This window comes from Strix uralensis, chromosome 5, assembly GCF_047716275.1.
Source record: "Strix uralensis isolate ZFMK-TIS-50842 chromosome 5, bStrUra1, whole genome shotgun sequence".
In the NCBI taxonomy this organism is placed as follows: domain Eukaryota; kingdom Metazoa; phylum Chordata; class Aves; order Strigiformes; family Strigidae; genus Strix; species Strix uralensis.
Genome location: NC_133976.1, coordinates 42664867 through 42736955, shown reverse-complemented (window position 1 = coordinate 42736955; position 72089 = coordinate 42664867). Strand labels below are relative to the sequence as shown.

Here is a 72089-nt window from a genome sequence, read left to right as displayed (position 1 = left end):
CTGACACCCATTTCTGAGATTCACTTCCTTCCCTTTGCTCATCAGCCATCCTTCTCACCATTTCATCGTGAGCCTTACGGCTCCTGCTGGTTTCAGTACACCCTGGTTTCTGAAGTGATTGGTAAGGGATCTCTAACATAGCCACTCACATGTAGGGATGGCGTAGGCATCTGCCCTGCCATCCACACACCTTTTCAGATATAACAGCGTTCAAGCACCCCAGATGTATGAGATTGACTGTAAAACTATGACAGATAAACATTTTGAGGGGAGAAAAGCTGTGTCTTCTCATTTTAAAGCCTTTAAGGTTTTATACTTTTTTTTCCTCTGTCTAGACAGTCTTAATGTGCATTTAATGAAAAGAAGGAGCACTCTGAAACAGCACAAGTAGCGTGAGGGTTAACAGCTCTGGGACATCTGACACTGGCCCTTTTGCTCACAGGGTGGAAAGTAGCCAGCAGTCAGTCTTACACTAACAATGATTTACTTATGTCCATAAACATGCCAGTAGGTGTCCACGAGCTAATGTGCAGATGGACTATTTATCCCTCTCAGGGTGCGAGGTGAAGATCTTTGCCCCAGGCTTTTGGTCAGACACTCAGGACATTTCTCAGGCTGTCAGTTGCCTGTATATCGTAACTGTGATGCTGCAACCAGAAAAATGAGATAAGCCAGACAGAACACAAAAGCATTGCCTGATTCTTCATACTATCTGAATTTACCTAGTGCAAGTGTTATATAATTTATAACTTCTTTTCACATGCTGAAGGGAAATCCTGAGCTACAGAGAGGAAGTCAAAGGGCAGAAAAGAACAAAAAATACTCTAATTTTCTGTTATAGGTAGCTCTGGGAGGTGTAGCTGTGGCTTCTAAAATATGATAGTGGTAAAAGAAATAGATTGTGGGAAGGGGTAAGGAGGTGTATTACAAGTATGTATGGGTACCATATGCAGTTGCAATTGGTGTTGGGCTGAACAAGTGGTTCATCATACCTACCACATAAAGTAAAAATTTTACTAGTTGTTTTATTTTCTGTTTGCTGAATAGAACTCCAGCTCCATGTATTTTTTTTTCAAGTATCAAAAGGTTATTTATTCTCATTCCAGTGGAATAGGATAGATATAGACAACCAGATTATTCATTTAAAACATGGCTCCTGTAAATATTTTTGTAAAGTGTGTTTCTATGTGTACTCTCATTTGGCTTAGCACTTTTAGTAATTTGTAGATTATTTTATTTTATATTATTTTATTTTATTTTATTTTATTTTTATTTTATTTTATTTTATTTTATTTTATTTTATTTTATTTTATTTTATTTTATTTTATTTTATTTTATATATATAGCACATGTTTACACCCCATGTGTCAGGAAAGAGGAAATCAGCTGGAGGAACTTTTCTTTAATGAGGCTGTTGAGGCTATTTGACCTGTTCCAACTGCATCGCTCAGTTCTGGCCAGTCAGTTCTGTCCCATTGTCCTGTTTCTTACTCTAAAGAGTGAAGGAACTTGCAAAGTGATTTCTAACAACAGTACAATACAATCAAATGAAACATCCCTAAGCATTTCATCATTACAGATGGAAGCCTTGATCTGACATAAACAAAGTAGCCTAACTCACTTGAAAAAGATAAATGTATTAAAAAGGAACATTCTTTGTGCTGGGCATTTCTGCCCACAAAGTGTGCATCACCTACAAGGGCTTACATGAGAGCTGCAGGGTGAAGGAGCCCGGGGTTCTGTGGGTCAGAAGCCACAGGGCATAGGACCCTGACTGTGTCCCTGAACAGTGACCCAGGTGTGACAGGTGATATAAAATTTAATGCATAGTATTTACAACTATTTTCAAGTTAATGGATTTTTCAGTCCAGGTCTTGTTAGAAGCAATGGGGCTTTGAAAGATGCGGAAAGCTTTTGTGGCCAGAGAAGCTGTGCTAGGGGGATGCATTTGCCATTTTGGAAATATGCCACTGCTGGTGAGGGCTGCAAGGTTTAAAAAATCACCCCTACATTCCTGTCTTCATGGAAAGCTTTCAGACAAAATATGGATTCTTCCTTGAACATTACAGCTGCAGCGACTTCTTTTATTACTATTCTTTCTAATTTTTCCCTGGGCTGTAGCATCTTTGATTAAGTAATTTTTCTTTCACGTATCTGCAGTACTGGTAACTCAAGGAATGTGTAATCTCTTCTCCTCTCCCTCTTTTCCCCTCTCCCTCATTAATATCTTTTTCTGTGGTAGTTGCTGTGGTAATTCTTCCTTCTACAAACCCATATTTTTCTCATTTTTCAAATGCTAAACTTATAAATTTTGAAAAACCTCAGTACTAGGAACTGTACAAATGTTGTCCTGCCTGGTTCACTGGTAATGCATTGGAGCTGTGTTACAAGTCAGTGATTTTTAATGGAGGGAATTGATGTCTGGAATCAAAAGAGAAAAGCATTTGTATGGGGAGGGCAAGAAGCTTAAACATGAAAGGTGTTGAAAGGAGACAGCTGACAAAGGAGTGTATCCCTTACATGTGCTCCCAGGCTTCACTTGCCTTTCACTGAGAGTTCATATGACTGACTGAAACTGTGTTAGATCCCAAGTGATCATCCCTCAGCCCTGCTTGAAAACAAAAGCAGCATTGCTCCTTGTGCAGATGTATTCAGCAAGACCCTGCCAGTAAATGTACTCAATGAGAGATGCTGAGGGCAGGGGACATAGTGTCCTGAGGTGTTCATGGCTGCAGACTGGCTGTCATTTCACTGTCTGCAAGATTCACCAAAACAAAGGATCTTCTGAAGTGACCCTGATGTTTGGTGGCACATGGAGAAGGATCTGTGTGCTTCATTGGAAACAGGACTCCCAGGTATTTCTGAGTGATAGAGCTCATGCCCTTACACCCCTACCCTCCATTTCACAGGTGACACCTTGAAAAACTGAATGCTATGTTGAGAGGAATGGGTAACTGCAGCAATAGTGTCCTGCTTATGTCCAACAAACACATCAGTTTCTTTCTGAGTGCCCCCAAATCAGAAATGGGCGATTGTGAAAGGCATCTAAGAAAGGAAAATGTCCTTTCTGTTTTTTTATTTGTTTTTTGTTCATTGTTCTGCAGATGACTGCCATTTTAGCTGTCTCTTGCAGAATCCAGCAGGCTTTCATTTGCATGAGAAATACCACTTGTTATTAATGGCCTTTTCTGGGACATGTTGGCTATCTTATGCCTATTTCCGTGGTTTCTTTGTAGAGGGCTTGAGCCAAGCCTATTGATATCAGTAAGTGACTAATTTCATTTGCTTTGAAAGAAGCATAGAAAGGCCTAAAGAGACAACAAAAGATGAGAATCTTGTCTCTTATCTCCAAACTATGGTAATATTCTGGTACTGTATGAACAGTGTTTCTTCAAAGGCAATTTTCACATCTTCTCTAAATTCAGCTAAAAATTTTAAAAAAGGCACAAGAAAGTTAATTGTAATCAATTCAGGTTTAAAATAAGTTAGATCGATCCTTTGATGCAAGAAATACAGAAGTAGATCCATCTTCTTCATTAAAAGTACTCTAATATGAAATTTTACAGTGTCTTGTAAGTCAACAGAAGTTATCAGTATAAGGACTTTTGTCTGGAGATCCACATGAAGACAGTCATGGTAGAAACTTTTTTTTACACTGTAAAGGGGCCCCAAAAGAGCTTTTGACATAAAACTAAGTTTGAGAATTTGTTTATACATCTGTAAGAAATTGTTTTCTATGGTAAATATAGTAGCATTTTTGCCACATTGTCCATTACAACTGGAATACCTCGCCTTTTAAAGACTCAGTCTCCTCACAGATTCATCTCTATAAATAAGCCCTCTTTACTAACCAACACAGAATCAAAACAACGTGTGGTAGGTAGGGATATACCTAGACGTATATGGATTTGCCATCTGAGGAGGGCAGGAATTTTAAAATTTGGAATTGTATTTGTACTATAGTATTTTTACTTGTCTGTTGGTCAGGATATTGGACAGGAGTTAACCCTTACGATTACACAGCTTACTGCATCTCTGATCTGTGCCTTTTAAATGGAAACTGAACCTGTGATTCTCACTCATTTAAATTAAATCCTATGTCAACATATCTTCTTGATCAACCATGCTTACTAGCATTCATAGACAAATATTATGCTTCAAAACAGTCCTTTGAAAGGGAAAACCATTGCTCAGCTGACCATAGGAACAAACAATGATGTGTATGTATACTTATTTGTGCCCCCTCCGCGCCACATATACACATATACATATATATGTGTATATATCAACCATGGTGTAGTCTTTCCATCTTCTATAGTCTAAACATAGTTGTGACTATTGTATTGAGCAATTATTAGAATATTTGTGATGATAAGGGATATACTGCAATACTAGTGGTTCCTCCAACTACAGTATCACAAAGTATGCAAGGTTTTCACCCTGTCCTGTGGTTGTTGGACCTCTGTTTCCAGCTACAGGGCAATGACCAAGCCCCATTGTGTAGCTGTGGCCTTGTATCTGCTATTATAAATTCTAGAGAGAGAGCACAACTCCAGCAGAGAAGAGGTGTCTGGTGTTCAACCACATGGAGCAGGAGTGTCTTGGAGAGGAAGACTCTCTGCAGAAGAAAGTGCATAGATATAAAATGTAATAAATTAACACAGACAAACTCAAATAAATTTAAAAAGTGCCTTCATTTCAGCTGTGATCCTGAATTTTGTCTTGTTGATTCATTTATCCTTGTCTACTGCCTTGCACACTTTTTTCCTCTCTTTATCATGTACTTTCAGCCTATGAGTTGGAGTGGTTTCATGTATTAGGAATTCCTATTGTTCATGTACCAGGAATTCCTACTGTTCATGTACCCATATCTGCTTCCTATTTTTTAGGTTCTTTCTCAAGCATTTTATACAGTGTTTTAACATCATTTGTATTGCCCTTTCTTTCCTACTTTTCAAGAATATTTGTTTTTAATTACTGTCAATGCTGTCATATATTCATGCAATACATGAAGGTACAGTCTTACTGAAGTTGAATTATGTTGAGGAGTGAACAATAATGAATTCTGAATCCATAGTGGGTTTTTTGTCTATTATAACCTTGCATATCCCTGAAGATTATTATTATAGATGTCACATACTAGTTGTTCAGAAGCATTTAAATCAAACAATATATGTGATGCTGAATGTTGGGGATGTAGCACGCACTTCTCTTAGAAAACTTACAAGAGCTGCATATGGCAAAGCACCAAGAAAAGAGGCAGAAGAGCTGCAACAGTTTCACCATCAGCTCCCTTCAATGAAAGGAGAGCATCATGCTGTCTCTGTGACCTTGTCTCTGCAGCTGCAATGCATGAATCTGTTTTTTGACGCTTCAGTTTTCCTAATCATTGGAATTGTTTTCCTGTGTATGGATGCATTTAGAGTGTTGGGAAGTTTTTACAAAAGTGACTAATCATTACTAATGTGGGGACATTAAACACAAAGGAGATGAACCTGGATGCTAGAATGAATTTGATATATCCAGTCAAACATGATCTATCTCATTTTCTCTAAATTAATAATTAGAGAATGAAATTAACACTCTCAAACAGCTGAGGACTAAAATTTAACTCACCTTAAAATTGCTAGAGGCTAGAGGAATGCATATTCAGCACTTCATATGTTATTTCATTTATTCTCCTTTTGGTGGGGGAAGTTACTCATCTTTGGAACTGCTGGTATATTGGGGGAAAAAAAGACATTTTGTGGAAAAAGCTTGTTTTTGACAAGAATTTACTTGGATCCAGGGTGGAGTTTTTGCTCCAGGATGTAAAACCTATTTAGTGATGAGATATATCATTCATTCTGGTTTATGAAAAGTCCTCAATATTTAGCAGAGATGGAAACCAGTAGAGTAGGGATTTTGACCTGGGGCTGTCCACAGGAAAGATAAAGAGTCTAATAATAAGACAATTAACACTTGTATGGGGTTATCAAAAACTATCTTTCCAATATGAAATTTTATTCTGTTGGGAAGCCAGCAAAAAAATAGAAAACCTTCTTTTTTTTTTTTTTTTTTTTTTCATTAAATAAAGGTCTTGTTTTCTTGCACTGTCTAGATCTGAGCATGAACATAATGTTGAGTGGTCTTTACACAGAGCTACTGAAAAATTGGAACTCTTCCCCAAGGAGGAGCAAAGAGAAAAAATTAAATAACTCCAGGAAATAAGGACTGCCACTTTGGCAGTGTAAGTGTAGGATGGGCAACCACTCCAAGCATTAAAGTGCTCCCTATTTTCCCTAGCACCAGATTTTCTACTTTTGTGAGTAGGTCATGTTGCTACCATTTTTCACAAATGAAGAGTTACCCTCACTAGGTATGTTCTCTTTGGATCTGAAATTCTGGTAAGTCTCCAGTGAGATGTCAGATGAGTAGTTTGCATGATGAAGACTTCATGTCCTAGATTACCTGTAACTGCTCTGAAACAACCAGTTCTAGAGATGTCCAATCACCAGCACCACAAGAATGCCAGGGGTTGGCCACTGACATTCAACTCATGGCAATGCCAATGAGCACTGACCCTCTGTGTGTCATGGTCTTTTTCTACCAAAAATTCTCACCTGACTCTTTCCCATCCATTGCTGTAGTTTAATATTTTTAATATTAAATGAAAAATAGCAGCCAACAGGTAAAAACAGACATTCCATGTTACTGTTCATTCATAAATCACTAGCAAATCCAGAGGACTGCACAAGTTAGATTTTAAAATAAGAACATATTCCTAAAAGTGAAGAACCACATTTTTAGAAGGGGTAAAATGTCCACATTTCGAAAATCAGCATCACTAAAACACCCTGTGACATGTACTCTAAAATCTAGGTATCCAAAATCATGAGTCCTGGTCAAGTCAATAGCACTCTGATCAGAGCTTAAGTTCCTTAAAAATTACACTTCATGTCGGACCTAGAGCAATGCTGTCTATACGTGACAGCAGATAAAAGGCATATGACATTGACACAGCAGTACAAATTAAATTAAATATTTGACTAGCAGTCAAACGAATTAAAAAATCAAAATACAAAGTCAAAATTTAATTTTTAGTAAAACTTATGGTGTTTGGATAAAAGACATGTAAAAAGAGATAGCATAGACATCATTAAAACATCCGAGAGAAAGAAACTACCATTCAGCAGAAGTCTCACAGGTAGAGGGCAGAACTGGTCATCCAAACTCTACAGAAGCAGTGTTGGTGATATTGACAGTGGAACTTGGGAAAAATCTCACTCCACTCTGCATTACTTCAGAAATCACTGAGTGATTTATACCCCAATTGCCTTATTCACTTGGCATGTTTACGGACAAGTCAACACCAGACTGACCTTAAAATCAGTCTCCCTATCAGGAAGGAACGTATCATACTATGTCACAGATTTGTAGCAGCTCTCATATTGATGGATTACAAAGCCACCTTGCATATTATGTGTACATTAGTGACATTAGCTGGCCTTGTCTTTTATGCCTGCAATGTGACAGAAAGTAAGAACAGAATGATCACTCAGCATTCAAAAATGCAGATGGCACTGAAGTTACTGAATTAGTTTGTTCTCATGGCTGTGAAGTGTGATGTGGAATTGTTAATTAACATATGTTAATTAACAGGCCATCAGCAACGGCTCTGCCTATGCTCTAGAACTGACTAAAGAAATGACAAAATGCTCCCTAGCACAGTGAACAAAGATGTTGTAGCATTTTTCTAATGTAGAGCTTTTGTAATCAGAGCTTCTACCTACAATGCTGCAAGGAAGTCTGGCTCTGCCCTTGAGGGTTGTGCTCCTGAAAACATTGAGAAGTCAGAGATAGTTGTGTTTTTAAAAATTTGTGAAGTAGAAGTAAATATAACACAGAAAGTATGCCAAGTCTAAATTAAGTTCCAACATATTATGGTTCACATCAGCCACTCTTAAGAAATGGGGTCTGAGTCAGAAATAGGAGCTTCACTAAAAGCATCCTTCTCAAAAGAAAATTAGAGGAATGCAGCAAGATGAATGACCAGTCATCTTTGGCTACACAACAGAAGCAACATTTTATAATTTTAGTGAAAATGAAAGAAAATAATAAAGGGAAATAAAAGATGGCAAGTGAAGGAAGAACAGTTCTCTTAAATCTAGTTTTCTGACAGGTGCCCTCATACTTTCATAAATGTGAAACTGATAACTCAGCCTCATCAATTACATATAAAGGACAAATGATACAGGACTTCAGTACTTTTTAAACATTTCAGTTGACTCATCCTTGCAATGGACTCATTTTGTTCCTCACAGTCCAGTTCTGATTAACCTGCAAGAAACTAAAACTCACTAGACAGAGACACACATAAGAAAAACTCAGCTGAAATCAGTGCATATCGTCTAACAGACTACAATGATTATCTACTAACATCCTCTTTTAAGGATCCCTATTAAAATGATAAAGTCTTTTTGTTCTCTTCTTTTGAATGTCAGCTAAAATTTTCATTTTGTACCATTTTGCAAATATTTTTAAGCTATTCATTTCTGGGTTTTAGAAAAAGAAAATGACACAGATGTGAGGGCATTAAACCCTGAGGCACAATCCCCTGTTGCCAAATTCTGTCTCATCCTGTACTTTGCATTTGTTCCTTCTCAGGAGCCAGCTCTGTCAATTTTCAGCACAAGCTCTTTTGAACGCTCTCTCGGGTCAGCATCCTGTGACTCTGTACAGAACACAGTGCATGTAGGATTTGTCTGTGCATGGCGGTGCACTGAGAAAGGGCTACATTAACCTTAGCAGACCTGCATGCTAATATAGCCAGACAGTTTTTCCTACCAGAGACAGCCTGTTCAGAACAAATCTTGTCCTGAACAAGGCTGTACCAGACTTTTAACTTTAAACTGTACATTTGCAGTGGTTTGCACGGGTTGTTCTCCTCTCATCAGGACCTAAACCAGTTCTTATTCACTCTCAGAAGTCTATTTTCAGAACTGCCTCTACACAAACCAAGAGTTTGTGTCTTGCCCATGTGTACATTCCTGAAGACGTGTGGGAGGATGATGGGGGTGTATGCACTCAAAACAGAGAGACAAGTGGAAACCTAAAGCTATCTGCGATCAATGCAGCTGTGAGTGAGAACTTGGTTGTTTAAAGGCAGCCGGAGATGACGTGTTCAAGGACAGATTGGATGGGGCTTTGAGCAACCTGATCTGTCCTGACCTGATTTGTCCTATGAGGAGAAGCTAAGGACTTTGGGTTTGTCTAGTTTGGAGAAAAGGAGGCTGAGGGGAGACCTCATTGCTCTCTCCAGCTTCCTGAGGAGGGGAAGCAGAGATGGAGGTGCTGATCTCTTCTCCCTGGTATCCAGGGGTTGGACGCATCAGAATGGTTCAAAGCTGCATCAGGGGAAGTTTAGGCTGGACATTAGGAAGCATTTGTTTACTGAGAGGGTGTTCAAACACTGGAACAGGCTTCATAAAGAGGTGGTCGATGCCCCAAGCCTGTCAGTATTAAGAGACATTTGAACAACGACCTTAATAATGTGCTTTAACTTGGTCAGCCCTGAATTGGTCAGGCAGTTGGACTAGGTTATCATTGTAGGTCCCTTCCAACTGAAATTATTCTATTCTATTCTATTCTATTCTATTCTATTCTATTCTATTCTATTCTATTCTATTCTATTCTATTCTATTCTATTCTATTCTATTCTATTCTATTCTATTCTATTCTATTCTATTCTATTCTATTCTATTCTATCATTCCATTCCAATTTCTTCCTCTGCCCTGGCAGGGGGCTTAGGCTAGATGATCTTTAAAGGTCCATTCTGACTCAAACTATTCTGTGATTCTGTGATGTTGGCTACAGAATATCTTTGCATGCTGTTGTCTTAGGGGCTGCTGTGCTTTAATCTCAGCTGCCTGAGGGGCCATCAAGGCTAGGAAAACTTTTGGCATTGAGCAAAAGTATCTGTCATTTAGGAAGTGTCTGTGGAAAACATGAGCTTTTCTTCTAGAGAGAGGATTATCAGCTTCATGAAAGAGGGGTGTATCAGCTGTGCAGAATGAAATTTAAAAAGGGAAACACATTGTAAACATTGTAGATTTTCTAATGATCATACGAGGCATCAGCCTTCTTTGCACATTGCCCTTGCTCCTCCTTCTATGGTGCTGTGTAACGGCAGTTCCTGTAAAGAGAAGGACAGCATATTACCTACCATTATGCCTAGGGAACTGACAGCTTCTAGAGTTTTCTTGGAAAAAGCCCTACTTTGCCAAAGAAGCTTTCTGCCTATCAGCAAATTCTTTCAGAGCCAATCCTAAACCAATATCTATAGAAAGGACTAACAGGGAGATAGCTATCATCTGGAATCAGGTATCTGGGACATATATCTATACTAGGTGGCGTAAGAGGAGATTTATAGAAAAAAATGGTTATTGCTGGTAATGGTTTGACACCTACTCTCATCCTGGTATTATTCATTTTTATTCTGGATTAGTTCTAGTCTGGTCCTGTGTTCTAAATGCCATTTACAGCTGGAGTGTACAATGTGAACTCCTGAAGATTTTTTTCCTGTTTGTTTTTTTCTGAAAGCAATCCAGTTCATGCACTCCAAATATTTCCCAATAATGAGAACAGATGCACGGTAAATGGAGCCACTGGGATAGATACTTCATAAGTGTACTGTTTACAACTGAAAAAATTATGTGGATAAGCTACAAATAGTGTATAGGAAGACGTATGTGTATGAAGTCTGTTAAAAGCAGACTGTTGGGCAAAGTCACTGAATCTAAGAACAGAAAACATTGCACTGAGAGGTGTGTCTTAAACCTCATAGTAATTGCAATGTCTTAGCTTGGTCTCAAGAAAGGAATGTCCCACTATTTGGAATCACAGTGCATTATAACTTCCTGTAAATAGACTTGTGCTCTCAAATGCCTAGTGAGCTGTTTTCATGTAACCTTACAGGGCAGAATACATATTTAACAATATTTATTCTTATGTGAATGAAAGACTTATCTACAATTCATGTATCACAAGAAGTTACAAAAGAAAGCAAAAAGAAGGTCAGTTATATGAGCAAGGAGCTACAGGATGGAGAAGGCAAATTGCTGTCTTGCTTGGTTAGTTTGCGTTGAGACTCTGAGAGCACTACCAGGCTGGACTAGCCCTGATACCCCTCTGTTATGGAACACAAATTTGTTTTCTTACTCATTTACGTTTTTTACTAAGTTTTACTTTGTAGTAAGGGTGGTAAAACACATGTTCCATCATCTTAATTTGCTAAACTATAAATTCTAAACCAGAAGTTTATACTTTTAATCCACTGCTTACAGATCTGAAAGCACAGACTCTTGTCTGGGGCTCATGCTGTTGTTGCTGGCCTACTGTGAGGCATTGAGAGAATTTCTGTTCTTCCAGAACTTGCTCAAATGTCATGATGAAAGTCCATTTGCAAATTTCCTCTCTCGCTCTGAGTTTATTAGCCATTAGCTCTTCAAATCAGGCTGTGATACTCAGGTTCCAAGGAAGGTCCCAGTCATAGGAGAAGGACCCACTCCCACTGCTTTTTGCAGCAGCTTCTGAGCTAAAGCTGTTTCCCTGGGAAAACTATGAGACACTTGCACACCTTTTTAGAACATGCCATGAGAAAATCCAGGCCTCTTTTCAAAATGCACGAAGAGCTTTTTATTTCTTCTTTGCTTATTTCCCTAGGGGCACTTTTTGTACTTGAGGGTTCCTTAGATGGTATTTTCTCCCTCACTGTGTGTGGCAAAACACACTTTCTAGTCCTCATCTCATTTCATGCACAATGAATAGACAGACCTTCACGAAATGAACATTGCTACCTACTTCACATGTAGCATAGATATTTGCATATGTGCCAGGCCAGGTTTAGACCTTCTTAAGTGCCTTATTTTGAAATACTAGGAAATGCCAACATTTTTTAACCACCTACTTTTACAGTTAACTTATTTCAGAAATGATAGGAAGGAGAGCACATTCTGTTCTGTGATGCCAGCAGCCGGAAAAATTAAAATTGTTGTTGTATCAGAACAAAACAGAAGCTTGAAATAGTTTGTTAACCTTAGTCAATACAGTGAGAATTTCTGTGTCTATATACAAAGTTATAAAGCCAGTGGCCTGGGTGAGACTTGGAAAAACTGTGTTCTAATCCTGACAGCTCCTTGTATTAACCATGGAAAAATGGCTTTTATTATTCTTTCTTTTTCCCATTTGGTAATCTGTTTTGTCAGAATACAGCTTTAGCTGTCTAATAGCAAGGGCATATTGGAGGTGGCTCAGAAGCTTTAAGTGCTGTGACACTGCAGTGAAAGAAAGAAAGGTAAAAGCGATAGAGAGAGCATCTGTGTTTGCAAATTGAAAACCTAGATTTCATCTTTTCCTTCTTTTTATCAAGATGTATTAGTCACTACATTCAAGTAAAATCATGAAGTGGAAAGTGAAATTAGGGACACAATCTGCACTTGGGATTTAGCAATAAGTTAGTGTAGAAAATAGTTTGCAGGTTGCAGTTGAAATTCATTTAAGAATGAACATATTTTAGAGAAAATCCTGAAGATTATTAAGAAATATTTTATCAACTAACCTGTCTTAAACTCTACAGTTTAAGTCATTATTCTGCTATCTTTAAAATGGCATGGGTCTTTCAGTCCAGTGAATGAAGATCTATCCCCTGGCAATATAAAACACTTCACTGATAAATTAATCATGATGTTTGTCCAGATCTCATGTGATCAAATCATTGTGAAATGCGTGGGCTGTGTGTATTAGAGCTCTCCAGTACTATTTTAAAATTCTCAGTTAACATTTCTCTAGAATTATGGTGTTACTTTCTGAGCACTGTGTTTGTTGCATCCTTCATTATTATGTTTATCTTGGGTATCCTTCAAGTTTAGTGCATGATTTAACAATAAAGTCATAAGGTAACATTTTACTTAAGCTGTTTATGGGGACTGCTTAAGTTTGTAGTTATATACTCTATAACAAGCAAAACCAGATGCACTACTTTAATGCAGTTTCTCCTTCCTATTATGAACTTGATTTTAGTCTTCACAATGCTGGCTCTATGGATTAGCTATCAAACAGCCATCAATGCACCTCAAGATAAGGAGAAAATAAAGTACTAAATAGCATCACTGACACTGACTGGATGAAATTGAGAAAAGGGATCTGATGACTATGAGGTTAACTAAGCAACAGTGAAATATTTTAAGGGTGATGACTTCAGGGAAATAGGGAAGACCCAAGCCCAGATTGATCCTCCTGTGTTACAAGAGGCACAGCTTAGATACCCAGTTGTTCTACAGTCTCCTTACAGTTAGTCAGGGCAAGAAGACCACCAACACAGTAATTGGGTCAGTGCCCTTAAATATGAATAACTCCTCTGAGTCACCCAATGCACACTGTGGTGTGCTTGGTACTACCAGAGTAAACTTGTTCTCCAGAGTGTGATCAGTAGGAGATAGTGAAAAAGACCTGTAAAAACATGAAAAAGGAACCTCTGAGGCTTTGGAAAGATGGTGGTTTATGGTCTGTTTGGTAGTCCATCAAAAGTCTGCTAAAAAACTCCACTTTTCTTGATCTGACAAAATTTTTGGTTTGACTGTGGGGTCAAAATATTAATTAATCAGCTTGGTGATCTGTAAAGGTTGAGGGGCATCCTGATTTAGACAAAAGCTTGAGGATAACCAGATTCACTAAGTGAATAGTCTAACCCTATGATTGCAAACACCAGAAATAATCACCAAACGGATTTCAGATTTGTTCATTTTACAAATTGAGCAATTTATGCACATGGGTTGAGGCAATCCCAAGCACAAATACAGACTGGGTGATGAGTGGATTGAGAGCAGCCCTGCAGAGAAGGATTTGGGGGTTTTAGTGGATGGAAAACTGAATGTGAGCCAGCAATGTGGACTCGCAGCCCAGAAAGCCAACTGTATCCTGGGCTGCATCAAGAGAAGTGTGGCCACCAGGGCGAGGGAGGTGATTCTCCACCTCTACTCTGCTCTCGTGAGAGCCCACCTCAAGTACTGTGTCCAAGTCTAGGGCCCCCAACATAAGAAGGACATGGACCTGCTCAAGTGGGTCCAGAGGAAGGCCAGAAAGATGGTCAGGGAGCTGGAGCACCTTCCTTATGAGGACAGGTTGAGAGAGTTGGGATTTTTTAGCCTGGAGAAGAGAAAGCTCCAGGGAGACATTAGAGCGGCCTTCTGGTACCTAAAGGGGGCCTACAGGAAAGATGGGGTGTGGCGTAAGGGACTCTTTATCTGGGAGTGTAGTGATAGGATGAGGGGTAATGGTTTTAAACTGAAATAGGGTAGATTTAGATTAGATATAATGAAGAAATTCTTTACTGTGAGGGTGGTGAGACATTGGCACAGGTTGCCCAGAGAGGCTGTGGCTGCCCCCTCCCTGGCAGTGTTCAAGGCCAGGTTGGACAGGGATTTGAGCAACCTGATCTAGTGGAAGGTGCCCCTGCCCATGGCAGGGGGGTTGGAACTAGATGACCTTTAAGGTTCTTTCCAACCCAAATCATCCTATGATTCTATGAGTATCCTTCTTACTTTTGACTGTAGAGTGAAACAAAGTATATTTCCCAGGGAAAGCCTTATCATATTTACTGGTTTTGCCATCTTCCTTAGAAGAAGCTTTTTCAGCACATATGAAGTCATGATCAGTTTGATGTTAGTAAGATGAAAAAAGAAAGCAAAGTGGAAGTAAAAAGAAAATCACTTTTTTTTTTTTAAATGTGAGAGGAGAAAAATACTACAAAAACAACCTTAATCCCTAAAAGAACTAAGAAAGAATTAATAGTGCAAATGAAACTTCCGCCATTTTGCATTATTTTCCTTATGTCAGAGTTTCTTTGGAATGTACCTAGCAGAAAAGAAATTTCTCCATATTCAGTGGAATGAGCTTTTCAGTCTTTCAGAACTTCAAAACTGAAAAAATAAAATGAGCTCTGTAATTTCACCCCCAAACTTGACTTTTGCTCACATCAAAAAAAACCCAAACCCCACAAGCCTCTAAGGAATTCAGTACTTATCAATTTCTGGTATTGCAAAAGCCCACTGAAATTGCAGAGAAATTTCAGGTCAGAAATTGAGATACTTTTTTTTTTTTTCAATTTTGAGCTATTTTCCTGCTTTATTCTATGCCCAGCTCATTGGTTTCCTCAGTCTGTCATATTCATGAATGCTAGAGTTTGTCCCTCTCTCCTCTAAACAAAATATTTCAAACAAGGGAAGAGACTACAGAATGCTTTTAATAATCTCATGCTAATAGAACTATTGACATTTATTAGTCAACAGTCATTGGTTCTCTTCTCCTTTTCTTTTGACAATATTTTTTATTTTATATGAATGTGCTGCTTCTGTTCTACTGTGCAGAATTTCATATGATTTCCACACAAATGAAAGCAGAGCTGATTTGTTTTTTTCTGACAGGTAAGCTGTACTTAGTGTGAATTTTGTTGATAACACAGTAGGATCAAGGTTTAGATAAAATTAAATCACAGGATGAAAAGCTCAATGGAGGTTAGAGATCAAACACATAAGGGAAATCTGATATTTTTTGTGCTGAGCTACTTCAAATTCTCAGAAGCAAAGAAGAGAAGTGTATGCCTGAGTAAAGAAAAATTAGTTCTGGATAAAGCTTCCACAGAAATCTTTGATGTTCTAAATATAGAACAAAGTCTCTAAACTCTTTGCAGACTAAATTCTCCTGTAAACATGCACATTAAAGGCTGCACTCTGACATCCCTCCTCACTTTTTCCTCACTTGCAATAGATACCATTCATCATGAGTAAGGGTAGTAGAATTACTTCTTTCAGTGGTATCAGTTCTTCAAGGAAAAGGTGCTGTTTTTCCACCCTCATTGGTTTACGAAAAAATAGTAAATAGATAAACTCAGATTTATCAGGACATAGTTCAAACATTCAAATAACGCTTCTAAGACTGCAAAGCTGACAAAGGGTCTCTTAAGCTTTCAGCTGGAGATATCAGCATGTCTACAATGGTTGCGTTTCTGGAAAGCAGTCAGAAAAGTCAGTCAGGGAGGATTTCAGGACTATAAGCATCAGGGCAGGTAGAAGAACAGCTGGATGGGTTCTCAGGAGGAATACTGCATGTTTTTCCTGAACAGGGAGGACCAAAGACAAGTATTGAGCAAGGATTAGTTGCCCTTCAGAGCCAGAGATCAAAAGCAATCCAACCTGGGCACCCTCTATTAAAGAAAGGAAGAGCCTAATGCTGAGGACTTAGTCTTAGTGATGGCCGGTACCTGCCCTTCATTAGCTGTGACACTGTATGTCTTTTTCCATTTGATACCTCAGGTAAGCGTAATTAAATGCAGCCTGAAAGGATGCCAGTAATCGATTTGAGGAACTGTTGGGTAGGCTGCCTATTTTTAGTCTTTTTTTAGGTACGTACAACAAATCAATGCTACTTTGGCTGTCTTTAAAGCTAATAACAAAAATATGGAAGCTATATATAGATAGCCGGACTGCCTGCTGATTTAGACAATGTCTTGTTACTACTTTAGGCCCAAATTAGAAATGCTGAGATCTGGTGGCTGTCCAGCTTTGTATATTCTTGAACAATGCCTGCAGTACAGTGTTGCAGAGCACCACACCTTTGGGGCCCTTGAGTTCCTGGAAAAGAACCTGGGAGCAACACACTACACAGAAGGTGAGGCCAAAATCTCCAAAGAGAGCTGTGTCATGTGGAGCAAAGCAGAAAAAATGTTTTACTGTGAGATTCAGTCTTGGAATAGGCTAACAGACACCTGAAGGACAAGACAACAGACAAGGTTATTTAGAAACCAGTCCTGCCATAGTACAGAGAGCATGTAAGGCTGAGGCACACTAGCTTCTCTCTGTTAAGTTTTTCCTCCTCAGTTCTTCCCAAGACCTGTGTAACGTGGATTCAAAGGCCTTGTATGTTTTTTGTTCACAGCATCCTGTAGCAACCAGCACCCACTAGATATAGTCCCCCCTGGTGTGCCAAAAGATGAGAAGGTAAAAATTTAGTAAGGAAGAACAAAAGAAGTTTGTACATCACAGTGGCATTTATTTGACAGTTAAAAGGAACATATCTCATCATGGAAAATTACAGTAAGAAGATATAAATGGCATAAGTGTTTAAAAAGTAGTTAAAGGCCAAAATTGAAGTGTCATAACCAAAATCAGTTCTTCCCTGGAGTGCTTCAGTGTATCTTATCTTTACACTGTTCAAGCTTAGGAAGAATCTTTCTTAGCAAACTATACCAGCATGTTCTGTTATAAGACTTGTACCTTTTTCTTTGGTGTGATTATTGACCTTTGTCAGGCATAGGTGTAAAAGTGCTTAATCACTTGTGCTTAATGCACTACTGTAGAGAAGTCTTTGATTACAAGGAACATGTACTGTTTCTCAAATGACAGAACAGATATTATGCAACAGAATGACCCTATTATTGTTAATCAGGAATGAAGAAGTCTATTTTTAAATGTGGTGCACTGAAATATTTATGGGGAAATTTTGCTCCATCAGATGAGAAGAAAGAAAGAAAGAAATGTTTTGGAAGCATCTTTCTTTGTTTTCTTCCTCTCAATTGCCAGGAGTAGTTTCTCTAATAAAAGTACATTTTAACCAAAGGATCAGCCTGCTTCAGCAGCTGTCCAAAAATAGGAACAGAGCAAATAATCTCATGGTTATAGTCTACTCTTACTAGGGGTGATGTGGAATGCTGACTAGGAATTTTGCATCTGAGTCTTTGCTGAATGGACTGACAAAAGCACAGAATAGTGTCAGCTTGTGAGTGGCAGTGAATAGCAGTCTGTTCTGGTTTCTTTCTTTACTTAACAGAACATGAATATTTAAGATCTTCTTCAGACTTCTATAAGAAATGTCAGGTTCAAACTGTTAAAACAAAGAAAAAATATTTTTTTCCCAGACCTTAAAATTTCTGTGTTAATTTGCCACATCTGGCTATGCCATTCAGGCAGAAATATCTCTGAAAACACTATTTGCCTGCTGGTCATATTTGAGAATGTCTCTAAACAAGTAAAATGCTCTGCTGTTATGTTTTTTAATGCCTGGTATCTTTGCATTACTGTCTTTGGATAAATATACATAAAGACTCACACTTCGCATGCAAAATATTTCTTGCTGAGATCCTGTGATTCAGTCACCTTATTCTGGATCAGTAAAGCTAATGATGGTTTGTGTTCTTTAGACTGCTTCTGGTTTTATATTTTTGGTTAGGCTACCAGAAGATGTACTTGGCCACTGTTATTTTTACAAGTCTACTGTTATCTTCACCTCACATGTATTCATAGCTGTACCCTTTACCCTCTGTGACATTTTATGGTCACATCTCACAGCTCAGTGAAATGTAGCTGTGTGATGAATTTTTCTTTATAACCTGATAATATATTGGCCAACCCCAGTCCAATAAAGGGCCAGTACAACCGTTATCCATTTCCAGTGTCTGTCACTGGGTTGTACTGAGAGACATGGGTTTTGGCTGCTGACCTGAAATCTGTTTATATTCATTGTGAAATAGAACAGCCTTTGGATGAGAGCTCAATCCCCCTTTTATCCACAAACATAAGTCATGTTCATTCCTTCAGCCCTAAGAAGACTTCAGGCTTTTACTACAAGATGGAACAGTTTCAACTGGATAGATGGAAAATGCTTCATCTTGTTGTAGCCTTTGTCTCCATGGTTAGGACACTGACAAAGGAGATTGGAGTCCTGTCAACTGGGGAGAAGATTGAACTGGGACATACTACATCCTGCGTGAATGTACTGTGTGGTCATTATGGAAAAAAGACAACTGCAACTTGGACAGAGCATAGGTATGTAAAACCAGAAGACCATTTCAGACTGCGAGTCTTAACTGTAAATAGTTGCTTCCTGTAACTTGGAGACTTAGGTGTTTACTTCACCTTCTATTTGGCTTGAGAAGTTCCCTAATCAGTGTTTGGACTATTTTGCATCCTGCTCTGAAGTACCTATTTCTCCCCATTTATGGAGACCTTTCTGCTCAGCTAGGGGAGTGGATTCAGATCTATGTCTTGTCTAGAACAAAATTAATTAGATAATGAGATGCTTTAGAGCCTTTTTGGTAGCCTCAAGTAATTTATCAAGATCATAAATGCACTTTATGGCAGAGAACACCACCCTTTTACCTTATAAGTTCATCTTCCTCTCAAAGGTGGAGATGGCTTTATGTTGTGTTTTGTTGAAGCTAAGTTTGCAATAGACTGCACTTGCCATGGAAAGCCTGGTGACAAAGGAGGAGAAGTTCATTTAAGATGAACATGAAAGATGGAGGGAGGAAAGCAGACTTTTAAAGTGTTATACTGGTCCTTGCTGTGCCCTGGTAGATATACATCAACAGGTTGCACGCTACTTGTGAAATCATTCTTGGGAATGGCAGGCACTGTACTTAAAACTTCCATTTCTGTTGCTGATTTACTATGGGACTAGGAAGAACAAGGTCTAACATTGTAAAATATCTGAAATATCTCATTCAGCCACAGGAAACACGTTAATGTGACAGCAACGGAGATACTAGGTTATTTGCTAAAACCATACAAATAAATATTTTTTCATAAGGCAAGTATGTGTTGAAGTCAGATACAGATGTGAGATTTAGATTTATCTTTTTATGGAAATGATATGGAAAAGTGACTGATCTTTGAGTATCTACTGTTCTGACAAAGGCATGTAGCATAAAGTGTTCTAATTTAATTTTGGGTTGTAACAACACAGTGTTCTTAATTTTGAGCATTTCTGTTATTTGATAGAGTAGTTTCTTACTGTCTCATTTACAGGTTTTATTGGATGAGAGTTCTACATATCCTCTGTCTCTGTTACTTGAAAAATACAGCTGATAATAGTAAAATAAATATTAACTTCTGTACTTGGCAGAAATCCTTTTCTGGAGTTCCCTAATATGAAATAATAACTCCTGTGGGAATCATGTTAATTTCTGGCAGGATTGTAGGGTTTGATGGAATGAGTAGCACGACTCTATTTACTTTGTACTCTCATGTGAGCATGGCATATAAATTTGGTGTTCTCAAAACGCTTTGTAAGCATCAGCCTAGCAACTTTAAGAATACTAATATGAGATGCAAACTCCGATGGCTCTCAGATTCCCCTTATTGCCTCTTGGGAGCTGCTGAAAGAATGAAACTGGCTAGTAGAGATGTTCCCTTCACCATGTGTTTGCATAGCCTGTGCTTTTAGTCCAAAGTGAAATATCTGATTGAATGAGAGGAGGACTGCAGGATGACTGGGGAGGAGGGTTGAGGGTGTTATAGCACAAATGAAAAATATACACACTTGATTTTTCAAGCTCTGTCTTATATTACAAACCCGAATCTTCCAAGTAAGAAAAAGTGAGCACAGCAGGCAAATCAATTCTTTACAGCAATGTGGAAGAAATGTTTATTAGAAACACACATTGTGACAATGTGTTGTAATCATGTACTGTTGTTTGGTTCTGATACAACTCTACTGGGGAGATCTGAGGAAGACCTGTCAGTGTGGCTACGACCCTTTTGTCTAGGCTCCTCTGAGTTCATCCTTCTTGCTTTTTACAAATTGGAGTAGCATTCTTGTACTCTCTACAGAACTGGCTACACTTAGATATCTTTTGGGGAAGCTGAGTTTTACATACTATGGCTGAAACTGTGTTTCCTCCCTCTCAATCTTTTCTTTCAGACAGACAAGTCTTTATGATTAGATACACCTGTCAGTATTCCTGACAGTCTCTGACTGTTATACTGGCAATCATTCCCTTTTACTTATGAAGATTAAATAGCATTTACATACAGTTGTTCGAAAGACATTGATGGGAATAAGTAAAATATAAAGGTATATGTGTACAAGGAGACTGAATAAAAGAAAAAAATGGAGGAGAAGGTCACAGGTTTCTTAAGACATAACCTTCGACCTTAAATGTGTAAGATGTATTCCTCTTAGAAGGGGAGATAACCTGAGCTTTTTACATACCTGAGTGCTGTCAAAGTCTGGAGTTACAGCAGTGTTTTGGGAATGCTTGTAAAAATGCACTTCTTCGTATGTAAAAGCATGTCCCTCAAAATGGAAAGGATGAATTCTCGAGTTTGTGGCTCTGCTGAAACAGTGTTGGTGGTGTAATTAGATTTATGTGTTGTCTTCTCCTTGGAAGCAGAAGTGGAACATATAAGCTGCTGTTTGATACAGGCATAGAGAATTTAAGGCATATGCAGAATTTGACCCAGGTCACTGCAGTGAGTGAGTAGTAGAGTAAGGAATAAGACCTAGGTCTCTACCCTCTTGCCTTGCTAGACCTTCCTTCCACCATGATGAAACTGTCCTGTGGTTCTACTCTGGTTACTCTTTTTGACCTACATTGCTTGCTAGAGACTAATGCATATAGAAAGATGAAAACATAATTTTCTTTATTGCTATGCCACTCCAGTCCAAGTCTAAATTGTGTAGTGTTAAATAGCAAGGGTTGGGATTTTTTTTCAGTTTTAACCACTATCATTCACTATAATAAAATTTTTATGGGGCATATGCATTTTGTAACTATTTCAATGGAAAGTGATAATAACAGACCTTTGCCAGCATTAAAAGAAAAGAGTTCTTGCTGATCTCAGCTATGAATAGCAATTAAACTAACCAAGGGTAAGCACAAGAATCACTGGTGTTATGCCAGCACCACAGGTGAGAAGCAGCCTCTGTGCTGTGCTGTGCTGAAATGAGAACAAAAGCAATACCAGCAGCTGCTATTTGCTATAGAAATGGCCACTGACTCTTCAGAACAGCACTTACCTTGAGAAGAAAATAGCTGAGAGACATTAAGGGCATAGGGACAACTGATCAGTCTCCTTAACATTTATTTCCACCCCCCCCCCCCCGTAAATAATTATTTAACAGCTCTCAAGTCATAGCATATGCCAAAGGTCATCTAGTTGAGTGAGGTGCTCCCCATCTTAAACTGATGAGGTTTATATCTATTGAAGCCCATCTTAACTTGGTCATGAACAATAGTTTCTCTCTTCTGTGGTCAAAAGATTTTACAGAGTTTTGAAGAACTTCATATTAGTTAGAAAACATAGCTTATGAGTTTGTGAGTGTACTGGGTCTTGCTGAGCCGGAATTGGTTTTCCTCTATAGCAGTCCTCATGGTGCTGTTTTATGTTGGGAGCTGGCAGGGTGTTGATAGCACCCTGGTGTTGTGGCTACTCCTGAGTAGTGCTTACACAGCACCAAGGCTCTTTCTAACATTTCGTCCCCCCCATGTGGGATGGAGTGGGCAAGATCTTGGGAGGGGACACAACCAGGACAGCTGACCTGAACTGACCAAAGGGATATTCCATACCATATGACGTCTGCTCAGTATAAAGCTGGGAGAAAGGAGGAAGGGGGTGGGGTCACCCTTGGTCCTCTGAGGCAACCACTACGCGTATGGGAGCCCTGCTTCCTGAGAAGGCCCGACATCGCCTGTTCATGGGAAGTAGAGAATAAATCTGTTTTCTTTTTTTTTTTTGCTTCCATGCACGGACTTGTGCTTCACTTTGCTTATATTAAAACTGTTTTTGTTTTACCCACAAGGGTTGGGTTTTTTTTACCTATCTTATTTTCTTTCCCCTCTTTGCCCTGTTGAGAAAAAAGGGGGAAGGGGGGGGGGGGGGGGAAGTGGTAGAGTGACGTGGTGGGTACCTGGCATTTAGCCAAGGTCAAACCACCACAGTGAGACAGGAGTAAATAAATCTTCCTTTGCTTTTAAGAGGGTAAGATTTGTTTTAAACATTCCTCTTAGCTGAGATAGGACATTAATTTTTATTTAGCTGATGAGTAGAGAAAAAAAAATCAAATTCAGTTTTGTTAATCTAGCAATTCAAAAGCTGTAAAAACTGTCTTACTAAGAAATCAGGTCAAAGTTGCAATCTACTCTTTCAACAAAATGCTTTGTGTCTTTTAATAGATGGACTGGCCAGTTATGCCCTGCAATACAATGTTGAGATTGAGACTGGTAATTTCACTCAATTTTCAGGCTTAAAATAAAAACTGCTACAAAGAAAGACATTCTAAAAAAACCCAGTTGGATCTTCTTATGCAGATTAGACAAGTGTGTATAAATGAAGTTCTCAAGACAAAATTTCATTTCATCTTTCTTACCAATGCATTGGCTTTTGAAAGAAGAAACTGATTCTTTCTAAGAAGCCATGTGCAAAACCCCACATACTTTCATAGCTTTCAAAGCTAGAGCTTCTACTAACTTGCTGGCTTTGAAATAAATACTGATTCAGTTTGAGTGAAACTTGGAAGTGTGATAAAAAGATACCATAAAACAGTCTACACAGCTTGACCTCTGTGGAAGTCTAGATTGGCCCATGTCATAGAGGCCTAGCGGATGAGGGCCATGTCATCATTCAGCAGTTCTGCCACAGCCTTGTGGATGAAATACTGGTGAAATACTCTTTAGGTGTGTGTTGTCACTCCTCCTGACTCAGGAAGGATAAGCCACAGGTATGCACAGAATGTTTACTTAATCCCCAGGTTCAGTATCATGAAAATGGGCTTGTACACTTGCTCTTTCTTTGGTCAATATTAGCTATGAGAAGTGGAGAAGGAAGAGATCCTTCTTCATTTGCCATACAGCTGTAATTTGGCCAGTCAAAGGAACAAAGAATACAATAGCCTGTCATATAATTAGGCTCTTCTGTGATTAGGAAGGAGAGTCTGGAGAGAACAGCAGGAGTCTTATTTATTGCTGAAAGAAGAGAAGGAAGGAGCTTCTTCTATTTGTCTTCCATTCAGGATCAATTAAGCATATTTTGATCCCTTGAAAGGTCTTTTGTGAAGCTGTCCTGCATTTCTGTGAGTTCAGATAAAATGTCTGTCAAATGGTATTGTTAAAATAGCTGAAAAGAAAGTAATGAGCAGCACAGCCAGCTGCTCCTTGGGAATCACTGCTATGGTGGTTATTTTAGGATCATCTCACTTACAGACTATGCACTGCTGAGCTGGGTATATTACAGTACCTTCCCAGTACAATAAGACTGCCCATTCTGTTGGGATAAAAGCTCAGTTGGGTACAGTAGTACAAGTGGAGTAAAAACCAATTGACTAACTGGAGGCATAAAATTCAGTCCTAGAAAGGAGTGCAGATAAAGAATGTTAGCAGAAACCAAACAGGGGTTTATTCAGCACCTGACTGAATCATTTAACTTCAGCTGAAAGTGGTGTAAAAAAAAGTAGAAAAGAGTTGAAGAAAGTCTGAAGAATTAATGGAATTTGCAAGGGCCAGTCTAAAATCATTGGCTTGCTGTGCATTTGTTTAAATAGAACTGCTGTGATCTGACCTTTTCTCATGCTCTCAGCTTTCTAATTAAATAGACCCCATATGCCTGGGGTAAATGGAGTGGAGAAGGAGGGGAAGAAGAAGTGAGGAATGTGACCAAGAGAATCATCTTTTAGAATGGTTGGCAATTCCTCTGATGTAGCTTGTGTTGTGATATGCTAGTTCCCTATACAGAGGTAAAAAACATTTGAACCAGATGCAGTCCAACACTCATGTTCAAGCACCTGTTCTCTGTGGTTTCCCATGTAGACACTCTTATAAGTAAAGTCTTGTTACTGAGATCAAGCAGAAATTAGTATCAGAGGCACAGCCACTCTAACCTTGTTTTAAAATAGCTTGTGGACTAATCTTACTGAGTCTGCTGCTGGGATGAATACAGGTTGGATACAGGGCTCAGGTGTCTTCTCCATCTGGACAATGTTTGGGACCTTTGAGCACTTCCTGTCTCCTAAACCTTTTTGTGTTCTCCAGCCACCTTCTGCTATGGCTGGAGAAGACTCTAAACTGTAAAATTTTCCTTCCTTCCTCTCATGTCAGGGAAACTGGTCACATGAGCTTGAAAGACATAATTTCTTACCTGGATTACCAGGAAGTTCAATGTTTTGGGTATGTGTGGGATGAAGCAGACTCTTAGTTTGTACTTAGTCTCAACCTCATGTTGCTCCTTTGCTTTGCCCCAGCATGGTCTACAAGTCAGTCCTTTCTGTCTGTCACTGTGGATCATCTTTTGCAACAACAGACTGCAACCTCTCCCAGTGTGCTGTGACTCAGAAACATTTGTTTTCTTTCAAGCCTATTCCCTTCTATGGGCCATTTTTCCCATTTCTATACTCTAAAGACCTACATTTTCCTAGTTATTTTGATGAACAACCACAGTCCCTACTGTTTAGATTGTTTCCCTGAAGGTCAAAGAGGGCAAAGAGAAAGCTAAATTACCTATTACAGAAGCAATTAAACAAGAGGGGGTTCCAAAGAAGGTGTCTAGTTAGGGGAAAAGATCTTGTTATATTTCATGTTCAAAATTAGATGTTATAATGATGTGAAATTAAATCATTTAATGGAATGATATGGAGCTGCTCCATATGAAGTGAAACTTGGCCGTGAAAAGGGGAAATTTATGTAGACTTCTAAGGACTACAAGGATTCTCACTTCCTTACTGTGTAAATGTTCTTTCTTCACAGGCAAATTGGCAAGTGTGTTAATTTTGTTTCTATTTAACATTTCAAGTAAATATTATGCTTAAGGTAACTCCGGGTTACAATAAAAAAACAGCCTTTACCATCATCCTGCATAAAATCCCATTTATAAGGCACAAAAATAAGAAGAGGTAGCTAACATTTTTGTATTTTTGATGATATTTTCGAAAGACATCAATTCCAAAGATATCAATTTTCTTGGTATAATTTTCTTGGTTTGCTATGTACAAGGTAAGCCTCTAAATTCCATTAAAACTTATTTTCAAAATAATTTGGTTAATATTAAAAATGGTCAATACCCAATCAGGATGAACTCTCCCTTTCTTGTCAACAAAATTTGCTTCTTCTTATTATTATTGTTATTATTTTGTGTTCTTTAAAGTCATTGGCAATGTAAGCTTGGAAATACTGTGCAGCAAGAGAGGGAGAGAAATATAAGCCAGGTTTTGGTAGTGTTTCATTTAATATTCACTTTTACTAGCATCTGCTACACCTCTTCATTCTGTTAAGGGCAGGGCCTTCCTGAGGGGTAAAATACAGCAGGTTCATCTTGCAAACTGAGGTCTTAAATTAATTACATATGCAAATAATTTACGAAAACATTTTTCTGACAGCAAAATTCCATCTGGAATTAACCTCTGGGAAGGAATCAAATGATCAGATTCAGTAGATTTTTTTTTTTTTTCTTCTGCACTGTGTTGGACTCCTGAGGAGGTCTTCCCATAAAGAAACTACTGTTTTCCCTATTTATTGCTTTTTAACTTAGATGTTGAGCATAAACTGTCAATGTCCCTGCTGGTCATGCCATCCCAGCCCAGTGTCTTTGGTTTTCCCTGTATCTTATCCAGTTAGCAGTTGTTGCCTGGGTTATTACTACAAGTGAGGCCAAGCAACTCCTTTTGCAAAGGTAATGCACATGTGGTCAGTGCCTTTCTTGTCCGTCTTTTTTCCCCAATGTTTCTTTCTCAGTCACCTGCAGACCTCTTTCATCTCAGAGCAGCTGACATCGGTGAGAACATTCTTCAATTCTTCATGGAATTGTGACAAAAATAGCTCACATGTAACCAGCCTCTAGGCTATTTTAGGACAAGGAAGCTTCAGTAGATCCACAGAAATAAAACGAATCTTCAGATACTTGATGTCATAAAATACTAATGTGGCAAGTAATTAAAAAGCCAGAGGGTTCCTATGTGCACCTATACAGAATGACATGTGGAAAAGTGTCAGTAAGAACCAGTTATTCACTGCAGTTTTCAAATTTCCAGACAGCCTTTGCTTCAAGGCTTTGATATGAAAATTCAGGTCTGTTGTACCATGAAGGAGTGAGGATTCTTCAAGAGGATTAATATTCATATTTAGGACTTTTCTGATATCCAAGTACCATGCAATGGCACATGTCAGTTGGGGAGATGAAGGAATACTTTATTATTCATAAAGACTGACTGTTTAACTGAACTTGCTGTCTTTTGAGGGGGGAGAAATGGGAAGCATTTCTGTCAAACACTATAATTTTTAACTAGCTTTGCAGGTATCTTTTTGTTACAGAATGAAACAATCAAAACAGGCATGTTAGCAGTCACTTGTCATGTGGAGCCGAGTCATATGAAGATCAAAGACAGCCAGGTTTAATCTAAAATACATGGGAATTTATATTTCAGTGAACAGTTACCTACTGGAGGAATCTCAGAATTTCTTATGGATGACAAAATTAAAAAAAGGTACCCCACATGCCCCACATGTATAAGAAGTTGCTGTTGACCTCAAGGAGGAAGGTGTTTCAAGAAACTTTCAAGTATGGTTTATTTTGAGGGTTGGCTGAAAAGCAATGAATACCATCACATGAAAACATCAGTTTTAAAGTTTACAGTTTAAAAAGCTTTTTGAATGCACAATTAAGAAAATATTTATATTAGAAAAGTGTACTGTCTTAAGCTTTAAGGAAACTAACATTTTAGAAAGATTTGGGAAAAAAAAGATTATTTTTTGTCCATTATTAATGAAGATAAAATAAACAACTATTCACCAAGTTCTGGTAAGGCAGAAACTATGCAGAGAACAACTAACATTTCATTAACAATCATTTTGCCCAACCTTGGACCGTAGGATATATCCTCTTACAGTACAGGCCTTAGGGCCCCAATTTGCTTGATGCTTATAAGAAATTGCTTCTGGCAAGGATTAAATGAAATGCAAAGCCTTGATTTTAGATATGCAGTAAAGCACTTTGCTTATGGATGACCACAGACACTATTCACACTGGTAATAATAATTGATAAAGTATTGATTAAAGCATCTAGCAGAGCCACTAAATAATTTATATTTTGTTGCACTCCCTTGCCAAGAAAAGCATAATTGGAGTTTACTTACAGGTTTATGCACGAGCTTTATAGAAGGATGAAAATCACTAATGAGGACTATAGATATTTCTAGCAGCTGACACCAGGTGGTTCCCTCCATCTCAAGCCCATGTGCATGCCCCTGTCCTCCCAGTGCAGGACACACAGAGGGTAACCCAGGGCAAAGGCACCCATGAGGAGATAGCTGTGGCTGATGGAGCTGGAGGATGGACTGGGAGGAGGCCCATAGGTGGGCAGTATAGGGAGGGGAAGTAGAGGGATGGAGTGCAGTCGGGAACAGAGGTGCTGTGGTGGCAGTGGTGGTGAGCAGCTCAGATGAAGTAGCCCTTTTTGGGGCTTTCCAAAGTTATGATCCCATCCATGTCCCTGGTGGGTATTTGTCTCTGCCTCTCCTCATCCCAGCCCTGTTCCCTGCCCCTAGCCTGGGGAGGGGATATGTGTCCTCCCACTTGGTTTTGGCTGCCTAGCAAAATGGGGCACCAGCATCGCTTGTCTTTGAAGATGGGACACTGTTCCACATACCCAGACTTTAATGTTGCTTATTGCAAGAAACGTGATTAGAGCAGATACTGGTAAGCCTCTAGCTATGGCAGTAAGGTAGTGAAGGCTGGAAAGTACTCTATATTAAAACTGGTGATAGAGCTGAGTTACCATGACCCCTGTGTGCCCTTGGCTGGACAGTTGCTGCCATCCATGCTTGTTAAATGAAAGCTAGTGGTGTGTTTCTTCACCATGCTGTAGCCAGTGAAGTGACACAAACATGGTTTAAAAGAATCCTTGGGAACACAACTCTTTTACCTGTCATACCTAGTTTCTGACCAGGCTGAGTCTGACATTCACCTTGCACACACCATGCATGCCATGTTCATGCCTTTGTCACCTGCAAACCAGCAGCTGGGCACCTGAACGTGATGGCTCATCTAAGAACGCCTTTAGGAAAAGAAATGGAACAGAATTTTTTTATTGACTGGTTCTGTAAAGGCCAGTGGTCAAAAGTTGAATTCATGTCAAATTAATTTACTGTCCCAGCTCAGTTTGGAGAGCAATATGCTGGCTTTCAGCTGAAAACTCAAATAATTTTTCAGATTGCTGTATTGATTTATAAAGCCAAGCACTATATGGAACCTGAATCATAGAATCATAGAATGGTCTGGGTTGGAAAGAACCTTAAAGATCATCCAGTTCCAACCCCCCTGCCATGGACAGGGACACCTTCCACTAGATCAAGTTTCCTAAAGTCCTATCCAGCCTGGCCTTGAACACTGCCAGGGTATAGCTGAATGTGTACCTGAATTAGCATCCTCCAGAAATATAGGTAAAATGCAGAAAAATATTTTAAGTTTGGATGAAATACTACACATGAAGGGACATTCTAATTTATTTAACTCTTTTATAAAAAAAGAGCATTTTTTTTTTTTTTTTAAGCGAGGTAATTGTCAGGTGTTTTTTTAGATGCCTTATTTCTCTTACTTGGCTGAGAAGAGCAGCAAACAAAAAGCACCAAGGTTGTGGTCATAGGATGTGCTTAAGGTGAGCGATAAAAAATGCTAAGACTTCCTTTTCTTACATATCTCTTGATTTATTTAGTGTCCAAGCATACACAGTGGGCCTTGTAGAAACTACAGCTTTAGTGATTAGACTTTGCATTAAACTACAACAGAAAGGAACTTCAGCTAAAGATGATGATTCTGCACTTTTATTTAAGACAAGAACTAAGAATATAACCCCCCCCAAAGAATTTAAAATTAGTTACATGCCAAAGAAACTTAGAAATCTACTATAAGAATATAAAAATACAACAATTTTTAGTGGCCTACTCCTCTGAGAATATAACTTTTTTATTTTGCTATTTTAACTTTATTAAAATTGCATTTTGTTTTTATCAAAAAAGTTTGAAAGTTTGAAATGCTTTCTTTTATTTAATGAATTCTATTTATTTCTGTCACCCTTCCATGTGGTTTGTGGTTCTTATTCCAATACAGAAATAAAATAACTTAACTGATGTTTGCATTTTAGTTTTCTAGTTCATAGAAAGTGTCTCATGATTTTGATTAAATGTTGTCATGATGAAACAGCATGTCATAAGATACTGCTGTGATGACTCACAGGCCAATTTAACTTGCTCTGTAGTCACCTAATACTTTTCCCTGTTATTGGTTTGTTATTAATTTGAGCTGATTTTAATGATTTTTGGTGATTTTGATTTAAATAAGGAATGATTTAGAGTAACCATACAAACAGTCATGCTGCTACAAAGTCCTTTGTAAAGTCCCAGGCTAAGGCCACATAGGCTGGTAATAATCATTAACCAGATTTCTATTCAAAGAATAAGAGTCATGACCAGGTACTATTGTTAAGCTGTTTGGTAAGGACGATTTATTGCCCTGTAGACCAGGTGTTCTGAAAGATACATTGTGAAAGGGACTCAAAGCATGTTAAAATTGTAATGTGAGCCAAATTCTTTCAGAAAAGAACGTTGGAGGGTCTTTCTTTTGAGTCAGTAGTCCGTGGTGGTCATAAAAGCAGCCCCCTGACTCATTTCAGGACTCAAGTGCGCACGATGGGAAAGAGGTGGGAATAAAATATGAGTTACAGGAATTACCATGTTTATGTATGAGAACTTGTTTATTATGTGTCGATAAATTCTTTTATCTAGTTTTGGTGACATTCTTGGTTGTTAAAATTCTGTTCCTGGACATGTCCAAGACTTGTTATATCAAGGCTCACTGAAGCAATCCGCATCTCAAGCCTAAAGCACATTGCCTCCACACCCTAGTTTTTTTTCATTGCATATGTCCTCCAAAGGCACAGCCTGTTTGCACTTTCAGCACCTTACCACCTGCCTTCATCCTGGCCAACAGATTAGGATGAACACTTGTGTTTATACACTTGATGCTCAGCCACGAATACCTGTGTCTTTAATATTTTGGGGGGTCTAAAGTTTTTTGATAGTCTTTTTCTGGCCATAGAAAATTGTGTTATCCTTTGTGGAGCAAAAAGATGAATAATGAGTCTCTGATTCATGTGGAGGTTTTTGGCTGTGACTGCAATGGCAATAAGGCCAGATTTGCAATGGAATTAATTTCTTGGCAGCTCCTATGATTCCCAGAACTACTAATGGCCAGATCAGCCAATATTTATGTTCCTAACTTAGCTTAGGAACATAAATATTGCTAATATCCTAGCTTAGACAACATGAGCTTGCTCTTGTTCTTGAAGAGAGGTTTGGTGCCACATTACCATGTCTAGCTTTACACTCAGCAGGTAGATAGGAGACCTTTCCTCTGCCAGCAGTAGGTCCTTTGGTGGAGCCTAGGGCAATGCATGGTCAATACAGTTAGATTTCCTCTTAATTCAGTGTGTACCATCAACATGTGAAGTAAGCTATTGGTGAACACAGGTGTCAATTGTCAAAGTAGATGTGATAATCGATGGGGATCTGGTTAGTGTAGCAGGTAGTGCTGTGGAGTGGAATCTGGTCTACCTAGAAATGGATGCTTTCACACTTGAGAAGTAACATTTTAAGGGTCTTGTAGAAAACTCTAAGTTAGGGTTTCTCAGACACTTAAAAAGACAAGGTGGTGTTTTCCTTTCCTGCCCCTTTCCCAACTTGTCCTTGTGTGTCCAAATTTCACTTAACATAGTACTTAAGTAGCTTAAAGTGCTGTACTGAACTCCATATGTTAAAAATATGAGATAAAAGTGCAAAGAATATTTAAAAATACTTTAAATAACTAGGAGGAGGGTTGTGGAATAAAGAAAGATCATAAATTATTTCAGAAAGTTATAGTACTAAAGCAACTTGCCTTTTTTACTCAGGTTAGAGAAATGTGTGACATTAAGTGATAGACACCAGATGGCTCCACCTCATTAGAAATCAGACTTTTCTGAAATTTGAGCAGAAGATAAGGTGTACTTGGGGGGAGGCACTGTGATCAAACTCTACCTTGGAAATAGGGTGGAATGAACTTGTAAAATTGATTTAGTAAGTTTGCACTTTGTTTGATGTACTTCAAATTATAGCTGGGGGGATATAAAAAATGAAGCATTAAAATTAAGTGAAGAATGTAATTTGATGGCTGAACAGGATAAGAAACTTAATAAGGGAGTGATCTGAAACTACAGGAGATATGCAAATTCCTGATTTAAGAGCCAGATTGGACCTATTTGACCTAATAATACTCCTTGACAGATAAAGTTTGTCCCAAATTTAATATTTCATTATTATTATTTTTAATTTAGCTTTTATAGATCTGCAGACATCTTCTGAATGTGAAGTACTCGTGCAATTCTATTGACTCTCAAGGAAAACAGTACAGAATATGAAAAATAGTGAAAGGTAAAAGATTATTTTGATGCTGAAACAAAAGATCAGTGTTTTTATATGCTTTGATGTTAGGGACTAAACCAAACATTTGGCTATGTACCTTATATCTATTCTGTTTTTTTCTTCTCATAGTGTATATGAAGGACAGGAGGGTAGCCATTGCAGCCCATTTTGTTATCATTGTGGTATATTCAGTGGTTTTGTAAATCACAGATACCGAAAATATAGGGAAATACATCAGAGCATTAGGCTTGATAAAAGAGTTTTCCACTGTGCATGAAAGGAATGAACAGGCCCAGGGAAACACTGTATCTGCAAATACGAGGATGATCCTTGGCTGAATGACTGAGTAGAGTTAGAGAAGACGTGTATAGAGGAACAGAGTAAGTATAAATTGAGTGTGACTATTTCACAAGTGGTGAACTTCTGTATGATGAGTTCATACCTTTTGATTTTTAAGTACTAAACACCTGTACAAGAATTATACTATATGTCTTATTAAAAAATTCCTGGGGCACAACTCATCCAAAGCTAAGTACTTAGTTCTTCAACGAGACGTGTGGGAGAGAAAATGTCTTCATCTCAGAGCAGTGAGATAAATCCTATCTAAAGGAAGAAGAAACTAGAGAAATCAACTGGACCATTAAATTGAGTCACTTTGTATTCACTTAACTGAATCAGCTAGCAGTCCTCTTAAAATGACTCTGCTCATCATCACCCAGGGAGCGTACTTGCAAATCTGTGCTCCCCATCTTGAGGACAATGGCTAGAATCTGGAATTAAGTGCCTCAACCCACATCTGAACTGCATGAGTTTGTTGCACTGGAATTTCTTTGTAGTCAGATGGTAAATGCAAAAATCAAAATGATTGTTGCAGAAAAATGACTGCCTATGACAGTTTCCACGTATATGTATATGAATGAGATGCTGTGGTATTTCCCCTCAGTCAGGACAAATAATAAAACTAAAATGAAAACTTGTTGGATTCAAAGATATCCCACTGAAAATTGCATGTATCTGAGTTGACTCTAGCAGGTGTAACACAGTTGGATGTACTAATTAATAAGAAATGTTGGCTATTTTAATAGTCTGTTGCTTTTTCATGAGCTTCCAGACTTGTGCAGGGGTCACCCCACTCCTGCTTCCTTGGCAATTTCTTAGTTATGCCCAGCAGTTGGGTTTCTCTTGCCCCCACAGTGCTTTGCAAGCGAGTTAGATTTACTCTTGATCATACTGTGCTAAGCGGCTTGCTAACTCAACGTCTACAGCCTTCTTTCTATTGCTAGGGCAAGTACTCAAGGCACAAATAAAAGGATTCATTTTGAAATCTGAGACTGGTGTATTTTTATCAGTTGGTAGAAGAATAATCTAGTGTTTTTAAACCAAACAAATTTGTATCAGTATTATATAATGTCCACTCTCTTTTTTTCTGAGTACTGTCATTCAGTTAAAGTCGGGAAATTAATTATATTTGATTGTATAACTAACATAACTAGGTAAATATAAAGTTCCCCTGCAGACTATTTGGAAGTATCAGATATATTTAATTCCTCTTAACAAATACTTTTGAATATGCCCTCACATGTAAGGCTTAAAGAGCTGATAATGTAGATCTATATTCTTTAATGCTGATGTCAGAAGCTGCTGTAATAAATAAATTATCATAATTTTGACAGACACATTACAAGAGAAGGTCTCCCAAGCAACCTGTCTGCATATGAAACTCTCTGAGTTTAAGGGAATTTGAGACTGACTCTGACAGGAGAAGCAATCACTGTGTGTTTCAATAGGTCAGTCAGATACATTTATTCTCTGCCTATGTTGGCTTTTAAAGCTACCTCTTCTGTCTGAGACCTGAAGAAGAGTGTGTGTTCCTCTAAATGTTTCATCCCCCTACAACTCTTTCAATCATCTAGTAAGAGTCATTTCTGCCCTACAAATGTAATCTTACCTCTGTCTCTACACTGTCATGGTCAGAACAACACTGTCTCTAACCTCCCCACTGAAAATTTCCACGCTACAACAGATGCACCCATTCCTTGTTTAAAAAGAACTGCAACAGTCTTCAGAAATCTGCTGAAAACAATGGGCAGATTCCTACTGACCTCAGTGAACTTTGCATTTTGTAGGTGCAATTTTAACTTCAAATTCTTACATTTAAAATATATAGCAAATATGCAGTTGACTGTCATAAAGGTGGACAGCTGGTTATAGGGTTGTGTGTGTTCTAGAATTCAGCAGTTGGGAGGGCGAACTATACTTCCTAACACAGAGCGAAAACCTGAAAAGATGGCTGAAAAAAATTTAAACCAGTATATAGCAAAAAATTAATATAAATTACACTCCCCAGAAGAGTGTGTGAATAGGCAGATGCTGTAGAGGGTAGCTCCACTGGACTGCTTATTACAGAATAAATGATAACATCAAAAAGTAATACAGTTCAGCAATACAGGTCATTGACTTAGACTTCTCCACTGGGAATGATTAAAGTGGCATTTAGCTCTACTGGTTGATTCTCTGGGGTGCTGAAAAACAACACATCAATACAAATCTGCTTAGCTGCTCACAGAAAGATTGAAGTCATGGAAACATAAGTAAGTTGCTGACTCCCATCCTGAAGAATAACAGCAGTATTTTGGATTTCAGGAAACAATGAATAACACAATGGAAGACAAAACAAACAATCTAATCAGACCATTTCTGATTTGTATTGCATTCAGATATGCTCTCTCGCCAACGGGTCAGGGCACTGGAGTCTCATTCTTATGCATGGGTGAGGAAGCAAAACTGCTGCTACTCAAAACATCAATTTTGCAAAAGCCACCTATAAAAAAGTAATATAAGAGATAATAGAGGAAATGCTGAAGGGGTGTCTATAGATATCTCAAGTGCAGCAGGGAGCATTATTAGGGCTTGTTTTGCCAGTAGATATATAAGCAGTGTATGCTGTATTTAACTGAACATTGTTTCTAATTCTGTGGGAAAAATTACAGTATAATTATCAATAGTTCTGAATGGGCTGTATCTCTTCAGGCAAGGGCAAGATCTAAGACATCACTCAGCTGCTGTATGATATCATTTCTAGTAACAAGATTCGGTGGGACTGGGACCTAAATTAAACCTCAGACCTGATCAAATATTTGTACAGGCAGGTTTTGGATTAAGAAACACACTAATCTTTTTGCATGTTACAAATAGAAAAGTTCAATGAAGGGTGTCCTTTTAGGAAATCCAATGATTTTTATTTTTCTGTTTTTCCTGGGTGCACAAACAAAAAGTATTTTCTTACTTTAAAGACTGACTTTGTTAAAGAGTAGTATTGGCTTCTATCATGTAACAGAATTATATTTTCACAGAGGCACTGAGTGAAATTCTGTGGGTCTTATAAATCATATACATGTATAATTATGCAACTCTAATGTCCTTAAGATATCAGTCAAAATTTTTATTACTGAGGGGGAAGGATACTTTGAAACTCACTGATGGCAAGTTTCTTTTGCAGGAGGCATCCAACGGCTGTTTTACTCCTTTCCTGTGGCATCAGAAAACTGAATGGTGTTGCTTTAAAGAAAAATGAAAAAAAAAAAAAAAAAAGAATAATTGTATATTAGAGTTAAAAACCCAACTAATTATTCCTTTTGATAACAGAGCAAGATAATTTTTCCAAGAAGTATATATTGCCTTTGCAATTTCCCTAATGGTACAGGGCAAAAATAGTAGCCAGCTGGCAACTAACACCACCAAGGCATGGTAATTGTTGAATATAAGGAGACAAGCAATAAGCATGCATTAAATTTAGAGAGTATGAGTTATATACTGTGGGGTAGGAATTAAAGTTTCTTGTACATAAAGATTTTTGCTGTCATTGCAACTTAATTAAGCTGTGAAAATGTAAATTCTTCTGCACTTGAATAATATCAGATTACAGGGATGACATCTATACATAAGTTTTTTCCATACTGATCTTTGTAATTCTGCAGTGGGTTAACTTTGAAAATGAAGAGTAAGCCTCATTAGTGCAAGAAATGTTTTTAGATACTTGAAGCAATCAGAACCCATGGATGAGGAAAAAAATATGCATCTACAGAGAAGTTCTATCTATACATAGGACTATAATCATTAGTCAAATTTCACCATTGAAGAGATCTTCTATTTAGCCTCTCTAGCATAGAGTTTCAGTATGAAAATTAAAAAAACAATGATCTTGCTGCCTATGTGGTACAGCTGATATTTCATAACGCCTTTTGAAATGTTTATAGTTTGGACTCCCCTAAATCCAGGAGACTCCTGGAATGAGTTGATGATAACTTCCTTCTTGAAGTGACAGAGGATTCGAAGAGTAGAGGTGCTATGCTGAACCTTGTTTTTACCAACAAAGAGGGGCTGGTAGGGAATGTGAAACTCAAGGACAACCTTGGCTGTAGTGATCATGAAACTTAGGGCAACGAGGAGGGCATACAGAAAGCTCAATATAAACAGACTTTGGACTCTTCAGGGATCTGCAGAGTAGCTTAGGATAAAGCTCTGGAGGGAAGAGGAGCCCAAGAAAGCTGGTTAATATCCAAGCTCAGGAGTGGTGCATCCCGACAAAGAGGAAGTCAGGTAAAAATGCCAGGAAGCTTGCATGGATGAACATGTTGCTCCTGCACAAATTCAAGCACAAAAAGGAAGTCTACAGAGGGTGGAGGCAAGGACAGGTAGATTGGGAGAAATACAGAGAATCTGTCCGAGCAGCCAGGAATCAGGTTAGGAGGGCCAGAGCCCTGCTAGAATTAAATCTAACCAGGGGCATTAAGGGCAACAAGAAAAGCTTCTGTAGGTATGTCAGAGAAAAAAAGGAAGACTAGGGAAAATGTGAGCCGTCTCTGTAAGGAAATGGGAAAATTGGTCATCCAGGATATGGAGAAAGATGAGGTACTCGATGACTTTTTTTCCTCAGTCTTCACCAGCAAGTACTCCAGCCACACCACCCAAGATGCAGAAGGTAAAGGTGGGGACTGGGACAATGAAGAGCTACCCACTGTAGGAGAAGACCAGGTCCAAGACCATCTAAGGAACCTGAAGGTGCACAAGTCCATGGGACCTGATGAGATGCATCCACAGATCCTGAGGGAACTGGCAGATGAAGAGGCTAAGCCACTCTCCATCATGTTTGAGAAGTTGTGGCAGTCTGATGAAGTTCCCATTGGCTGGAAAAGGGGAAACATAATCCCCATTTTTAAAAAGGGAAAAAAGGAAGAACCAGGGAACTACAGGCCAGTCAGTCTCACCTCTGTGCCTGGCAAGATCATGGAGGGGATCCTCCTGGAAACTGTGCTAGGGCAGATGGACAATAAGGAGGTCATTGGTGACAGAGAGCATAGCTTCACTAAGAGCAAATCGTGCCTGACAAATTTGGTGGCCTTCAACGACAGGGTTACAGCATTGATGGAGAAGGGAAGAATAATTGACATCATCTACCTGGACTTGTGCAAAGCATTTAACACTGTTCCACACAACATCCTTGACTCTAAATTGGAGAGACATGGGTTTGATGGATGGACCACTCAGTGGATAAGGAATTGGCTGGATTGTTGCACTCAAAGAATTGTGGTCAACGACTCAATGTCCGAGTAGAGAGTGGTGATGAGTGGCGTTCCTCAGGGGTCGGTATTGGGGCTGGCACTTTTTAATATCCTTGTTGGTTATATGGACATTGGGATTGAGTACACCCTCAGCGAGTTCTCCAACAACACCCAACTGTGTGGTGTGGCTGACACGCTGGAGGGCAGGGATGCCATCCAGAGGGGCCTTGAGAGGCTGGAGAGATGGGCCTGTGCAAACCTCATTAAGTTCAACATGACCAAGCACAAGGTCCTGCACATGGGTCAGGGCAATCCCAAGCACAGATACAGGCTGAGTGAAGAGTCCGTTGAGAGCAGACCTGCAGAGAGGAGTTGGAGGTACTGGTGGATGAAAAACTGACTATGAGCCAGCAATGTGCTCTAGCAGCCCAGAAAGCCAAGTGTATCCTGGACTGCATCAAGAGAAGTGTGGCCAGCAGGTTGAGGAAGGTGATTTTCCACTTCTGCTCCACTCTTGTGAGACTCCACCTGGAGTACTGTGTTCAGTGTTGAGGCCCCCAGTGTAAGAAGGACATAGACCTGCTATGAGGGCTAGAGCACCTCCCTTATGAGGACAGGCTGAGAGAGTTGGGGTTGTTCATCCTGGAGAAGAGAAGGCTCCAGGGAGACCTTATAGTGGCCTTCCAGTACTTAAACGGGTCCTACAGGAAAGAGGAGGAGGGACTCTTTATCAGGGAGTGTAGTGATAGGATGAGGGGTAGTGGTTTTAAACTGAAAGAGGGTAGATTTAGATTAGATGTAAGGAAGAAATTCATTATTATAAGGATGGTGAGGCACTGGAACAGGTTGCCCAGAAGGGTTGTGGATACCCCCTCCCAGGAAGTGTTCAAGGCCAGGCTGAATGAGGCTTTAAGGTCACTTCCAAACCAAGCCATTTTATGATTTTATGAAAAATGATCTGGACAGTCATGTCAAAATTGGTGAGAAAAATAGCACTTTAAAATGAGTTCTATTAAACAAACATTTTTTTGTTATAGTATATTACTTTTACTTCACTCATTCTCTTTATTAGTACAAAAAACTTGTGCAAATGATAACATGAGTGTGTATAAAATGCAACTGCCTTCTGCAGGAGAAATATTGTGTTTATTTTTCTTCACACAGATAGTGTGGTCCTTTGTGACTTAACAACATGGCTATATTTCTCTCAGTTCTTGTGTTCAGAGGTGTAAGGCTACAATTCATCTCTTTGTAGGCAGGGAAATAGTCATAGGTATCAGATGTTTGATTTGGGTACAGTCTTGTTCTAGGCTACAACTCTCTGAGGTATATCTGTTCTTCCAAGGGAAAAAGAATGCATTTCAACCAAATAAGAGATGTGAACCAGCAAAAATTACCTTCTGCACATAATATCCATGGGAAATTAAGGCTTTTACCTTAATGGGTCAGTGGGAAGAACAGGAGAAACTTCTGCTGAGCTAAGTGTGGACAACATGACTTCAGGGAGAGGTAAATTAAGGATGGGAATAAAACCTACTAGATGTGGTTATTTGGTCAGATAGGTGAAGAACTGTTGACTTTCTTCTATTTGACTTAACCTTTTCTATCTCAACCTCATTCTGAAGTGTAGTGTACGGTTGGCTGTAAGTTCAATCCATAAATTCTTAGGGGTAACATACAAGTAAGTCCAGAAGTCACTGCTGTCAGCCACAGCAAGTGTGCAGGACAGTTGTGGTCTGTAAAACAAAATGAATTACCACTACATTACTTCCAGTTGTAGGGGAAAGGTAATACTTTACCTTCTAGCTAATTGATAGCCACTGAGATGACAGCCAAATTAGTCCACAACAAAAGTGCGTGGCACTTAATTTCTCTTGAGTCTATTCAAAGACCTCAGTTATGCTGCAGTAAGACCAATGTTGAATTCTAATGACTGCTGTATAATAAGGGGATCTTTTGATTAAGTCTGTCACATACCCTTCTTCCAGTATATTTGGTCTAATAAAAGAGGCTAGTGGTCTAAATAAAATAAGCTGTTTGGACCAAGCTTTCCTTGAACTCTGTGGACCTTGGTTGTTTTTTCTCTCTCTGAAGGTAAGGGTGAGGTGCATCAGAAGGAGCTCAAGCCTGTTTGCTAACTAACAGTATCGATGCACTTGTTCACCTAGTTCTTTATTGATTTATTTTGCATCTAGGATGAGTTAAAGCCAGTATAGTGAATTACCACATCTTGACTGATAGGGAAAAAAAATCTAATTTTTATTCATATGGTATGCTGATGGTGTAAAATTTGTAGCTAGAAGAGCAAGAAAGCATTATTTGTGAAAATTTGTAGCTGAAGTGTTATGATTTGGTTTCAACCAGCTGCTGTAACTCTGCATGATTTTTCACACATCTATCCACCTGACTTCTTAGCTTCCTATCTGCCAGGATTTCTTGAAGCACACGTTTACAAGATTCTTCAGCTCCATCTTTTTTTGTTACATATCCTCATCTATTTTCCTAGATTGAAATGAAGCCAAGTTTTAATTGTTGTTAAAATACAATTCCTTTCCTAACCCAACCATACCATTGAAAGCACAATACTTAATTTAATAGAAAAGCTACCCAGTGAGCAGAACTGATTGTCAAAAAATTACAATAAGTGATACATTTCAGCCCAGACCTCAAATCGAAATATTCTAGAAAAAAAGATGACAGAAGGATGACAAAATACAATTTCAGAGGGTAACTTTAAAATATTATTTAATTTAAATTTTCGTTTCTTATCTGGCAAAGGATTGTGTATCTTCTTAGTTTTAAATATGAGTAAAACTATTGGTGTTCTTGGCATTAAGTCTAAGCAGAAGACTTTGTAGAGCTCTTTAGACTATAGTTTAGGGCTCTTCAAAGTATGTTTAGGAAGCTGAAGGATATTTTTAGAATGTATAAACCTTATATTGATAAGAATAGACTACCTCATACAGCTTAACCAAATTTTAATATGTGTAACTGTAACACCAAGTCTTTAAAAGTTCATGAAAACAGCAAGAAACCTGAATAGTAATTGTAATTTGACTTTAGTTCTGTGTCTGCACACTTATCAGGTACTTTATTCCCTACTTTTCTAGACTTTCACAGAATCACAGAATCGTCTAGGTTGGAAAAGACCTTGAAGATCATCTAGTCCAACCATTAGCCTAACATTGATAGTTCTCAACTACACCATATCCCTCAGGGCTATGTCAACCCGACTCTTAAACACCTCCAGGGATGGGGACTCCACCACCTCCCTGGGCAGACCATTCCAACCCCTAACGACCCATTCTGTAAAAAAATGCTTCCTAACATCTAGTCTAAACCTTCCCTGGCACAATTTGAGGCCATTCCCTCTTGTCCTATCGCTTGTTACCTGGTTAAAGAGACTCATCCCCAGCTCTCAGCAACCTCCTTTCAGGTAGTTGTAGAGGGCGATGAGGTCTCCCCTCAGCCTCCTCTTCTCCAGACTAAACAACCCCAGTTCCCTCAGCCGCTCCTCGTACGACATGTGCTCCAGACCCTTCACCAGCTTCGTTGCCCTTCTCTGGACACGCTCGAGTAATTCAATGTCCTTTTTGTAGTGAGGGGCCCAAAACCGAACACAGTAATCGAGGTGCAGCCTCACCAGTGCCGAGTACAGGGGTAAGATCCCTTCCCTGTCCCTGCTGGCCACGCTATTTCTGATACAAGCCAGGATGCCATTGGCCTTCTTGGCCACCTGGGCACACTGCTGGCTCATGTTCAGCCAGCTGTGGATCAACACCCCCAGGTCCCTCTCTGACTGGCAGCTCTCCAGCCACTCCTCCCCAGGCCTGTAGCACTGCTGGGGGTTGTTGTGGCCCAAGTGCAGCACCCGGATTTGGCCTTATTGAAACTCCTACACTTGGCCTGAGCCCATCGCTCCAGCCTGTCCAGATCTCTCTGCAGAGCCTCCCTACCCTCGAGCAGATCAACACTCCCACCCAACCTGGTGTCATCTGCATGACACCAAGCAGGGAGAATTTATGCTCTCTGAGCAGCAGAAGAGTTAGTTTCTGATTTGACATACAGTGTCTCATGTTTATTGCAAACATATTGCATTGAGGAGCAAATAATTAATTCCAGCCAGGGAAATTAGGGGTTGATGTTTGATCTCTAGTTTCATATTGGTAGAGTATAACATTGACATACAAAAGGTCATAAATCTTCAGGTATTTTTCTACCTTTATATAGAATACAACCTTCCCTTCAAAAGGCAATCACAGTAAAGAAATACAGAAATTTACCAGAGCATGCAAATGGTTCGAGAAAATACATATAAAATGGAAAAACTGTGAACAGATTCTTCTGCATCTGTGTTTATATCAAAGAGCTGTAAATAAATGCAGGATATATCAATTCAAATATGCCAGTTTGGCAGCATGTAGCATGTAGAGCACGGGTTTTAAATCAAGTTTAGCTGACATTGCAAGGAGTCAGTCACTGCATAAAAAAAGTTGTCAAAATAGGAGGGCAATTAAAGAAATTTATAGATCAGATTTCTGATCAGGTCAAATGGTAAAATAGAGAAGAAACGGCTTTACTAAGCCTTTTTTTTTTTTTTTTTTTTTTTTTTTAAAAATGAGCTAGAATATGCTGAGTTAATCCCTCTGCAGACTTTGAAGATCTCTCAATTCAAAGATCAGAAAATCCTGTTTCCAAAAGGGAATAAGCAGCCTCTTGGTGTCAGTGCAAAGAATTCGCTTTCCTCCAGACTCAGAGTATTGTGACAGTCTTTTGAGAACCAAGTGCATAAAGTTTGCCTATGCTGAAAGGCAGCATATATTAGCTCTACCTCAGCACTTCATGGCTATTGTTACGTTACTTTTGGCTGCACCAGTGCATGGAAAGGATTGACTCTTGATCTATGAGATGGTTGTACCCTGCTGCAGCACTCTGCTGGGTGCAGTAGGTTTGGGCCAGCTACCTCATATTCATTTTGCTACCTGTACAGAGTACCATGCAAAAGTAGCGGTTAGCTGCTGCAGGTTTACAGCTATCTCGGATATGTCTTCATTAAGTGGTGGTCACAGTGACTGGAATTCATCCTTGACCAGACATTGACGCCTGCATCTGAGCTAATCACTTGGTGTTCCCTGGGTTACTAGTCTTCATTACAGTCAGTGGAGAAAAATGGGCAGTTTTAGAGCACAATTTATCTTATGCTAAAGTAGGCACTGGAGATAGGTGAGATGAATCACATGCTGTGAGTGCCTCTTTCAGTCTGTCAATTAAAGCAGCCTAAGTGTGAGCATCGACCCTTCTGGAGGCAGCTGAGATGAATCTTCCCTCCCAGGCTGCAGCATGAATGTGCTTAGGACGGAAGGGTATCTCCTGAAATCTTTAAGTGGATAAGCCTCTTGCTGTTTTCGGGACCAGTGAAGGACCCTGCTGTGTTTATAGTGACGAAGTTAGTTTTCCTCAGTGGGCAAAGCATGAGGCTGTCTGTTAGAATCTATAACCTATGGTGTATCAAATGCATTGACACCGGGAATTGAGAAGGCATCACTAAAGGTTAATGTTTCATTGAGGTACAGAGCAGTTCGTCACACTGACTACCTTAGACTCCTCCCATCTCATTAACTGACACATAGGTGTAAAACAGTTTAATATAGTCAGGTATAGGTTGTACAAAAAGAGAAAAGAATGGTTATGTCAAATAAAAGAGGAGCTTTGTGTTTAACTTTCTATTACACAACCTTTTATACTTTTTTCTAAAGCATCTGTTACTTTCTTCTACTAAAGACAGGATCCTGAACAATGATCCCTAACAGGCCCAGGATGAGAAGTCCTTTCAGTCATATATTCAGCAGGATAGGACATGTTGGATGTTCTCTGAGGAACAGTTTGTTTAAAAAAAATCTGCTTTTTCTGGGTTCAGCTGTATCTTCACCTCCCACCCTGATTGCTAAAGCTGAGCTAAGGTCACACACATATGAAAGGGTCTGCACATTGGAATCTCATCTGCTTCCTAGTCCTGTACAAGGTGAATCTCATAAAAGATACTATTTCTTCATCACTGCTTCTCCTGGCTGCTGAAGCGTTGTCCTGTGGTTGCTGTTATGAATTTACAGACAAATACACTGCTCTGATTTTAACTAGTTAATCCACATGTCAACCAGGCAAGAATTATCCCCATTTGCAAAGGAAGCTGAGGCAGTGTGAATAATAGGCAAATCTGTGTACAAAACTTTCCTGGTTTTGTTTTGACACTGTCATGAAAATTAGATGATGTCTAATGCAAAAATTGCAGCCAGCATAATGCTGAATGAAGAAATCTTTATTTGTATGAAATTGGTTTCTTTTCAATAAAGATGTATATGCATATGTTTTGAGCTTACTTATTTAGAGAAGAAGGAAATAAATTTCAGTGGAAATACTTTTACATAAAAATGCAGAGTTGAAAGATAAGTTCCAAATCTCAGCAAATGAGAAATGCACTATCCCGTTCACATTTCTAGTTGTAAAAAAATAAAATTGAGTGAAGACTCTCTAAAAACATACATATTCTGTTTTCACCTGCTCAGGAAGCAGTTCGAATTAGAGTCATACCTAATGACTTCAGGTAGCTTTATCAAATGGTGTATTTTGGAGATGTTATGGCCCATGTTTTCCTTACAGGTAAAAACACATAGTAAGATAAGTAAGAAAATAAGGACTTGAATCAAGCATAGTCTGAGACTAAGGCACCTCTTGGTGCTTAACCCTGCTTAGGGCAAAGACAATAACACATAGGAATTGTTTCTTGGTACTGAAAAATAAACCCCCAAAACATTTCTTTATAGTCGTAAATACTTCTGGGCCTTTAAGTCTGCTAGGTCTCTTTAGATTTCAGCTTGCGTAGTGTATTCAAAGTGTATTCAAAGGCTTCACTTTGATAAATTTCCAACAGTGAAATTCGTGACAAAATCTACAAGATTGCTACTCAGTTCAAGAGCATGTGTTGCTTTGTGTAAAAGCAGGAGGATTCCTGTGGCTGAGTGAGGCAAGCCAGCAATGCACCCAAGAGCCTTTATTTCTGTAACTCCACATTCCAACCCACGTGGCTGTGCTGTAGTGACCCTGCACTTGGTAAACCAACATATCTGTCTCACTGATACTTTAATATCCGAATTTGCCTCAGAGGAGTAATGCTACCATTACTTAAAAGAAATCTCCTTTTCTTTCTCCCCCCTGCTTTCCTCTTCCCACCAGTGACCACTTTCCCATCCGTCAGCTGTTCCCGGGGCCTGGTAACATCTGTTATCACTAGGACGGTTTCCATGTGTTTGAAATTCATCTGTCTTGGAGAATTATTTACAGAATTGTTGAAAATATAGTTTGCATTTAACAGACTGGTTTCTGTTCCTCCCATACTTTTCCAGCTTCCTCCCTCCGTATAGTTTGTTGCAGTTAAAAAAATAATGGACCAAAACAGTCTTCACCAGGTTGGTTTTGAGCTGCCTGCTTCAAGTAGGCCAAGCCTGGGAGAGTGGTAATGAAAAACACAAGCTGTGTTTTTGTTATTTTCATGAAATGGACAGGTGTCTCCACATTTCTGGTTTTCAGAATCAGTAATTCTCACAAGATTTTATACAAAAAATGATAAATGTCCTTGTTATACATAAATAAAAAATTACTGGTTCTTCTCCAAAGAATCTACTTTCATTTGACATTTAGTCATGTTTAATTCAAAGGAAATGATTTGAAGTTATAAAATGCCATGTTTGTTATATATATTTATAGTGATTTATCTTAGAAGGTTTTGATAATTTCTGAGAAAGGTCTGTCTGTGTTCAGAGGCTTGTTATCATACCTCTAAATTGTGATCTGCATCTCTGTATATAACCATATGCACTCTGTCCTAGAGTAACAGAAGGAGATACCAAGTGGTCTCTCTTTTATTAGCTGAACTTTTGGTGGCTCACATTCATCAGCAGCATTTAAGTCCCAAAGACTTCCTGCAGGTGATTTTCAAAAATCTTTAGACTAATTCTGATCCTCTTACATTCACAGCATGACATATGCCATAGGAACACAGTTCTGCAAATCTGCTTCTAAAATTATTTGAAGTATTTTTTTATTTTTTCTCAGCTGTACAACTGAATGCCTTCATTACCACGTTTAGTTCTGCAAAGACAGCCATAAAGATTTCTTAAAAATAACCTAAAGGAACTTGCTATATACTAAATTAAGCAAAGTATTCAGTCTCTTTCATCTTAGTACTTTGCTGGACAAAAGTGATTGATGGGTCTCATTGGGAAGCTAAGAAAATCACTTCCCCAATAGTTTAAAGGTGTCATTTGAGATTTCACAGTTCTATGAGATATCAGTTTTTAAATTCAGATACTTAAAAAAACTTATAAAAGGAATCACTGGTTCAAAATAGAACATTATTCTCTTACGTCTTGACTCTGTAATGTTCAGGGAAACATCAGCACTTTTCATGAGAAATGAAGGAAAGAGCTTTATATTTTAAATATAATAACAAATTGGTCAAAGCTTTGGAACTTAAGTGAGCTACGGGGGGAGGTGATTGATGAGCAGAGGGCAGCAAGGATGGGTTTAGTGGTAATGAGTTTACCCTAGGTTTCTGCAATCTTTGTTCTTTTACATCTTCTATATAAAGACCAGAAAGCCCCCAAATAAAAATTATATGTTTCATAGTAGAATCATATCACTGAGAATTATTCAAAAAGCCAAAGTTAAAATGTTGTGTTGAAAAAGGAATTGAAATCTTTTTAAAGAGGTGAGTGGATTTTTCACTGTATTAAGTTAATAACTTCTCCTAGGCTTTTTTAAAAATACCAAAGAATTGTCTTGAGTTATATTGACTTCATGTATTCAGCAGTGAGCAACCCTAATGTTGTAACCCAAATTCATTTGAATTTCATTTGATTGCCTAACCGAAATAATTTGGATGGATAGATGCTTCAGATCTTTCCTAAAGGTACTATGGTGGGTGATGTCCAGGGCTGAACCAGAGGTGAAATATTGCATCCACATGAAAGACTAGCCCTGAAGACAAGGCTGAAAGTCACTGTAAAGTCAATCATGAGGACAAACACAAGAAAACATACCTTTTTTTGTGGCTTTCTCTGATAGGGCTGAGCATGTACCTTCTGTAATATTCTTAGGAAATAAAAATTACTTTTCTATTAACTGCAAAATCATGCTTTTCATTCTTTGAAGAGGACTTTGAGAATCAAAGTCATTTGGTCTAACGATAGAAGATTTTAAATGCCACACTGAAAATTTAACACCTACTGCAATACCCAGGAAAAGAAGCCACATCTTTTGTGTGTCTGGCAATCTGCTGCACCTTTGGAGAGAAGCCACAGCATATTTCTATAATGAGAGAGATAAAAGGACAAAATACCACATTCAGAACTGGTATGAAAGAAATAACTTTATAAGTAACTTTTGGTCTGCAGCGTTCTGCTGAGAGTCATAGCCTACAGCTTCCTGTAAGAAAAGTGTCATTTAAAACATCAAGAGGTGAACTATGAATGCCAGTGTACTTGCTTGCATGGCTATATTGCCATGTCAAAGAGGTAAAGGGATTTGGTGGCTCCTTTGAATGTCAAGATTTTTTGGAGCAAAAAATAAAATAGGAGTATGATTGCTTGATTAAATTGCTGCCTCAAACAAATTTGAATAAACTGTGTGTTTCCTCAGAGGAGAAGCTGGCATGAAGAGTTTTAGAAATATTAGAATAGCATTTTGCTGGTGTTGATAACATCAGTTATTTCTGAACACTATCAAATTCCAAACTAAGACCTATCTTACGCTATGGGACAGAGCAAGGTTGTTAGGCATCCCTGGGAATTTATTTTATTAATGTGCACATCACAGAATCATCTGGGTGTATCATTTCCAAAGGAAACAGCAAATTAACAAACTCCAGATCTGTCAAAGAGATTAAATTCACAGTGCTTCTTCACCCTTATTTTATCTGAGGAGAGAGTGAATTTTAGTAAACATCAAGGGTGATTCAGCACTGAGCATTGGCTTTCTGAGTTACACTCTGAAATGAAAAAAAAGGCTCCCCCTCAAAAGTAGAGTCTTCAAAATGAAATTTCAAAAATAACAAGAGTGCAAGATGAAGGAACCCTGTTAGGTAGGGAAGCACAAACGAGTTGCGAGGGGGACTTTTACTTGAGTCATCCCTAACACTAGTTACTCACAGTGTGATACAGAGAGTGCAGTTCAGCATTGGCTCCGGAAGCAGTGATATTTCTGGCAGGGAGGCATTCTCCTCTTTAACTCTGAGCAACTGTTTCTGCACAGGGGCAGTACTCATGGGTTTTGGCTGGGGAGGACCTCAACATAAAATTTTTTAATATGTATTTCCATATTATTTTCTAGCAATTTTCTTAGCGTGTGTATGCGTATACATATGTGTATGTGCCAAAGAACCCAACAGAAATTTATAAAAAGTAGAACTAACCAAAATAAACACAGTATAGGTTATCCATGGTAACATATTTAGTTGTTACATATGGGAAAACATGGAAGAAAGGGCTACTACCTTGTAATTGATCTTTTAATCTTCTTTGAAGGGTCCCTTCTCATGATTCAAGGGTGTTTCTGCAAGCTTGGGGATAACTAGCAAAAATCCTGCTGAGGGCTACTGATCAGACACATGAATGCAGGGGAACTCTCTGATGCACTAACAAATTGTGTATACATGGAAAACATATTTTGGAAAAATTGTTACCTGTTGTAACAGGCTTTTATGAAGTTTGAAGTTACCTTTATAAGGCAGGAGTAAGCTATGGCTGTGCTATGTTTTCTTGTATGTCACCATGAAGACAGAAATACAGATTTTAGAGATGTTTATAAATTTCTGATGGGGACTGACCTCACTGTCTCCAAGGTAAGAGCTGCTTTTCAAATTTTGTTGGTGCAAAGAAGCTTCTACCACCTCTTAATTTCAGTTGCCTGTAAAAATACATAAAAGACAAGAGAAAGGGGGGAAAAGAAATTTGGGGTTTTTTTTGTCATTTGTTTTTTTTTGTTTGTTTGTTTGTTTTTTCAGGAGAGGTGTCCTTCACATGAAGGACTATTTTTTCCACTGTTTATGAGGCCTTTGGGAGCTTCATTGCAGTGCACATAGTACATACCTAGCATATGAGCAGTACAAACAGCAGACCCTGAAGTGGAGACTGGAGCTGGGAATGTTCAAGCTTGCCTCCCTGTTTGTTGCAATATTTCCATGGAAACCATATGCTATAAAAAGATTTTCACTAAATATATTGCTTGTGCTCTTTTCTTGTTTTACATTTTTCTCTTTTAGTTATCAATTACTATAAAAAATAGTCTGCCAGGATGTTTTATTTATTTACACTTATGCAAGTGGCTTTGTATTTATTTTGTTATCATTAGGAACATCAATTTTAATTGTTTATATTACCAAAGAAGATAGAAAGGTAAATGATGAGGTACTGTGGCAAATAAAAATGTAAACTCTGACAATGAATAAATAAAAAATCAGGATTAATATGTATATCAGTAATATCAGACACATATATTTTTGTTCATACAGATTTCTTTTTCATGCCCAGTCTGCCATTTGCTGTTAGCTGTCCTATATAAGCCTAGCTTAGCTTCTACTCAGATAACCATAAGACAAATCAGATGTGGCAGAGAGTTTCCCCTTTTGGTGCTCTGCACTGCATGTGAGAACCTGGATGCTTCCAGGTCAGTAGCAAACAGTGGCAACATAAGCCAGAAATGCCATGTCAACTGAAGTTCAAGGAGTGCCATTCAATCGTCTTTATCTGCTAGCAGAAGAGCTCCACTGATGTGCCAAGAGTTAGCTAATGAACCACCACTGCTTAGCCGGGGAGCATCCAACCCAGCACAACCATCTGACACGACCATGTGTTGGGGATGAAAATTATTTAAGAAAAAAAAGAAAACTGGATTGCAGCTGGAGTGCCACTCTGCAATGGCTGGCAGTCAAACCCACCACTGGCATGAGACACGGCTCGGCTTTCTCTCATGCAGATTGTCAGTGGCGTGCATGACTCAACTAGGTTGATATAGAGAGACTAGTTGCAGGGCTAGGACAAGTTACAAATATGTTGTAAAATCTGTCAAGATTACATTACTGTAAGGCCCTGATCTAGTAATGCACTTCAGAATGTGATTCAGTATTACCAATGCCAAATGATTAATATGGGCTTAAGATTAGACACCCAAATGCTTAAATAGTTTTCTCAATCAGACTCAGAAAGTTTGTCTTCTGATGACATCTTTCAAGCAGTTGAAGTAATTCAGTTTTAAACCTAATGTTGAAACCTTTCCAACCAAAATGAAGGCCAAGTTTAACTCATGCATTTTGAATATCCACTAATTTTAAATTGCTTCACTCCATACTAGCAGATAAATGCTAAAAAAATATTCCTAATATGTCTCAGTGGACATGAATGGGATGAGAGTCAGTATCCATTAGCAGAAATAAAATCTTGCAGACAACTGACTTAATTAAAATAATTAGTAAGGTAATTATTGTGGTCAAATGTCCATCTAAACCTGTTTTTCACAGGACTTAATATAATATGAAAAGGTCTTTTTATTTTTGTGGCTTTAATTTAGAGGATAATATTATATAAAACCACAACTACATTATTGGAAAGAGAAATACATAAATGAATGTCCTGCAATGAATACCAGCTATTGTCAATAATAGGGATAAGAGATCTGAAGTTTTGGGTAACCCCTGCTCTAACAAGGCATCTGGAATGGATATTGTGTGCAGTTTTACCCCCACCATGTCCTACAGATTTGGGAAGAATATAAAGATGAGATGAGCCTTTACTCGCTCCCCATGTTCTATTCATGCCAAGGCACCTTGACTTCCTAATTAAAATTTACTTACTGTGCTAGAGTCTTAACAGGCTTAGAGGTTGCATTCAAGTCAAGAAGAATTAGTGAGGAATGTCGCCTCAGGGATAAAGTAGGACTCTGTCACAACAGTTCCTAGCTTCTCTGAAGCTGGGACTTGCTATAGCATAACATGACACCAGACTCTCCTCATGTATGAAGAAGTTATTGAAGCCCCACAGCAGCCCTGGATAACAGAAGGTAGCCCTTTAGCTTGGATGACCCCCTCAGGGCTATTCCCTTGCTGTCCTCTGCTGCTGGAATAGCAAAAATCAGCCAAAGCAGACGACTTGGCCTTTTAAGGGTGCCACTAGTTTTGGTGTCAGTGTTATCCGCCTGATCAGCCTTTCACAAAACAGACTGCTGCTTTGACAGTCTCTGAAATACATACAGACTTAGGAGCAGTACTACCAAATTAGCAGAAAAAGACAGATAAAAGTGATTTTTACTATGAGAGACTTGTATTATGTGTGTTTCACACATTTATCCTATTTTATGTTAGTCAGAACAAACTAGGACAATGACTTTCTTCAGATTTTAGTGTTTCTAAAGCAAATACATACTACACAACTAATAATGAATTTTCAACAGATACTGATTGAGCAAGACTGAAGAATTTATGTCCCTGGAGTAAATTCTATACCAGTATAATCTTTACTTCCACAAATTAACTGTGTGGTGAAAGACACGCAGTAAGGAATACATATCCTCTAAATAGGAACTCAGCATTTTTTAATCAAGTGTGTGCAACAATAATATCCTGCAGAGAAGTGATGTCGGGTCCTCCACTGTGTCAAGGGAGATGAGCCAGTTTGTTCCAGCTGACAGTAGGGCCTTCAACAACAAGTTGATGTGTGGCTGGGAATTCTCTCAGCTTTCATGACCCAAAGCTTAAGCTTCCAACAAGAGTAAATGAAAGAGAAAGAGATGTTTTTCCTGAGTGATTCATACTACCAGAAGGCAAATAGGATGAATTGCCCTTGGATGTGCTTCTCTTTCTCCTTGGCTACATATGGAGTCTTAAATGATAAACATAGGTGATCTTTAGGTGCCCAACTGCACTGCTGTGGAATCAGGATCATAGCAATAATTCTGAAAAGGTTCTTTCAGACATAATCGCTCCCTGGCTAAGATTGGAACTGGATTGTTTAGTTATTTTTTTAATATTAATATAATTTAGCAGAAAAGACCATATATAAGTAAAGATTAACAGCATGATGCTTGTGCCTTTTCATTTAAAGCATTGCCAAAACTTCAGTTAATGAAATAATAACTCAGTATGATTTGCTGTACTTCAGCTCCTACAGAAGCAGCATGTGCAGTACAACAGCTCCATTAAAAAGTGCCAAATGGAGTTATTATGTTAATTATTACCATAAGCTACCCACACCCTGTTTAAAGGCATATTTAAGGTTATTTAGACTAAGCTAATAAAATGTAGGAGTTGACCACTGTTGAAACTTTAGTTACATTAGTTAATAATATGTTTTTAAAGCATTAAAATTAAAACAAGCATGTTGAACCAGAAAATGGGCATTTTCTGTCTTGGCTTTTCCCTCAGTTATAATTTATATGTATTCACTAAGAGTCATTTGTCTTACTCAGCAACTAATTATCTGGAGTGGCTTTAGTGCAGAAGTGATTCTTCAACATTGTTATTAAAAAATCCCAATAATTAAAAGTGGCCCTCAATGATCATACAGTATTGGTGGCATGTGGTTTTAAACAGTCACCACTAAATGGTCCTCTGCATCAAATGATTTATACCAGTCATTCTTCAGGGAGTCTGTGGGGTTATGTAATTTAAAATTTATTCTAAGTAAAATCAGAGCCTGCTTAAATGCCCAGCTGTCACTTATCCCCCTTTCTTATTGGAAAAACAAATCCAAAGATATGTGCTGTCAAGCAGTGTCGTGCCTGGCACAGGACCAAGGAGTGACCAGCTCGGCTGCTAGCTAAAGCTTTAACTTGTGCCCCAAAAAACAACTTGGAAATGGTCATTTCAGCACACAGGAGTCTTTGGAGCAAGGTACACTCTGTGGAAGCTGGCTCCAGCAGGACAGCAGGTACAGAACCAGGAGTGACCAGCTTTTGAGGAACAAAGGCATAGAAGAGAATCCGCACAAGCTGTGACTTGAGTCAGGAAAATGAGAGACCAAGAGAGCCCCACAAAGGCAAAAGCAGGAAGGAGAGGGTGGATGGGGATCACTTGCTCCCTGGCAGAATGGGAATGATGAGGCATCAGGTGAGCTAGCAGGGAGCAAGTTGCTTCTGGGACTCCTCATGCTAACAGTTAAAAAGAGATTGCTAAATGAACCCCAGTATGGTGTCTTTATGGTTGCTTTTATGTTCTTTATTCTAACTTTCCTCTCCAAGGCTTACCAGCAAGTCCACTCGGGACAACAAAATAGGCAGAATCAGAATCTGTCTCTCTAGGTGTTGATGGATGTTAGTGTTTACACCACGAAGGCCAAGAGAGAGGGGGTAGGTTTGTGCTAGTGGTCCATGCAGAAGAATTACTGCTGGAGACAAAAATCTAAAGGAAAAAAATCATAGTCCCAGCGTTTTGTCAGGTTTTTTTTATGACATTCAAACTTCTGTGTTGAATTTTTTTATATTCCCTTTTTTGGAAAAGGAATAGAATAATGTATAATACCTTGGTTAGTAATTTATGAAATACACGAACACTTGCAGTGTAAACAGGACTTGATGCTCAGTATACATGGTGTCTGAATTTGAATGTACCTTAGTGTCTCAGAGTTTGCAGCTAGCAGTTCAGGCAGGGACAATATCCAGTTCGTGTGGTAAAAGTGGTATTTATCCAGTTTTTCTCCTGTTTTGCATGCTCCCATTTGATCTTGGAAGCAACTTGAATTAAGCTTCTGATTTGTAAAGCACGTTTAACCACTTCTGCAATGTGTCTTGCACTGAGCTGAGGAGCCTGTAGGAATTCTGTTCTGTTCACTCTCTGAATTTTTACAACTCAGAGTAAAATGAGTCTTTTTCTAACATCACAATTTTCTGATTGCCTCATGCCAGAGGCTCTGAAAAGGTGCAATCCTCCTTCTTACTTTTTCAGCCAGACAAGAACAATATGCACAAGTCTACATTAACATAATGCACATTTTCAAATGTTTACAACTTTTTTTTTTTTTTTACTAAACCTGGTGTGTTCAATTAATGCAAAAGCTTTTGAGTAGCTCCCTCTGCTCCTAAAACAAGAGGTAGGACAAGCCTTGTTGCATTAAGAAGTGTCTGCACTGTCATGGTCGTTGTTCAAAAGAGATACAGAGCTAATTATCACATCTTGGTGGCATGGGTGGTATGTTTTGGAAAGGTTCTGGCCATCATAAAAAAAGTCTGAAACTATCCTCACTTTTTTTTTTTTTTTCAAAACTTGAAGGCTGATGTTTGTACTCTGTATTTCAAAACCTAATCCCTGCATACTTGTGAAAGACTGGAATTAAACCTGACATTCAAGATAAATGTGAATGGATTTAGCAATTGAAGATAGTTTAAAGTCTCAAAACTCTTCTCAGTAAAAGAGCATTATTTCTTCTTCTTCTTCCCCCTATTATTATTATTGTTGTTATTATTATTGATACCTAATGCATTTCTGTGCATTCGGATTACAAGTAAACACATCATGTGTTTTATATGCCTCCAAAGAGTATCTGTGCCTGGTGTTGGTAGGTCTGTCACACCATCAGAAGTTTTTGTCCGCCCTTCAGAGCACTCTTCTTTTTCCCTTGTTTATGGCAGCAGCAGCCCACATCTGCCTGCCTGCCCTCTCTGGTGCCAGCTAGCGCCCAGCTGCAGCGCTGAGCTGCTCTGCACGGCCGCCACACAAACCCAGCACAGCACTGCCGCAGCAGCGTTAATAAGGTGCCACCTTCTGATTGCTTAAAGATGTGCATCCCACACTGCTAGTTTCTAAAGTCCCCTGAACAGACAAATCGCTGGCCAAATGCCGTTGTTTGCTTGTCTGGGAAAATTCACGGGACCTTCGGTGACAGGAACATCTAGATCTGGATAGTGAGGAAACCTCCTTTCTTTAGATGCAAGGCTGTTCAGAAATTACAAACACACAATTCTGAGTTATATTTAAAAGATACCTGAGTACATATAGGATCCCTAAATTTCAGGAATATTTCCAAAGTCCTGTATGAATTTATAGCTTTGCTATTTTTGCTGAATTATCCTAAATTTTTGATTATTGAATTTTTAATGTATGTTTCCTTTCTGACTTGTTTTCCATTATGATTTCATGAAACAACAGTGGCTGATCAACAAATCTGTAAGACCATCCTCTACTGAAGGTGTTCAGATTTTGTCTTCTGTGTGGTCAGGATGAAGAAGGAAGGCTTCTTGCTGGACATCATCTCTGTTTCTCAAGTAGAAGTGACTACATACTGTTGTCCCTGTAGATAAGGTTGTTTCATACAAATCCAGCTTCTACATCAAGCCTCTCATGGGCAAATTAATAAGAACAGAAAAACTTTTGCATCAGACTCTGTAGACATGGCTAAGCCTTTAAAACAAGTCATGCCTAAGAGCTTATTTGGAGCAAAATATATGGTGGTTTTGAGCTATTGATATGTGCTAGAATCTGGTAAATTTTCAGACATATTGTGCTTACCTGAAAGTGCCAAAAGTACAAGCCAAATATGATGTCAAATATAAGCATTCTGATGAACAATTAACCATCAGCTACAAACAAATGCCACACACTTCTAATTACATCCAGTGTTTCAAGTTTGTTTTTGAAAGTGGCAGTTTCCATGTCTCATTCCTCTCAAAAGTTGTCTTTTAAATTAACCTTGACAGGAAATTGCTGTTTTCTGTCCTTCTCCTCCTAGGAAAGATGAAGGTTGCAGCCATATGCACCTCTTGAGGACTGTCCCCCTACAGGGCCTGTAGCAAGAGGCAGGCTGTGTGGCTGGGGAGGACTTTGGGTAACCCAGCTTCATCACTGTGGGAGGAAGCTGTTCAGCCCAGCAGTGGCAGGCATTTTTCAATGCCTTTCTGCTTTCAGCAAGAAAACAGTTGTCCTCCCTTGTCATTTCCAGAGCTTCTCCTCCTCTTGGCTCCCCAGAGTTTCTGGTTTGTGATTTGGTGCTCTTGACCATGTGAAGATTTGGGGGGGTGTGGTTCATGAGGGCTGGTCAGCCCTGACAACACTCTCTGCCTTCATTTACCATTCCCAAATATCTGCAGAATCAGATCTTTTTTTTTTTTTTTTTTTTTTTCTTCCTCAAGCTTATAGCTTATGGGATATATGTATATTTCATTATCACTTTATTTGAGTTGATGGGCTCTTCTATAGAGTGCGGTGCCATGGGCTAATATTTGTCCAGAGTGACATTTCTCTGGTTTTCAGTTTAACCTTTAGACTCCTTGTGCGCATGCCAGTCACACACAGCACACAAACACCCTCTCTGCTTGTAGTTCTCTGCCTTGTTGTCTGATATATAAACAGACTGCTCTCTGAGAAGCCCAAAAGCACTGGCAAATCGACATGCTCCATCCTGTGGCTACAGGCAGCACATGACATATTTAAAAAAAAAAACTGTGGAAGTGTCCTGCTGTTCTGTAAGCACATGCATCCCTTATAATGGAAAGCAGTACATCCTTTGGACCTGTGTTTCCTGTTCTTTCTTTCAATCAGTTAGCTTCCAAGTTCTTCCCAAGGTAAAATAATCATGTCTGAAGATATTGTTTCTAAAATCAAGGAGCTGTGCATAACACCACTTAGTGTCCTCTAACAGTGCTTCAGCAAGAGTCCTCCTTCCATTCTGTGCTTGTAGACAACTTCTCTCTTAGTGGCTGCTATAGAAATGCATTACAGTTGTATAAAGAAATAGTACTGAATCCCTTTCAGTCTAGTGTTCTGGGGAAGCTCAGGTGCCCTGAGAATGGGGAAGACCTACTGGGAATTACTGTATACCAAATCAGAGCCCTTAATGGTTAAGGCTTTCTGTAAAAACTGAAAATTTTCAGCCAAAAAAAGGGAAATTATTTTCTTTTTAGAAAACCTTTCTTTGATAGTGAGTCTAGTTCATGTTTCAGTAGTATCAGTGTGCCAGTTCTGGGGTCCCCAGTACAAAAGCGACATCAAGCAGCTGGAGAGAGTCCAACAAAGGGCCACAAAGATGGTTAAGGGACTGGAGCATCTCTCCTATGAGGAAAGGCTGAAAGAGCTGGGCTGGACTGTTCAGCCTGGACAAGAGAAGGCTGAGGGAGTCTTATCAGTGTGTGCAAATATCCAAACAGAGGGTGCAGAGAGGATGGAGCCAGGCTCTTTTCAGTGATCCTCAGTGACAGAAGAAGAAGTGAGGGGCACAAGCTGAAACACAGGAGGTTCTTTCTGAACATCAGGAAATATTTTTTACTGTCAGAATGACAGAGCACTGGCACAGGTTGCACAGAGACGTTGTGGAGTCTCCATCCTTGGAGATATTCGAAAGCCATCTGGAGATGGTCTTGGGCAAGCGGCTCTTGGTGGCCCTGCTTGAGCAGGGGTGTAAGACCAGATGACTTTCAAAGGTCCCTTCCAACCTCAACAGTTCTGTGATTTTGTGATGAATGAGACAATGTCTTGCATTTCAAAATATATACTGTAAATCCTTTTTACATCACTCGTTATTGCCATTATTCAGCCTTTGTGGTTTGCCTGCATGAAAGGGGTGGTTAAAATCAACTTAAGAGGTGTGAAGGGAACATTTATTCAGACAGTAAATTTCATTCAAGTATACAAAGAAACATCATTATAGAGTGCAAGAATGTCTCTGTTTCTGGAAAAAAAAGGTCAATATATATAAGCTTTACTTTTGTAAGAGACATGTCCAAATGGTTGGTGCCTGCTTTTAATGTGCAAATTGCTGGAGCCCAGTTATGCCCATACGAGGACACTGGTCTGTGAAACAGCTAAATCAATTGTAAGATGCAGATGGGAGTTCCTCATGAAAAAAAGGAAGGTTCTGAAGTTCTCACATGTTTCAGAATAACAAATCTTTGTCATGATCATGCTACTCTGAAAAGGGAAAGAAGTCATGACCTCCAGAAATAGTATTCTATTATTTAGGATAACTCTGAAAATTACAGATTTCCAGATGTGGAAGACATTGAACAGAACACATTAAAAAGAGAGTTAAGCATTCATTAATAAATGTTGACCTTTACAGTCTGTCTTTGGACTTCAGTTATTTTTGACCTAGCCTGTGTATCCTGATTATTTTCCTTCTCCTCTTTTTCACATGCCTTTTAAACATTCAGGCCTGCCCTGTGGAATGGCTGGGAAACAACGGACATATTATGAGTGATCCAGACCGAGGGGCCTCACTGTAACAACAAGCTGCAGCTGTGTTCAAGGACATAAGCAAGGCCGAGATAGCTTGAGAAACTACATTCCTGGCCAAAAGATAAAGAAGTTGAACTGTCGAAAACAGGAGGCCTACCTAGTGGGAGAGCAGCGCGTGGACACCACACCGGGACCAATCATAGAGGGCAAAAGGGCACATGAACAAGGAGCTTTAGCCTATTAACAATAAGATAGCGGCACGTGAAGCTTGTGATAGTGTATAAATTGCTGTGTATCCTTTAATAAAGTGACATCAACTTGATCACATTGATCGTCTAAGTTGTGTCCAGGACTTCCACGTCAGCACTGCCCCAAGAACTTGCTTGCAAGTTCCTACTAAGTATCAAGGCAATATTAAATTTTTCTGAGTAAACCTGGTGCTGTTTTGTTCTTTATTGCAACTGAATCAATCTCAATAGTTTCTGATCCTGTTTTTTTTATGGGGTTTTTAAGGAGGCCAAAGTAGTGAGAAATATTTGAGCCTACATGTAAATAATAGCTAAAAGACTACAGCCAACATTTGTGACTTATTTGCAGTTATGTTTACTAACAAAGCAAAAATTATGAAAGCCGCTCAGTATGCACATGATTAATGAATTACTCTAACTCCTCAGGATCTAGTTATTATCAGAGCACCCCCTTCCTTTTACAATCATCTAATACATTAGCAATAGACTAAAACATACATATACATTGCCAGGTGCCTTGCTCTTTGAGGGAAAGCTGCTAAGTTACCCAAAGAGGGTCTTTCTCTTCAGAGCTTACTTTCTGCATTTGCTGCAAAAGGCTTGACTTAATCACCTTTCAATTGCACCTAAAATCTGAAGTGTTTGTCATGCTTCTGGAAGATGTGGACTTTGTATCTGTGTGATAAATTTTGAGAAAGTAAAAGTCAAATCAAGAGTCTTGGTCAAGTATCTTTTAAGTATACATTGTGAATAAATACATTTAAAAGAAAGTGACTTTTGTTGGCTACGTATGGTACTCTTAATTTGATAGCTCACATGATGCTTCTGTCTGACCAATTTGAAAAGGATCCTTTGGAAACAGATTGAAAGAACATTTGGAAAAACAATGGACCATTTCTGCAAATTCTTCAGTTATTCAAAAGCTAACTTGAATGATATACACATTTATGTGAAGGCTCCTCAAAAACTTCACAAAAAGAGCAGGGCAGAACCAAGATGTTAATTTTACAAATTTATGAAAAAAAAATTGTTTATGATGACAAGTTCCATTAAAACATTGACATTCTAAACAGCAATAGAAGTTTTAATGAAATGTTACAATTTTTCAAGTTTCCTGCATTAAAAACCCCACATAATGTGCACATTATTTTAGTTAGAATCTGAGAATTACTATTTAGTAATTTATTAATAAGAAGGAAGCTTTTGTTTTTTCATACTGACAAAGTTAGAGTATGAATAATTAGTCTCTAAGTCACTCAGCACACTGACATGTCGTTCATGAAGCAGATCATAATCATCTCTGAAAAATGATCATTAAATCACCCTTTAACAAAAGATATCATTACATTTTTAAGGTTTCACCGTGAATCTGCATTCATTTGTAAAGGTATTATCTTAACAGCTGTCTTTGACAGTACACACATTTGGTGCTTAGCAAACCATGAAAATTACAGACAGAGTTGAAACTCCATGGCAGGGCAGATACAGGCTCTACCTAGGACTTTTGAATGCCAGCAGGTCCCTTTTATATTTGTATCACTGCAGGACTGGCCTGGAACATTTGGACCATCTCTGAAATGGTTAGATGCCGTAGAAGCAGTGGACAGTGGGAGAATTCTTATTTCAGCATAATTATAAATCACATATAATTTCTTCCATTTATCACTTCTTTGCTATGACTTCTAATAGAAATCGACCCAGATGAACTTTATTTTATTATAAGCTTTGATTTTTCATCCATATAATCAACATTTCTGCCTTTGCTATTTACTGCCAGATGCACTAAAAATCTAGATTGGATGTATTTACTGGGTTACCATACAGCTATGTAGCAATTTCTAAAGTTTTAAAATAATTCTTATAACATGCCCACTCAGTGACTGCTGATCAAGTCTCAAAAGAATTGTCTTTTCACTGGTTTACGAAGACATCTCCTGTCATCCCAGCTGCAAAGTGGTGCCTGGCTGCCATGTCATGTCCACCGTGACGCAAAGTGATAGAAGTCAATTGAAACTAAGGCACTTATAACAGAGCAACATTCAGGTTGAGAGCTGTAACTTGTACAAAGTTGTTGCCTCTGTTGCTGGCTGCCATGTAGGCTTACCTGGAATCACTGTACTTGACTGGGGTTTGCTTAAAACCATTGCTGTGAAACATTTCCACTTACGAATAAACCCCAAACATTTCTTTCACTTCTTATTTGAGAGCCAAAACCAAGCTCAGACAAGTAATGAGACTCTAGTTTTTCCTGAATCCACTCCCCGATTTAGTCCCAGGAAAATACATTTTCAGTCCTAAGCTAAGTGTTTACACTGAATTTGCTGTGGGTTGCATAGGACATCATGCAGATGAGATAAAAACCTGCATTAATTCTATGACTGGTTTTGCTTGTTGTCCCAGTGCTGTCTGTACTGAAATTACAGAGCAGCTGCTGGTTTTGCTTTCCAGCCTTGCTTTCTCATTTCTAACCTACCAGTGGGCTTGAGGTGCCAGCACAGGCACCGTTTTCAGAGCAGGCAGAAAAATTTGGCACGAAAAGGTTCTGATTCAAATTATTTTCTTTTTTCTGTTCCCAGATGAAACTTATGGTGAAAATATAGCTGAAATTTTAAATTCTAATCCTTTTTAGAATTTTATTGATGAATATTATTCTTAAAATCATCTGTGGCAGCTTTCATTTCTCAAAAGCATGTTTTCTCACTTGAAAGCTATAGTTACTGAACTAAACTGAGCTAAACGTTATGATAAATCTATTGTGAAATGCTTCCATGTAAGTCAGAAAATGAATGGGTTTAAAGCCATTTATCAAAGATTATTTGGGTTAAATCACACTTTTATTTTTTCAGCAAGCTCTAGTCTTTTTACTGCTAAGTATAGGACTTCTGTTCTTTGCAGAAACACAAAACTGGCAGGGGATCCTTGTGCCCTAAAATCCTCCCATCTGCAGTTCCAGGTACAATGGCATATGTGCCTTTTCAGCACGAAAAATGTTGGTCCTGTATCCCCTTAAAACAGTCCAAACTAATGAGTCATGAAGACCAAAGAACACTGAACATTAATGGTGGGGACATGACAATCTCAGCTTCATGCACAGACCAAACACTTGAATCATGTTCAGATTGTTGGGCATTAGGAAAGAGAATGACCAAAGAAAACAACAAGAAAGTAATATAAAGCATATTTACAGTGATGTAAGGTAATATAAAACTGTAGGGCATGGCTGCCCATTAGATACAAATGGACACTTGTAAGATTACAGGCTTTAACAATGTTTATGACACACTGAGGAAAACACCCTGTATTTCAGATGCTTATGTATATTTGTTCATACACTATATACTCTCCCTCCTGAACATAATTCTTCTTTTTACATCTTATTGACTCCCTTCCAAACACTCTGCAGGAGTCTGTGCTCCTCCCTGAAGCAGTTTCCTCTTCTCATACCCTTGCTATTACCACAAGCTAGCTCAGACACAGAAATGCACATTTTTCAAGTGTACTTCTTTCTCTTTGGATGGATATAAAAGCTGGATAACAGATTAATTATTGAAAAACAATGTCACCTCTTTCTTGTTTCTGTTAGCATTAGGACAGACACATTTCATCCAATTTTGCACACACAGAAAGTAAAACATGTTACATGAATACCCAAGGCCTTTATGTCAACATAGAAGAGGCAAGCAACTCAGTTTTCTTTTCAGTAACAGAGATACAAGCAGAAGAGCATCTGCTGAGAGACAACAGCAGCAAAAGAATTTTGATCACTATAACACAGAGAAAATACAATCTTTCCTTAGTAAATGACTTTAAAAGCAGTCTAAAAGAAGTGAAGATATTGAACAAACAATGAAAAATTTTCTTATTAAGAAACAAATTTCTATTTCCTAAATCCAGGTGTTATGATACTGCAAAATATCTTTTTCTACAAAATAAATAATGTACATGCAAAATCCTCCCAGTTTCAAGTTTTTTTTTTTGAAGAAGTAATATTAAGTCAGCCTGCATGAGATTTGAAAATAAGAAGGCTAAACACAAGTAGTTTATGTTTCCAGAAAGATACAATTTGCAGTCAAGTAGCAGCTGAACCAGGTTCATTAAAAGAATCTGAGCTCTGTTCATTCATTAAATTAATTAATATGTGCTCTGTTTAACATGATGGACCTTTGTTTGATTTGATTTGGGGTAGTCCATTCTGAGGACTGTTCTCTGAGATAACCTCATGCACCATTACCATCTTCTTTCAGCTTCCAGCCCCAGGATGAGCTAACCGAGTTGATTCTAACTCTTGCAGCTCCTCTCTGGGGAACTTCTGATCTTGGATGTTCTCTCTCAGGATTAGCATCCAAATAAAGCTCAGGAAATCACAGAATCATAGAATGGTTTGAGTTGGAAGTGACTTTAAAGATCCCCTAGTTCCAACCCCCGCTGCCATGGGCAGGGACACCTTCCACTAGACCAGGCTGCTCAAAGCCCCGTCCAACCTGGCCTTGAACACTTCCTGGGAGGGGGCAGCCACAACCCTTCTGGGCAACCTGTTCCAGTGCCTCACCATCCTTATAATAATGAATTTCTTCCTTACATCTACTCTAAATCTACCCTCTTTCAGTTTAAAACCACTACCCCTCATCCTATCACTACACTCCCTGATAAAGAGTCCCTCCTCCTCTTTCCTGTAGGACCCGTTTAAGTACTGGAAGGCCACTATAAGGTCTCCCTGGAGCCTTCTCTTCTCCAGGATGAACAACCCCAACTCTCTCAGCCTGTCCTCATAAGGGAGGTGCTCTAGCCCTCATAGCAGGTCTATGTCCTTCTTACACTGGGGGCCTCAACACTGAACACAGTACTCCAGGTGGAGTCTCACAAGAGTGGAGCAGAAGTGGAAAATCACCTTCCTCAACCTGCTGGCCACACTTCTCTTGATGCAGTCCAGGATACACTTGGCTTTCTGGGCTGCTAGAGCACATTGCTGGCTCATAGTCAGTTTTTCATCCACCAGTACCTCCAACTCCTCTCTGCAGGTCTGCTCTCAATGCACTCTTCACTCAGCCTGTATCTGTGCTTGGGATTGCCCTGACCCATGTGCAGGACCTTGTGCTTGGTCATGTTGAACTTAATGAGGTTTGCACAGGCCCACCTCTCCAGCCTCTCAAGGCCCCTCTGGATGGCATCCCTGCCCTCCAGCATGTCACACAGCTGGGTGTTGTTGGAGAACTCGCTGAGGGTGTACTCAATCCCAATGTCCATATAACCGACAAGGATATTAAAAAGTGCCAGCCCCAATACCGACCCCTGAGGAACGCCACTCATCACCACTCTCTACTCGGACATTGAGTCGTTGACCACAACTCTTTGAGTGCAACAATCCAGCCAATTCCTTATCCACTGAGTGGTCCATCCATCAAACCCATGTCTCTCCAATTTAGAGTCAAGGATGTTGTGTGGAACAGTGTTAAATGCTTTGCACATGTCCAGGTAGATGATGTCAATTATTCTTCCCTTCTCCACCAACAACAGTAACCCTGTCATTGAAGGCCACCAAATTTGTCAGGCACAATTTGCTCTTAGTGAAGCTATGCTCTCTGTCACCAATGACCTCCTTATTGTCCATCTGCCCTAGCACAGTTTCCAGGAGGATCCCCTCCATGATCTTGCCAGGCACAGAGGTGAGACTGACTGGCCTGTAGTTCCCTGGTTCTTCCTTTTTTCCCTTTTTAAAAATGGGGATTATGTTTCCCCTTTTCCAGCCAATGGGAACTTCATCAGACTGCCACAACTTCTCAAACATGATGGAGAGTGGCTTAGCCTCTTCATCTGCCAGTTCCCTCAGGATCTGTGGATGCATCTGATGTGCTAAGGCTTGGACAACAGGCCCAAGCCAGAGCTGACCTATAGATGAATCCTGTATATTATATAACTGATAACCATTGTGCTAGTAGGTATTGTACTAAGTTATAACAAACCACTTATGCTGGTGTAAAAAGGCTAAAGCATTGAAATATTGCAGCCTGAACAACAGGCCCCAAGCTGAAGCTGCTAACTTAGCATGTAGTCATTAATAAAATATGTAAACTCGCTAGTGAAAGACAAAATATAATCAGTAGTGAGGAGAGAATGTATCCAACTTTCCTTTCGCAGCCTTGTTCAAGGCTGAGAACCCAAGTATTTGGCCTTGTTAGAAACTCCCTTGGTTCTCCCCCTCCTCCCCGAGCCCTGGCCAAGCTTTGGGTGGAATCCAACAGGAGAACAAAACCAGAAATTTTCCACTCAAAACAAAGGTGCCAGCTATTCTGGCTTGTCGATCTCTGGTGTATAAGGCTGGGCCTGTTTGCAGCGACTTTGGATGCCTCACCTACGGGTGGATGCACCGCGTAGGATTTCCCACTTGCCGGGACAGGCTCTCCAAATCCTCGCTGTAACCGGGGCTCCCCAGCGACTGCGGATCTGGATGATGATGATAATATATGCAAGTGGTGATGTATTTCTCTTAATCACTATTCTCTCTCTCGTGTAGTAATGATTTGATGCATTACCCTGTATTTTCCTGTTTGTTGCTTTAAGTGCATTATTCTGCCTTTTCTTACTGCATGTTTTCTGTATTATGCTGTTACATTATTTGGTTATCACCAGTAAAATATTCCTACTCTTTTCACTCTGGTGTCCCAGTTTACTTGGTATCCTTAATCAGCAAAACAGCATCTCATCAGGTCCCATGGACTTGTGCACCTTCAGGTTCCTTAGATGGTCTTGGACCTGGTCTTCTCCTACAGTGGGTAGCTCTTCATTGTCCCAGTCCCCACCTTTACCTTCTGCATCTTGGGTGGTGTGGCTGGAGTACTTGCTGGTGAAGACTGAGGAAAAAAAGTCATCGAGTACCTCATCTTTCTCCATATCCTGGATGACCAATTTTCCCATTTCCTTACAGAGACGGCTCACATTTTCCCTAGTCTTCCTTTTTTTCTCTGACATACCTACAGAAGCTTTTCTTGTTGCCCTTAATGCCCCTGGTTAGATTTAATTCTAGCAGGGCTCTGGCCCTCCTAACCTGACTCCTGGCTGCTCGGACAGATTCTCTGTATTTCTCCCAATCTACCTGTCCTTGCCTCCACCCTCTGTAGACTTCCTTTTTGTGCTTGAATTTGTGCAGGAGCAACATGTTCATCCATGCAGGCTTCCTGGCATTTTTACCTGACTTCCTCTTTGTCGGGATGCACCACTCCTGAGCTTGAAGGAGGTGATCCTCTAATGACTCTCTTTACCATCAGAATTTATTATATCAAAACTCCTTTTGACTTTAGTAAATGGATTCCCTGAACCAGAGCTGAAAGACTAAGCTTTATATCTTAATTCCAAAACCCTTCATTAACTAACTTCATGGATCTGCAGATGAAGTAATTTGTCTTGCTAGCAGAGCAGAACAAATAATAAAATTTGTCTTTCTGCAGATGCATGCTCTCAGACCCTCTCTACTTTTACTTTCAACAAAGGACCACCAAAATGCAGAAATCAAACATTCTATTGAAAATTAGTTTCTTTCTATTTCTCTCATTTGGGTCCCAAGCACACGAATAGGTGCTATATTCTTGCAGTAGCTCTGGGTGGATTCTAACCGAAGCCTACACATCATTTGAGCAAAACACGCAAGTTGAGGACTTTTTGAAATGTTGTAATGACAACTGTGCAGAATGAAGGACAAAAATCAGTGAAACGGAAATGTTCAGTCCCATTAAAGACATGATGAACACAGACTAATTTTCTGCATTTGTACTAAACTAGTCATCTGCCTTACCTGCATCAGTAATTTTGCATTGGTTACAAGCAGAGCTTTCAGATTATTATCAGCAAAGCACTCTTTCTCTTTCCTGATTGCAATAATGTCAGAGAAAACAAAAAATAAATATGTATTTAAAAGCTTTAAGATTGTCTGTGTCTTTGTACTGCAGAGCCTTGGTGAGCTGATTAGTCTCATTTTTCACGTGCTTCAGCAAAGGCTTAGCCAGCAGTGGCTTAGAACTGAAGATTGCTGGGAACAGCAGATGGGCTCTTCCAATGAGCAAGCCTGGCCTGTAGCCTGGGTACGCACCTCATGCTCTCCCCACTCCCATGTCCTCGCTCTTCTACTGCCAGGCCAGTGCCTACAACCAGGGTAGCAGTACACTACTGCTGCACTTGCTTCTCAAAAACCACCATGCAGTGGGTGTTCATAAGGTGGCAACTAAAACATCAGAAAATGATTGTCAGCATGGCTAAAACAGCTCTTTTGATCAATCTCATTTTGGGAGAGGGAGATAAGAGATTGGGAATGGATTTAGACAGAGATCATTGCTGAGTTATTAAAAATATTACTAGGATTTGTGTCACTTTGGAGTAGTAATTTCCCAGATGTATACAGAAGAACAAATAGCTTGTGCAAAAGAATAAGTCATGTTGGTTTGAAATAGCAGGGACTCAGTGACCTATCATGGTCCAATAGTTTTGTCTTCCTAATATGATCAAGAGATAAATCAATCCAGTTTCCTTGTCTAGTGAAGACAAATTATGTGGGTATATCCTGTCCCATGATCTGTATTCCACAACTGGCCAACCACTCCATGAAATTTCTTAGGGGAGTTCTGGGATATTGCATGGTCATTGCCAGGAGAAAAATAAGTTAACTTTTTCAAAAGCTAAATGTCTGACATACAGAGGTAAGTTACTGCCTTGTTACATAAACTTGACTCTCCTGAGGAACAATATCTATGTGCTTGCTCTTGGTTTGAGTCAAACATAAGGGAAAACACATTTTCTTAAATCTCAGGTTCAAGCCCATGCTTTGAGACCACTGTCATGGTGCTGGCAGCTCTCTGGAGCTGGGGGCTGTGAGGGCTTAAGCCTGAGGTGGCTGGGGCAGGACACCCCCAAAAAGACGTTTGGGTGGTGGGACAGGCCTCAGCAGGCGAGGTCCTGCCCCAGCCACCCCAAATTAGGCAGCAGTGCAGGTGACTTCTGTAGGTGAAGTCTTGGTACTTGCTTTCCAGAAACAGTTTCAATAAATTAATTTGCAGCAAATCTTCATATCAGCCCATGTGGCAGTTCACAGGATGGTTTCCATTTTCGTTTTTCTATGAATTTGTGGAACATGTTTAAACTCCGTTCAGGTTTTTCTTCCAGCATTTTTAGCCTGTATTTCTCACCAAGACACTGGGTCAATAGTTTCTTCAAAATGAAAGCTATTCATTTTCAAGTGTTAAAGAGGAAGACAGTGGTTTATGCCAGTAGGAAGACCAAAGAGAAACTAAGCAGTTGCTCTTTTTATCTTATATACAAATAACAGTTTTTTGCCCTCCCATCTTTTTTTCTTAATTCACTAATCTTCCTCTTACCCAGTTTTTGCAATTTTCCCCCTAATTAATTATTTTAAAATCTATTTTACAGTGACATTCTTTTGTCTTCACCTTCTTGTTGTTGGGTTTTTTTTGTTTTGTTTTGCTTTGTCTTTGCAACTCCTCTTTGTACATAATGCTTCTCAAATAATTCATTTCCAGAACACCTGGAACACAGTTGCTTTGGTAATGTCGTAAAGCCTCCAGTCTTCAAGCCTATTAAAGAGTAATAGGTGAAATGTCTGCTCTTTGTTCTTTATGTAAATGAGTATGAAAAAGGTAAAGATGTCCCCTTATGCAAAACCTTAATTTTCGTATAGGATTTTGCCAGTTTCTTTCTGTTGTATGGAAAGTTGATTCTCTTGAAAAATAGCTCAGGTTTTTGAAATTTTTCATATGGAATATAGCATCAATTACCTTTTCTGGAGCCTTGTATGTCTGATAAAATTATGTAGAATTTTATAATTTCTACAATCTATTGCAATTATTTTAGAAAAATAGAGGCAAACTGACATCTGCTCTGTATTTGAGAACACCCTGAGGACTGGGTTACGAGGGGAGTGAGTCTTTTGAATTCCCCGAGAGCCTGCATGAGGGTGGAAGAGCCGGTCTCTGCTTGGCAGAGCCGCAGGGTGGGCCAAGTCACCACAATGACTCAGAGGAACAATTGTGCTGGTGACTTTATTAACTGACCACTTTAGTAAGTGAATGGACACAATTTGGCAACAATCAACTGATAACCATCTGGAGAATGAATAAAGGCACTTTGCTGATGAGACCTGTCAATGATCAACCAATTGCGATCGAACTCCTACAAAACTTATATACACAAATATGTGTAAGAAAGAGAGAGCAAGCAAAAAGAGGAAAAAGACAGGAGGAGGGGATAGGAAAAGGGAAAATCACCACCCTTGGATCCCACATTGTCAAAGAGTAACCAGCATGATTCGTAGGTGGTGGGTCGACAAAGACACACGTGGAGTATTGCCTTTATGTAGTCTTTCTTATGCATGCGCAGTAGGTTGTTCCTGAAGGTTCTCATTTTCTCTGGTGTGTACCTGCTCAGTTAGGCAAGTTCTGTCTCTGGGCAACAGGAGGGAGGGAGAAGAGAAACGGCCCACCGCCCCACCTCCACAGAGCTTGCACTGCTTCTCCCCCACAGGACGTCCCACTCGAGTTGTTTGAGACATCCTCTTTACGAACAGTTTCTTGTTTATGAACAGTTTGTGACACCTCTTATTGTCTTTTACAATCCACGTAGGTTCGTGAGTAGGATTCATATGTTGGAAACTGTAAAGTCTGCTCTCTCTCCTTGCTCCTGGAGCTGGACATCACAAGGCTGTTCTCTGTGTGTATCAGCCCATGGAACTGATCTCCTGTATGGTCGGGAGAATGTTCTATCCATAGAGACGTAATATTGAAAAACATCCACATACTCTTCCAATGACTACAGAGTTTCAGGCTGATAATATGCAGGGGTGAAAAATTCAAGTTCAAATATTTCCTGAGTTGTCAGACTGAGTAAGAGAAAATAAATTGCTGATTTGCATACCAAATGCTTACCCAAGAAAATTAAGCTTTGTGTATTAACTTTCAGTTTCTTGACACAGCAGTGCCCTTGTTAGCATCACATAAAATTCTTGCAATTAGTGTCTTCAGATCAGTTAAAGATTCAACGGTTTCTATTACTGTTTTAGCCTCTGTAGTCATATTCTCTATTTACTCTTATGCAAAACACAGGTTGGAGAACCTCCCGTATGAACTCAGAACTTCTTTGTTGACATAGTAAATGTTGGAAATGTATTCCTTCTTGACTGTAGATGGCAAAAGATGGAGACCCCAAGTATCCCTAAGTTCACTGGTTTAATACTCTTCTGTTGAAAAATGAACCTTTTATTTCTACTCAGAATTGTGTAGCTTCATCTTCCAACCACTTTTCCTGCCATCTTAATAAATATCAGCTCTTCTTACAGCTGTAGACAATACAACAGACACTTAAATGTCTCTTGGGCCTACTTTTGTTATATTTTCAAGTATAGTAGGGCATGCTTTCCAGACATCAAATCCTTTTTTCAAATTTTTTTCTAAATGTGAGTGCTAGAATATACAGAAAATTTCAGAGAATATACAGAAACTTTCAGAGATTATACAGAAAATTTCAGTAATGAACCCATTAATGTCATCCACAGAGATGAATCATCCAAACCTACTTGATATTTGTTGTATTTCTGCATCCAAAGCCTTTATTTGCAGAATTAAATGAAGAGAGTAAGATTCCTTACTTATTATGACTCCAGAGTCTCATTTACCATCCTTCACTTGAGAGTACAGCCCAGAACCTAAAATGTGTGAACCTCATCTTCCGTTCTGAGATGTTCAGCTTTACATGTCTTGTATCTTGGGTCCAATAGCACCTAGATTAGCTTGCCCTTGCCACTATTTCTAGCTTAGTTGGAACCATATCAGCCAGTCCCTGTTTCTTGGTAGCCTCTGCTGTGCTCTATGAAGCTCTCTGTAGCACCCTACCTTTTATGTACTTTACCTTCATCTCAACATTCAGTTTCACCAATAGTAATATAAACTATTATTAATTAAAAGTGAAAGATATTTCACTATACAGTACATAAAGTATATATTTTTCTAAAAATTATAAATATAACAGTATCACAACATTTTTCCTTCTTTTCTACTCAAGGTCTACTTTATGACAGAATTTAATATTCAACATTTATATTCAGTGACAGGAAAATTTCCCTTAATGTTACTGGAAAAATAGAGTAAAACTTGGGCATGGATGCAAATTAACTCTGCAATTTTCCTCCCACTCTTTATCAAAAAGGAAAATACATAAATCTTGGCCACTTCATACCCACTGCTCTAGTTCTGCTGCTGCTGGGGAGAGGCACTGCAAATGTTATGACTTCAGGGAGACTGTCAGATGCAGATTATAAATGTTAGACTGAATCAGCCTTCTAATTATAATAGCTTTTAAGGTTTTCATAGAAGTGCATTAGTCTCTGTGATTCTTGCAGGTGAAATATTGTGACATTAACTGGCAGCTCTATTCACACTGAAAGTTATTTATTTCAGTAGTAAAATTTAAAGAAATTACATATAACTGAAAAAATATCATACCCTTTTGGCTGTGACTACCTGGTTACATTCTGTGCCTTGAATTCTCCCAGGTGTGTGATTGTCTTGTAATAATTGATTGTTTGCCTTATTGTTTCAGCACCATATGTCAAATAGTAAAGGGAACAATTATGATGAGAAGAATTTATGTCTAGAGGGGGAGTTGCATGTGTACATATTTGAACTCTTATATTTATTGAAATATTTAAGATTTGTAATTCTAATATACATTTGCTTTTGAGAGATTCTGTTGCTCCAAATGATTTAAAGAATACAGAATTTAGTTTCCAAGGCTTGATGGTCTATTTTTGGTGACAGTACCTTCAGTTCCTACAGATTCCAGATAATTGCTGAACACAGATTTCTTTTTTGTGCCCCAGTGTTCATTTTTATCAGTTAATATTACAGATCTGTGTCTTAAAACTTTAGCTCAAAGCCTGTAAATCAAAGTTATAGAAAGAAGTAAAAGCTGATTTGTTGACTCACATGGTGGAAGTTCTACTCCCTTGGAATAAATTAATTTCCGTAAATCATTCTGTCAGGAAAATTTTTGCAGGACACACATTCTAGGAAGTTCTAGGCATAATTTGTACAAGAAAATAAAACCCACCTAAAATTAAAAACAAAAGACCCAGCCTCATACATAACTCCCAATGTGCTTCAACCATGGGGAAACATAGATATTTGTCAAAAAGGCTGCAGGTCAGAGGAACCCAGCCTGTTTTTTCCCCTAGCCCAATATATCATTCCTTCTGTGTACCACAGAAAAAAGGGTGATCATTTAAGTGTGGAAGGGAATAAACAAATATCTGTAAGAATCTTTGTTACGTGTTATCACAGGTGGTAGATGGGGACTGCATAGTCTTAGAACTGCAGAAAAGAGGTGAGAAAGGTTATACCTAAACCCACTGAATGTCTTCATAGGGAAAGGGGCCATAACCATGAAAGTGTCACACAGTTTTTTTGGTCCCAGCCACGCTTTGGCTCTTTCTATAATGCAAAATATCTGAGAAAAAAAGCAGTTGAGAAATATTTAAAAATGGACATCCAAAACTCAGGGATATTTTAAAAATCTTAATATGTTTGCCTGTTCAGGATATTTGTAAAATGAGAAAAGAATACCAGCCTGTCATTTCACAAAATATGAAAATAATTATTTTGTGTAACATTCACATAATACAATGAAAAGTGCCACAGAAAAAAAGATTAGGAAATCAGCATTTGTGTCCTCGGAGAATGACATGAATAGAGTGAATTAAAATAAAGCATGGGACTGCTTACTGAAAACTGATTGTAAAACCAAATATTGAATGGGTGCTCATTAACCAAGA

The 72089-nt window shown here is 38.9% G+C and overlaps 1 long non-coding RNA gene across 1 annotated transcript; it reads left to right on the top strand.

Moving 5' to 3' along the window:
• Window positions 1–18741: 18741 nt before the first annotated feature.
• On the top strand, window positions 18742–58341 carry LOC141943728 (uncharacterized). The gene is made up of 2 exons (XR_012629041.1): window positions 18742–18858; window positions 57995–58341. It is a non-coding gene; the product is annotated as an uncharacterized LOC141943728 (long non-coding RNA).
• The last annotated feature ends 13748 nt before the right edge of the window (window positions 58342–72089 follow it).